Source organism: Chanos chanos, chromosome 3 (assembly GCF_902362185.1).
Source record: "Chanos chanos chromosome 3, fChaCha1.1, whole genome shotgun sequence".
Classification (NCBI taxonomy): Eukaryota; Metazoa; Chordata; class Actinopteri; order Gonorynchiformes; family Chanidae; genus Chanos; species Chanos chanos.
In genome coordinates, this window is record NC_044497.1 from 37106575 (window position 1) to 37176825 (window position 70251).

A 70251-nucleotide genomic window follows, 5' to 3' on the forward strand; every position below is an offset into this window, starting at 1 on the left:
CAGAAATACGCACTCAACAAATTAATCCAGATGATTTATTGCCCTGGCCTGGAATATTCATAACAAGAAAAGAATATCTTTCTCCAGGATGGAAAGCTGACCTGTGGCTTATTTATTGTAATTAATCTTTGTGTGAGATGGGGTGCCATCTAGTGGATAATTTGTATCAGACACATTCAAAAGAGTTTTGTCTGAATTTTGAGAGGATGATGATGAGGCTACCCCCCCCCCCCCCCCCCCCCCCCCCCCGACACACACACCTCTTTTCCCTTTAAAAAGCATTACAGTCAACTGATTGTATATTATTCATTCAGAGAGTAGAATCCAGACTGTAAGGGAATCATGGTATGCTCTCTGGAGACAAATAGCTGTTTGTCTTTAGCCAGAAAATATGAATAAACATCATATCCTGTTTTCCCTGACCATTCAGCCAGGAATGCAAAATGAATAAGGACCAACCCTCATAATTACATTTGCTCACTCATAATTTTGTCGTGTCACCCAAACCCCTTGCACATTAGAAGTGGGTGGCTCAGCATTCTGGTCATTAAGAAATATTTTTGAATGGGATTGGATGGAGGGCCTGAGGTTGGATTTGGGAGTGTGTTTCACTCGTTTCAAATGAAAGGGTGAATCAGTGTGTTGTTTTCCCCAGTGTCTCTCCTGTATAGTCAGATCCATAGCATTGGTTCAGAGCTCTCTCTCTCTCTCTCTCTCTCTCTCTCTCTCTCTATCCATTTGTCTGTCTCCTACAAAGGTTGGCAGGAATCTTATACAGACCAACTCACACACAGCCAGAGGGCTGTAGTTTACGATCCCAGACATGTGTGTCTTGTGTGTGTCACTTACCCTGAATTTGAACACAGCTGTGATGACTTAGTGTCTAAAAGACAGACGCAGCAGAATGTGTGTCTGTCACGTTTCTCATGGACAGATTCAATTTTGATCTCTGAAACATTTTTTTTTTTTAGATGCATCTCTTTAATATATAGAGCGCTACATAAGGTTAACAATAGAACCCAAAATGAGTTGTTCTATCATTTATTTCTAAACATTAGTGTTTGCATTTTGCAAAAAGAACTGCCATTTTAGTTGCTCTAGGCCCTTAAGAGTGAAAAAGAATACACACGTTGCAGTAATACATCACCTGTCAAACTAATAAAATCTTGGTGTGTAATGGAACAACACCTCATGACCCGTGGTGACTTGACATGATTACACTGACTTGTAAAGTAGACTTCAGGTAAGCAGAAATGGTAAACTTGATTAAGAGGAAACCTGTATCATATGGATTTTTGATGGAACTGCTTTTTCTCTAAGCCAGACTGTGAGACGTTCTTACAGTGTGGTATGTGTGTTTTGAAAAGATATATAGCATATGACGATTTATAGAAAATGATTTAAAGCACATATTTCAAATCTTTTGGTTTTATGCACTCTCCTACTGTTCTTGAGAAGGAATTCAGTCTGTTGTTGAGAGGGGGTCACATTGTTGCTGTTGTATTTAAACAGATTAACAATGTTGTATTGTTTCCAGATGAAATTCCAAATGGCAGTATTTTTCAGCTTGTGGTCTGAGCAGTTTTTGTGGAATTGCCCCCACCCTTCCTTCTCTTTCTCTCTCTCTCTCTCTCTCTCTCTCTCTCTCTCTCTCTCTCTCTCTCTCTCTCTCTCTCTCTGTGTCTTAATAACAGCATTGCATTGTAGCACCCAGACATACAATAACGTGCCATAACTATAATTTCAGCATGCATACTTTTCCACATGCTCACACATAAGAGAGTAAAAAACCCAGTCAGTTGTAAAGACAACGTGAGTGAGGAAAATAGAGTCATACTTGTAAAGACACTCACAGTACTGGTCATGATTGTCTTACTATTTGGTCATTTTTGTCTGAAGCTTATTTGGTGCTTTATGTGTGGATGTGTGTGTTTTATGACTTTGCATCTGTATTTTCCTGGTCACTAAATGTCTTTTACAGTGTCCATATGTAGCAGCATAAATGCCTAGAGTGTCTCTCACTCCAAATAACAAACAAAACCAGTGATTAAAATGTAATTAAAATTTCTCTGCAATGTCCTATGTTGATAAATCTGACATTTCACTGACACTTTTCATGAATCCAAAGTAGTCCTTTAGGAAGAAACAAAGTGGAGGAATTTGAACGGGGGGAGAAAGTAACTGGGTTTTAGAGGCAGGGCAGTGTTAACATGTGACTAGTGGACACGTGGACAAGGCTAGCAGGACAGTGTGGCAGATGAGGGTTGTTTTTCAAAGTGCGAGGAAAGGCAAAACTCTGTGTGTGTGTGTGTGTGTGTGTGTGTGTGAGTGTGCATCTGTATGAGTGTGTGTGTGTGTGTGTGTACATGTGTTTCCATCCACTCAAACCATTCCAGGCAAGGGAGGGCAGTCCTGTGGTTGGTAGAATAGTCCGTCTGAGTTTAGACAGTTCAGTTCTTGGTTTCCTGAGTTTTGGCCTCAGGAGCTTTGGCCAGCATCCCCACCAGCCCTCTCTCTCTCTCTCTCTCTCTCTCTCTCTCTCTCTCTCTCTCTCTCTCTCTCTCTCTCATTCCCTCTCTCTCTGTCTCACTCTCTCTCTTTCAGAGAGAAATAAGACTTCGCATGGTGAAGATCGAATCTTTAGTGTGTAGCATAATGCTATCTGGACTCTGAATACCAAGAATTCCATGCAAACGTTTATCACCTATGTGTTGCCTCAAAACCTGACCACCTGAAGCTTAGCCAAAGCTTTGTACAGAAAGAACTGCCTGTCTAGAGTTTGACCTAGAGCAGGCTTGAGAGCTTACATAAGGCTGATAGGAGATCTTTGTACCAGGGATCTGCTGTAAAGCCATGGCTGGAGGCTTATTGTGTTGGGCGGGGACCCTGTTGTTCTGCAGCAGTAGGTTTGTGTGGGAGATTGGGCTTTGGATACTGAGGAGGTGCTACATCCAGAGAATGAGATCCTGTCAGCAGTGCCTACAGACCTGTCTCTACCTTGGTGGAGGTTATCAGGTATTTAGGAGCATCACCCATTAAGCAGTGGAATGGACTGTAAATGAGACTTTGGGATACTGGTTATGTGTTAGCCAATCACTGGAGGATGTCTTAATTTGTTCTGTATTTTGCTGTTTTTTGAAATCATTTATAGAAATTTGTTAGAGGCATTTGATTTGATATTTTGAAATCTTGTTTCCTAAATGTTTAGTGTGATTTGAACTTCAGCTTTGCTTTTTGTGAATGAGGATGTGTCTTTTTGTTCTTGAGACAAAACTGTGTGTGTGTGTGTGTGTGTGTGTGTGTGTGTGTGCTTGTGTGCGTTTGGGTGTGCATGTGTGTATGTTTGTGTGAGAGAGTGTGTGTGTGTGTTTGAGTGTGCATGTGTGTGTGTGTGCGGTTGGGTCTGTGGGTGTGTGTGTCTGTGTTTGGTAGTCTCAATTTGACTCAGTATTCAGTATTCTGAGGGCTAGTAGAGTGTGTGTGAAACCAGAAGAGACATTTACCATTGTAAAATAACCTGTACCAGCCCGACACTGGTACATACTCCATAGCAGTAAATCTCTCAGGCAAAGTAGTCTGTATAATCAGCAACTTGAATAGAATTTCTTAAACTGGATTAACCACAACCACAAATGTTGTTCCTTCTTTGTTTCTTATGTAATAAATAAGATAATCTTTCATATCTGATCCATTTTCATGCAACGCTGCACACCAAAGCACTTACACACAGTCCAAAGAAAGGTTTTAAATATGACCAAAAGAAAAAAAAAGGAAACGAGAAGAGACGAAACAGTCTGGAGAGCTGCATAAGTCCTGTATGTGGCTCAACCCTCTTTGCTCTCTGTTCTGTCAAAACAGGGGAGAGATGTGCAGTGAGCTATGTATAGCACTTTACAGAGTTCTTGTGGTTAGCTAGCAGTTTACTTAACGTACTGCTGGGCAGTTAATGCGTTTTAGTTCTGTGAAACGGCACTTAGCTCATAAATGTCCCAGAAATAAGCAATTGTCACTGTAGAAATGCCTGGATGTTACTATTAATTTGAATGTAGGTTATTGTTTCCTGCTGTAAAGATCTATACGTGAAAACCTTTCATAAGGTCATGAAAATCCAAGTTGTAAGTGAATGTTAGAATATAGCAGCACAATCTTTGCACCAGTTTGTGTCTACAGCTGTATGGACACATATACACATACCAGCCAGTGGCTCTTTAAGAGATTTGAGTGGAGTGATTAATTTTCTGTGAGAGTGCTGCAGTGAAATTCTCGTACACCTGCAGAGGGACCAGAATCTGCTGATGTAGGACGATAAGTCTCCATTATGTCTTACTGCCTCCGCTGGGGGACACTTCATGATTCATATAAGTGATCTTTATGACAATAATTAGGTGCAATCACAGTGAAATGTTCGCACCTGTTTACATTCCCCTCCTGTTTAAGGGCTCTGTGCTTAAAGGAGCATCTGACCAGATGAGATCTCAATCTGAAGGCTAGATGCGGTCAGCCAGATTCATTGATGTAATTTAATTAAATATCAGTGACTCAGATTGGCTCAAAAATCTGATTAAGACTAGCTGATGCGTAAGGTCATGAGTTTTCCGCCAATAACAGGGCACAGGAATGGACATTTTTTTTGACAACGTGTGTTTTGAAATGATCAGGCAGATGAAAAATAATTTAGGTATAAATACCAACAGTTTGGATGAGCAACAGACAGATGGTGTAATCAGTGGCATTGCTTCATGGTGATAATGGGAGTTTTTAGACGGTGTTAGTGTGTCTGTGTTTGATCATGTGATTTGATCTCATCCGTAGATGACAGAGGGACGACTCTGCCAGGTTCACCTCCTGGACAACAGGACTCTGGAGCTGCTGGTTCAGGTATGATCTCGATACTTTTAGATTTTCCACCTGAAGTATTGTTCAGTCTTACTATGCCAAAACATATCTCATATAAAATTCCTGTTTTTCTCCACAGCCCAAGCTGTTGTCTCGTGAGCTTTTGGATTTAGTGTCTTCACATTTTAATCTCAAAGAGAAGGAGTACTTTGGCCTTACCTTCGTTGATGACACGTCAGTAATTCTTTTCCTTTTTGGGAGCTGGTCTAAATTTTTAGCCTTTATTTTTTTTTTTTAACACAAAACAAAGTAACATTTCATAGTCACAATCAAGAATTTTATTTGGTTTACATCAGTATAACTCAAATATAAATACAGTTTATGATTTTTCGCTCTCACATGCTGTGTTTACAGTATTGTAGTGATGTTTATAGGCAGTTGCAGCATAAGTTGATTGTTTTGCAGATGATGGGTCAAAGAAGAGCTTATTTTTGAGAGAGAGAAAGAGAGAGAGAGACAGAGAGAGAGAGAGAAAAATACAGGAGGTTGAATGGAATTCTAGAATTACTCACTCCTTCTAGACTCACTCAAACTACCTCCTTCATCTGTTCTCACAGTGGTCAGGGGAAGTGGCTGCAACCAGACCGCAGAGTTCTAGAGCATGACTTCTCCAAGAAATCAGGGCCCATTGCCCTCAACTTTCTGGTCAGGTATGAAACATGTTTTTTTAATGAAGAGTAATGTGTGCCCAGATTACAGTGTTTAATCACAGCAAGGCATCTATTGACTCAGCCTCCATTAAAGTTTACGTAAGGCATCCGGTTTTATACCTCAGCAAGGTTGCTGTGTTCTGAACAGTTAATAAACTGGTGATTTGTTTGTTTCTTTGAGAATTTGTGTCAAAACTGATTTGATTTTAAAGTATCAAAAGCTGATTTTAATTCATGCACTCCTCACCCTTCACATTGAAGTTATATCACTAGAATGTTCTTTTTATTGCTCATTTCTGTGTGTGTGTGTGTGTGTGTGTTTCTTCTAAGATTCTACATTGAGAACATTTCCCTTCTGAAAGACAGCATCACAGTGGAGCTATTTTTTCTCAATGCAAAGTTGGCAGTTCACAGTGTAAGTTCTTTTTCGGCATTTGATGAAATCCACCTTTAACTGAATAATTCAAAATCTCGATCTCCCCCTGGTAAATCCTGCTTAGAAGTATCCAAGATTTCAGGTGTCAGTTGGTTGATATTTGGCTCTGAGTAATTTATACTGAGGTGTGGGGTTTAGACAGTTGAAGGACGGTTCTGATGGTGACTCACCTTATGATGTGTGTGTGAATAAGGGATTTGCAGTGATCACGCAGTCTCTAAAGAAACTCCTTGAGAAAAGTTTAACTTAGTTTGAGTGAGTATTTTGATCCAGCATTATTTTCATTGTCTGTAATACTTGACAGTCATTACAGTTGGACAATATAATACTTGAATATGTACACTTCACTTACCTACTTCTCTTTCTTCTGTACAGGGGGATATAGAAGTGGAAAGTGAACTGGTTTTCAAACTAGCAGCACATGCTTTACAGGTAACAGCATTTATACACCAAAGGTGGCCTTTTATTATCAATAAACATCAAATTTGAAAAGCAGTGCCTTTATTGCTGTGTTTTATTCTTTTAAGGAGGCTAAAGGGGATTACACAAGGTAAGAATAATATTCAGCCTATGAGCACTGGAGTCGCTGCTCACTTTCTAAAAATGATGTTCTGATGCCCTGTAAAATGTTTCAGTGTTAAAAATATATATTTTTTTCTTTTTCAGTGATGAGAACACCAGAGCTGAGCTGAAGAAGCTGCCCACATTTCCCACTAAGGTCCTGAAGGAACACCCATCCTTGGCATACTGGTATTAAGAGACTTTACACACACACACACGCACACACACCGATACTTGGCATGACTAAGTATTTACATAACTATGAATGATTATAGTGCATGCAATTTTGCTTAGTTATTTTGTTACATAACTACAAATCAACCAAGTTTCAGCATGCTGTATGTAGGTAATGCATACTGTATGTAAGCAAAGCGAAAGGTCTGTTCAGTTGTATAGTCTCACAGTGCATTTTTGAGAAATGTATAGAAATTAGGGATGTAATGATACCAAAAACTCACGGTATGTTAATACCACAATAAAAAGTCCACAATACAATATTTATAATGGTATTAAAAAACAAAGAAAAATTATGACTTGAATTATTAAATAATACATCAGCATTTTGTATTCGTATAAAATTCATTTTTCCCTTTAACTTAAAGTGCATCTGCTTGAAGGGATTTATGGTACCTTCTTATGCAAAGAAATAGTTCATAATTTGAAAACATACACTTAATGTCTGGTACATGATGTCATGTTAGTCCTTTAATATGTTTGATTAACTTTGCTGCTGGGAAGCATTGAGGTAGCTTGTGACCTCTAGTTGCAAATTGTTTTGTGTTTGTCAGTTTCCTTTTTGCCCTTGTCATTTCTTGTAATGGGAAAACCAAAATGCTGCCACACACATCAGCTCTAAAAGTTGACGATGAAGCATCCGCAGTCTTAATTTCAGATTGTTCATTTTGTCGTTTGTCGCCCCATTCAAATGCTTCATTTTGTCGTCTGTCGCCACATTCATCTACTTCATCCGCCACATTCTCATTTTGGGTCTGTTGTGCACACAAAGGATGACGGGAGTCTGTCTTTTTCACTAGTGTTCTTGTGCCATACAATTTTTGACAAGGAGAGAACACAGATATACTAGCAAAATAACAATGTAATATCCTCGGAGATTTCATCACAGTCCCACGAGTGTATCGAGGCATTTTTTTATCGTGATATCGCAAAATTAGATATATCATCACATCCCTAATAGAAATGCATTGGTAGTTCCATATTCTGTGTACCTAATTTTCAAATAAGTACACACGCCTACATAACAGCAGCTATCTGCACTGCAGGCTCACTCACACACCACACACACACACACTTACGAATACACACACATACAGATATACCCTCGTAGACATCGTAGGTAGATATGTGTATGACTATATATTTATGCCGTTAGAATGTAAGAAAGCTCAACATGTTGACTTCATCAGAGGCAAAGATGTTCCTGTTTTCTCTGTTCATTGGTGTTCAGATTTGCATGTAGTGTCAGTGGTGCTGGATCACTAATGAAGTTTTCTGCTGAGTGTGGAGAGTGTGGACTGGCATGAATTTGAATGTACAGTGGATGGTAGAATTGGAGACAGCTGGGTGTTGTTGAGAAATCAGCCTTAGTGAGAGTTTATGAGGTTATGACCTGCGTCTGCTGTGTTTTGCTGACTCGTGATGTTGGGTGATTGGGTGGGGGAATATAATCTTGGTTTTGAAGGTGATGTCACCATACTTCTTTTTTACAGCGAGGAGAGAGTGATTGAGCATTATAAGCAGCTGAAGGGTCTTTCGCGAGGACAAGCCATTGTACAGTGAGTATCTGAAAAACAATGATTAGCCTCATTGTGGGAAAACAGTGGATAGGTTGGGAAGATGAGATTTGTCACTCGAGCTCATAAATATCCCTCTCTCTCTCTCTTTCTCTCTCAGTGCTAAAGCTCAGATTCAATCAATAATCCAGCTCCCATTACTGACACTTGCTAGTGGACCTCTTTTTAATCTGAGCTGCTTAACAGCACGCTTAAATGACTGTGGGTCAAAGCAGGGGTTTTGTGATTTAGTAACGCTATGTTTTATTTACTTATTGTCTTATTTACTTATCTGCAGGTATTTGACCTTAGTGGAGTCTGTGCCAACATACGGCGTTCATTATTATGAAGTAAAGGTGAGACTTGCTAATGATCAAGTCAGTATTCAGAAGAGTTTAGAGTGACAGTGGTATATAAAAATTGAATGTTGTGACCGCACCATCAACATTTGAATATCAGACGTAATGCAAAATGACTAACTACTTGACTGACTACATGAATGAATGAACAAAGAAATACATTTTATGATTAATTAAGAAAGTCATTAATAATATAAGTTTTTTAATGAAGCGTATATGTGTGGGCAGGATAAACAAGGCATCCCATGGTGGCTTGGAATCAGCTACAAAGGCATTGGCCAGTATGACCTCCAAGACAAAGTCAAACCACGAAAGGTAAGTAACATCTTTTCTCTTTCTTCTGCATAGTTATCTCTAATATTTTCTAACATTTACTTACTGTGGGTCAATGATTAGTATTTTACTGTTGCAAACAGAAAACGACAGAAAAAGACATAAAAACAGAAAAATGCAGGGCTTGAAACAGAAGGGAATCTTGCAGTGTTACAGAGGAGATTAATAAATTAGACATGAATGTGCTGCTAGGAGACTATGAGAAGAGTGTCGGAATGTTCCCGGCTATTACTTCTCAGTGTCGGGCATTTTGTATGGTGTACCTCAGCGGTTTAGGAGTTGGCTCGTTTTAAGTCAGTCTGAGTATCAGTCATTGAGAAAGTGGTAGGTTCAGTAGGTATTTGAAGGCAGGGCTGTTTTTAGCAGCAGAGCCAGAGACGGGGAGAGAGAGAGAGAAAGAGAGAGAGAGAGAGAGGGAGAGAGATACAGAGGGATTCCTCCTGCACGTAGCTCAGTTATGAGTCATAAAATGTCTCACGCACACTATGTTCACTTGCCCCAGACTGTCAGCCTCTACAGACTTGCAGCAACACATAGAGAAAGGGAGAGGCATGAAGCACACTGTGTTAGAAAAGAGAATTAACGTGTTTAATAAGATTTATTAGATTTTTCTCTCTCTGACAGAATGTGTTTATTGATACATTTTGGTTTTATCTCAGTGTCCATAAAACTGCCTCTGTGACTGTCAAGATGTTTTTCTGTTACGTTGTGTCTGTAACATGGGCTTCCTGAATATTGACAGATAAACTACTGTAAAGCAACCAGAGAGTTGTGGAGTCTGTGTACGTGTGTGTGTGTGTGTGTGTGTGTGTACATGGTAAGTTGCTGTGGTGGTTAGTTAAATCTCAGTGGACAGGTCTGTAAGCTATCAGTGGATGTGCACAGGAGAATTAGACTCACATCCTGTCTCTTCCTACTCTTCTTCATGGGCGTAACAGCAAAGAGAGAGAGAGAGAGAAAGAGAGAGAGAGAGGGAGGGAGGGAGGGAGTAGGGAGGGTCAGTGACATGTGATGTCAGTGAGAAAGAAGTGGAGGCTGTGCCTATAGGTATTCTCATAACTTGAAGGGACAAGTTAAAAGTCAAAACAAGAGCAACACCCAAGAGAGAATTAACACACCATGGAGCTCCTATCTTTTCATCTCATAAGACCAGCGTTTTAACACCTGTCCTGTCACCGGTAAGATTCTCAGAGAGGCACATTTTTAGCACTTTGAGTCAGGTAACTTAAATCTAAAAAATTGAAAACATCTAAAAGATGAAAACATGATTTGCCAGACTGTGTTAATTTAAAACATGATGACATAATGTATACTAGATTGTGTTACAATGAGGGGAGTTAAATCAGTTAGCCAAATGATGTTTGAAAAGGCATACTTTTAAACTTCCATTCTGTGTAGGTTTCCTTGCAAAAAGATGTTGCTGAATGGAAAAAGTGGAGAAAGTGTGGATTTGTTTAAATTACATTCTCAGTAACAGTGACAATTATATAAAATATGAGTTGTTTCAATTAAGAAGCAAAAAACATAAGTTGTGATAAATTGTGATAGAGATGACGGTGATGCTGTTCTTGGTATACCTGGTTGAGGTTTGGGTCTCAGACAGGAGTGTGAGTCATTTTCTGCTGAGGGTGTACTCCTTCTAGTAGAGCCAGTCTGTGCCTGGTGAGGGGAGTAAGGGGTAAATTGTTTGGTTATAGACACTAACTGTCTAGAGTAAATGAGACGGTGTGAGAAATATTGACTCCAGCACACCTGTCTCTCCCATCCCCCACCCATCTCTCTCTCTCTCTCTCTCTCTCTCTCTCTCTCTCTCTCTCGCTCTCTCTCTCCCTCAGAATCTTCTTCCCTTCATGTTTGTTTATTTATTTATTTTTTTATCATACTTCAGGCGTAAACAGAACCTAAGCATTAAAAAAATATAACTATGATCTCTCTTGATCTGACTCTGTAGCTCTTCCAGTGGAAGCAGCTGGAGAATCTATATTTCAGAGAGAAGAAGTTTGCTGTGGAGGTGAACGACCCTCACAGGTAAGAACAAACTGGGTCTGGTCCCAGAGTTTTGGCAGATTTTGGAGCAGATTGTGGCACAGCTGCTTCTGTCAACAACACAGCAATTTTCCAGTGTAAAGTTTCCCGCTGTTGCACCAATTTAATTTTAAGTTATTTCAGATTTGATGAGGCTCCGTAGTGTTTCAGTTACTTGCAAGAGGGCAGAGCTTTTGAGTTATCTTATAATTACATTTACTCTTGTGAGTGTGGATCATATAAACAGTGCCAAACTGTAATTAGCACTCTGTGAGTAAATTTGCATTAGAGATCTCTCTGTGTCACTTCCTCTGTATGGCTAATGAGCCAGTCAGTGTGTGTGAAAGATATGTAAGTTTTCTCATTTCTGAAGTCAGATTGATAGTTCTTAGTCTTGGTCACTAGCTTTTTCTACTTTTGTGTTTATTGTTGTGACTTTCCCATTTTTTGTACATTATTTTGTATATTATATAATCATGCTGAAAATATGGTGGAAAGGTGTGTTGCTGAACTTCACAAAAGGTCTCTTTATGTGTGTGCAAATCTATGTGTGTGTTTGTGTGCCTGCATATACACACACACATATATATATATATATAACTATATGTGTGTGTGTGTGTGTGTGCGCGCGCGTATGGCGTGGTTTTTGTGTATCTGTGTGTATATGTGTTTCTCCAGGCGAGCTGTGACGAAACGTACTTTTGGCCAGACTGGTCTAGTGATTCACACATGGTATGCAAGTCACTCCCTGATCAAAACCATCTGGGTTATGGCCATTAGTCAGCACCAGTTCTACCTGGACAGAAAACAGAGCAGAGTAAGCTAAGAATACACCTTTACAAACACACACACACACACACACGCACGCACACACATGCACGCACACACAGGTTTACAGCTGTCTCCCTTATCTTCACTGTTTAGCAAGCCTGTCACTGTTGTTTGTCTTTACCTTGCACCTAATGTTTCTCTCCTTTCACCAAAAAAACCCCCTCATCTTAACTCAGCCTTGTTGCAGTGTTACAGACTACAGTACTCGTTCCTGACATTAGGAAATATACATTGGCATTAATGGCATATTCCTTGCCGCAATTACCGCAAAGACTTTTTTGGAACAAAAGACTGGAATCAACTAAAATTAAAACCGCAATATTTTTTTACAGGCTAAGATGACTGCAGCTAGAAGTTTAGGTGACATTGCCAATGACCTCACTGAGAATGGAGCCTCAAAGATGAGCAAACTGGGAAATCTGGGGCTTAAAAACCAGTTGATTATGGCCAGTAATGGGAGTCTTGTGTCAACAGGTGCGTCAGATGATTCTTGGCCTAATTTCATACATTAATCATTTTGTCTAGACATTGCTGAAAAGGTCATTTCTTAGTGTTACACATTAATGTTTTCTCCTCTGAACGTGGGAGTCATTTCTTGACCACATTCAACACTTTTGTCAGTTTATTTCTGAATTGTTTTAAAATACTCACCCACTCAGGCGGCTTAGATCATGAGTGATGAGAGTGAGTTTTAAAATACTTTTTTCATGACAATATTCTACTTTGGTTTTGGATTTTTTTTTTTCAACAAGTTATACATTTCTCCGCATTCTTACATCCTCTGTACAATAATATTATAAATATTCTCATTTCCACACAGGGTCTGCTGACTCAGAGATGAGTGAGGATCAGAAAAAAGAAAAACTTAATGAGCTACGGAATAAAGAAAAGGATATCCAGAGTGTTTTATCCCAAAAAATAGACGAATTAAAGAAAGTTTGTTTGAGAGAAGCTGTAAGTACATTTTAAAGCTGGTTTTTCCCCTTATAGAGATGCACATTGGTCTAGATTTCACTCCAGTTTGTAGTGTGAGTGACCGTTCTAATTGTATGTTTTTTTTACTTGGAATTACTCTTGTAGGAGCTGACTGGCAAACTCCCAAAAGAGTATCCTCTCACAACAGGAGAGAAACCACCTCGAATCAGGCGTCGGATAGGAACCGCTTTCAAATTGGATGACCTTTTCCCATATAACGAGGTTGGTCTAAAATATTGCCTCTTGTAAAACAAACATGCTGAAAACCAACAAGGTGAACAGAGCTGAATCATTTATGAGGAAGCTAAGTCAACTGATGAAACATCCCTGTTTGATTCTCAAGCTCACTGCCAAAACCTACCATTTTTATGTCTGTCACACCTGATGTTTAGACACACCACTTTCATCTACATCTTTTATTTACAATTATGAAAACAGCACCAAGTAAATCTGTAATTGTTCCCTGCGAAAAATTTCCTTGAGTTGCATCATTGTTTAATGAGTGTGCTTTGGCATTCAGGTTATTTCACATTCCATTAACACCAACGTTGGTGTAATTACTTGTGAAGTCTACAGATTTCAGTCGCTGTTTTTCAAGTTGTATTTACTCTGGTGGTGAATGTGGTTTAAAAGAAACTCTACACAAAGTTGACCTGTTCCTTAAATAACACTTATACAGTTTGTTTGACCCTGGCCACTTTTCTTCATGTGGTTTGGTGCATATATTCTTTTACTCACTTGGTTAATACTCCTCTTCCTTTAAGGAGTATAAGTCCTGTACTGAAAATGTCCAGTGGGTCTGGTCTTTTGTTGCTGTTTGTTATTTCAGCCTCTGGTTTCAGATCCATTATAATCCTTTCTTTACAGGATCCATACCTGAGGAATCTAGAGAGTCGCTTTGCTCTGCAACAGAAAATCGTGGAGGCCGCCAAGAAGCTGGCGGCCGAGCCGGATATCTGTAAGATTGTGAGGAAGAAGAGGAGACGGAACTGCCTGGATGCTATGCAGAAGCTCCAGGAGATTGAAGAGGAGATGAACCAATACAGAGTAAAGAAGGGAAAGAAACCCACACAGAGAGCCTCTTTAATCATAGCAGGTACACAACTCTATATTATTATACTACCAGCTCCTCAACAGACTGGATGGCTATCCTTTTGTCTTACCTGTTAGCGAAATGCACCCTAGACTTTTTACACACTGAAAACGCACATTATCTCACTAATTTCACTCTCATGATGTTGAATGCAATTTTTGGCTTGACATGCCATTTGTCTCCCGCTGTCAGATGAACTAGCTGCTTCAGAGTGCAGTTCTCTGTCTGACAGTGTGCCTCTGGATGACGGTGAGTGACTGAAAATTCATCTCTATCTTCCAGTGTAAATGTGTTTGTGTACACAAATAGTATACAATACACATGATACATGATACATGCACATTTATGTTATGGTGTTGTTTTTGGTGAGGTTATAAACTCAGGTTGGAGGTGATGTTGGTATGGTGACAGACTTAGGGTGGAGCTTAAGTCAGTATGGTTACAGACACAGGGTGGAAATTATGTTGGTAAGGTTACGGACTCAGGGTGGAGATTATGTTGGTATGGTTACATACTCAGGGTGGAGAGTATGTTGGTATGGTGACAGAGTTAGGGTGGAGATTATATTGATATGGTTGCATACTCAGGGTGGAGATTCTGCTGGTGTAGTTACAGACTCAGGTGGAGGTAATTACTGGTTTAGCTGGTTTAGTCCCTGTGTTTTCTGCTCAGATGAAGATGACGTGCAGAGACCTCGTTCCCGCTCTGTGCAGTGCTCTCCTCTGCTGAGTCCTCCTCGCTCTGCCGGTCTGGAATACAACCCTGAGAGGCGAGCCTCCGCCAGCAGCCAGCCCCACGATAACAGAGCCATCAACAGGTCTCGCTAATATTCACTTTCTCAATAATAATGCATTCAGTCTTACAATAACATCAGTTTACTTCGAATGAAGTCCCCAAGTTTTGAAAAGAAAGTTAAATACTCTGTACTCTGTACATTAAACACTTATCATCACTATACTTGTCAGTATATTCTCAGGACAACCAGACAAAGGGACAAAAAACTTCATTGCCAAGATGGTCCTTTATATGACATAGAAAATTACATATTTCTTCTTTTTCCATGTTTTCTTTAAAACACTTTAATTGCTGTATTGAAGAGGTAGTTGTATGTTTTTGGCTATATAAGTACTGTTGTCTGCTTTGTGACATTTGATTATATGGGGTACTTAATTTCCCTTTATGTTTATGTGTATATATTTATTTAATTATAATCTTTTATCCTCCTACAGATTAGATTATGACTTACAAAGTCAGGGGCTTTACTATAACCCTCGAGAAATCTCATCCACACACAGCAGCCCTTATAAAACTCTGCCTAGAATGCCACGGGACCCACGGAGCATGCCCCAAACTCCTGTCATGACTCGTAATGCATATAGCAGCAGCCAGCTGAGGTAACACCCATGGAACACCTCCACACACACTCATATACACACACAAACACCCTCTCCAGTGTGCTGAATTTAAGGTGCATAACTCAAGACACAGATTACATAGATACATGTAATCTGTGTCATTGGTTTACTTTCAAAACACACATACCATCCCAATGTTTATTAGGTACATATTCTGAGGAGTACAGTGTTTTGATATTTGGTTTTACATGTGTGTGTGTGTGTATGTGTGTGTGTGTGTATGGTATGTGTGTATATGAACATACAGGTCTGAGGGGAGTGTGCATTGTTTCCGACACCGTAGTGGCAGCTTGGAGTCCCAGTCTCCTTTCCTGAAAGAGAATGGTTCAGAGAAACCTGTCTTCACTCTTTCACCTGCCAGACGGAGCACCAGCACTGAAGCTCTGGATGACTACTCCACCTACACAAGCCGATCCAGCATGGAGTATTGCCCTGTAGCAGGGAGCCCTCACCTCCACACCGCTGAACACAGACCTTACGACTACCGCCACCACAGGAAGGTGGAGGTCTATGGCAACACGGGCAGTATGCCCAACCTGGTGCCCAATAGTTCCAGCTGTGCATATACATACCAGCCCACCCACCCACACTACGCACCCACATTGTATTATGTGTCTGGGTATCCTAGCCATGACTATGAGCCTTACTCCAATGGGGCTTACGTCTATGAGAATGAAATGGAAGGCCATTACAATGTAAACCCCTCTGGTTACCATGGAAACGGTTACCACAGCGGACACAGCAGGTACAACGGCAGACATTACGGAATACAAGGCCCAGACAGTTTTTCACAAAACCCTTACGCCACCATGAGGCCACCACGGGGCAGGCAGGGTCCTCGTAATGAACTTTTGGCTAAAAACATGCAGAAAGCCCTGATGGTGGAACACTTGCGTGGTTGGTACCATCGTAGCGCCATGCACAGAGACCCTGCTCGTTCCCCAGTTTGCTCCTATGACTATGACAGAGGATCTCAACACAGCCTGGGCTACCAGACCATGCCTGCCCCCTTCAGCCACTCCAGCAGAACAAACTCCTATTCCTCAGGTAACATAGTGTACTTTAGTCCTAAAAATTGTGTAATATTAAGTAAATTTAAAAATAACAGTGTATAAAATTTCTTATCCGGGTCTCTCATAACATTTTTAAGACATAAACTAAAGTGAACACAAAATATCTGCTTAGATACTTTGCAGAAGTGATTGAGTAAGACATTTTCATACGTATAATGTCCTGCTCTTTTTCAACTGTCTGATGAAGGCATCTTGGATAATCCAGGAAATATGAAATAATATTTTTTAAGTCTTAGCCTATCAAGCTCCCCCCCTGCATCTGCGATTCCTTCAAGAACTTCAGAATCCAACCTAGAGCTTTAACTAAGGAATGGAGCCTCTTCTGTTATTTAGGAATATTCTCCATTTACATAAGCCTTTGTCTGTCTATAACCAGGCTGTGTATTAGCTCTCCTTTTCCACAGTGAGCACTCTGACCTATAATTTTAACCCTCTCATGATGTGTGCCCTTTCCTTCGCAGATATTCAACATATTTATTTTGTAGTCATAAATTCTTCTTATTTATAACATGGGGGGGGATTTCTTTAGATATACATTAAATCATGTTTACTGTAAAATGAAGGATACAAATAAAATGAATCAAACCTTCTTCTTTTCCTCCTGTAGTTTCATCAACAGCCAGCGGAGGCACTAACTGGCGTAGTAATTTAGCGGTGGGGTTGTCTGACGGAGACATGTTGGACATGTCCTTGACTACCCAGCCTGTGTGTGCTGGAGCATACAGCACTGCATATAGCAAGAACCCCACTGCAAGCAGGTAACCAGCTACCTCCTTTAACTCATAGTTAATCTCAATTTTGTCTCATTTCAGTCAGTACCAGGGAGGAAGAAGTTCACTTCATTTTTTGTGAACTGCTTGAACTGTTGAATCATAATCAAACTGACTAAGCATTTGTTCCCAAACTAGTAGAATTATTATGGAATTGATCCATTTTTCCTAATCCTGGCCCTGGTGTTGAGATATATCTTTTTTTTATTTTTTTGATCCAATCTCTAAACACACTGATTAAATTGTGAACTAATCTTGAAGCCCTTTAGTGAGACAATCATGGAAAATACAGTCAAGTGAAATAAATTGGTGTTAAAAAAAAAACCCTAAAGAAAACCAAACAAATAAAAAAACAAAACCTCTTCCAGGTGGGCATCTACAGGCCACTTGAGTTAATAACATCTTTTCTCTGGATGTCAGGTTCTGTTCCAGGATCAGTTCTGGGTTCCAACAGCATTCTCTGGGCCCCCTTCTTTACTCTGAACATCTGGATCTTCATCACTCCACTTTACCTGATTACTCTCCATATTCCTCAACCCCATCCTCCCTTTCATCCAACCACTTCATCTGCTCCTACTCCACCCATTCATCCCCCTCTCCCTGTGAATGGACAGATCAGTCTATATGGAGGTGCCTCCACAGCCCAAACTAGGCAGTTTTTATGCTCTTAGTTAAAGACCCCAAACAGAGGATGTGACACAGTATTAGAAAAACACAATAATTTAAAAACAGGTTTGTAAGCTGAGGTAAAAGTACAGAAAAGGTCTCACGACACAAAAAAGTGCGGGCTGTTACCTCTGAGATATATATTTTTAAATTTTCCCACATTCTTCAAAAGTGGAGAGAGGCTGTCAGTTCTACTGTAGTGGGTCTTTAAATGTTTTCTCATTCTAATGAGAAATGTAGTTAGTGAAATATCTAACTTTGGCGTGAATGAAAGTTGTGCTGCTTGTTTGTGAACTTCAGTTAACATAAAATAACACTTTGTTTCTGTCCCACCTTGGCAGGTTGGCCAGTGCAGCCAATGCTTTCACATAAACACCTAATTCTTTGCTATATATCTAGTGGTCACGTAGACTTTCAGATTCACTTGAAGCTATGCTATGACTATACAGCGTTGCAGGGGGACTGTCAGTGTGAATGTTATTAATATTTTTGTTCTTCTTTGGCACTGACTGCTAAACTTATTTCCCTCAGGTTTCCAGTGGAGTGCAGTCCCTCCAGAGGGGCTGATGGTTTGTGCCACACCTCTGACTCTGCGGAGGTGTTTGGAGCCACAGGCAGCTGTGTCGATGAGGAGCATTAATGAAGACAGTATGTTGGGACAAATGGTGGAGGTATAATATCCTGCATTGTTTTTCATTGCATGCATATAAAATATGCATATGTTTAATGGCTTTCTTTCTTTCTTTCTTTCTTTCTTTCTTTCTTTCTTTCTTACAGTGGCTGTAATAATAACTGTATTGCTCTTGGGGTGATGCATTGATTAGCTGTGGGGTTTGTTTAACCTCACTTCATTATCCTTGCTCTTTTCTCTATCCCAGAGCACAAATGGACACATCAGAAAAGGACCTCTGTGTTCAGCTTTTCAGATGTGGAGGACCAAAGGTAACAGTGGCACAGAGAGAGAGAGAGAGAGAGAGAATATCAAACACCTTGAGTGTCCAAAACAAGACGACACCTCAAACACTGAACGCACATGACACTCTGGGGTGCTTTGGACTGAGAAAGAAATTGGCCAGAGGTGTACTAAGTGATAAAAGCAAAAAACAAAACAAAACAGACACAAAAAAAAAAATACCTGGAACCACACACCTGCTGATCGTAACAAAGACATTATAAACAGTAGATCTACTATACTGCACATAAATGAAGGTTGGAAGTTTGAAAATGGAATGTAGGTAGAAAAAAATATGTCATCAAAGAAGACATATTGACTTGTGAGATGCACACATAAACATGCTGAATGTGGGTCCTAGATGCAGGATTTGGAAGAAACAGTAGAAGCTCAGCCATACTGTGTCATGTCTCTTTACGGTCTCATCAGACTTATTTTTTATTGAAGTATTTTTGTTACTTTTTTATGCAGGATTGTCATGCTCAGAGATGATTTAACATATGCAACATTTAATTTTTAAACTGACATGAAAATGTGGACAGATATGGGTCAAGTTCAATATCCTTATCAAACTTTTAAAACTTCCTAATGAGTGAATGACTGAGAGCAAGACAGAGAGAGAGAGAGAGAGAGAGAAAGAAACATTTTTTTTCTGTGTAGATACAATGACAGCAGCAACTGATTTTTGTGTCCTTCATTGTTGGTTGGAAAACATGGACATTTTTCCTCATGAATGTATGTCTCAATCTTGTGAATAGGGGTATTTAGACTTATTATTGTTATTATTATTAGACTAATTTAGACTGTATTATTGGTGTTGTTTGTAATGTATAGGCATGTCCTGTATAGTGAGATTCACATGAGAAATGTGGTGAGCAAATTGTTTGCTAATCATTTAAATGTGTAGGTGGGTTGTGTGTGTGTACATGGTTAATGGGTTAAGTGAAGCATTTGTTATCATAAACATTTGTACAGTTCATGTCTACAAAACATTGTCCCCACCTATTAATTGAAGAAAAGACAGAAGGGAAAAAAATCCTCCCATTCTGAAATGGGGTGTGAATAAAGCAAAGTGTGTATTTTAATAGCACGTGTTTTCTTTCATGATTTATTGCAAATCTTTTTGTTGAAGGCACTAGATACCATGAAAAAGTGTGTCCTGTTCATAACAGGACCAAATGAGAGTTAAGTTTTGTACTGTTTTGTCACAGAATAATACCTAAACAATTGTTCTGTATTTTCCAACAAGAGCAAAAAGAACAGATATTGAAATATTTTGAAAAGCTTTGTAAAATACATTTTTATTACCAGTATTCAGATAAAGCGAGTTAACAAACTGACTGTGTACAAAGAGAATGGCATGGGCTGCAGTGTTGTCTGTAATCATACACCAACAAGTCTGGGTTTCCCCCCTCCACATGCACACATTTCTCAATGGACCTGTAATTACTGTGAGCTGAGAGCAGACATGGCAGCTGGTCTAAACAGATAACAGTCTGATCCATCTTATAACCCATATGTCAACATATCACTGCACCCGTGCATTCATGACCTTTACAAAACCTTATATCGATATTTCACCAACAATTCATTAACATTAATGTCATTAAGATCTTGGCTATCTATTCTGAACTTCAAACTGTTTCTTCTTCTTGTTTATTTTTTGTCCCTCATGATGGTGGACACAAACTGACCTCTGACCTTTGATGTCTCACGCCAGGCAAATTTTCGTGTCTCTTCTCATCTCCATACACGCAAACACTCACCAAATTCTTTCTGAGTTTTTTCCCATCCACACTACATCAGTGAGATATTATTACTCTTTCCAGAGAACTCTAGGGAGTTTAGAATAGAGCTTTGCACACTAAAGACCCAGGCGCTATTTGACAGGCATGTCCACCTGTTGCTGCCTCTCTCTCTCTCTCTCTTACTCCTCACTCCCTTTTTCTTCACCCGCTGTCAACTGCTGCTCATAAATATCAGTCACCGTGCAGCTGACTCAAGCTACTGAAAAAAGAATATGTTAGTATCTACCCCTTCTTGTACCATAAATACCTTCCTCACTGTCAAATGAGGTTAATTTTAGTATGCACATGAGGTCTTAGCAGTCCCCTGTCACAGTCTGAGTTTGAAACCAACCATTACACATACACAGTCGTTCTCTTCCCCGATGCTCTGACTTCTTTGACTTTTTAAAGACCATATTTGAACAATTTTAAAGCAATGTCAGATCATAGCGACCAGGATTTGTGCACAGAGGACATTGATGAAGATGAGATTTTGGCAGGTTTGTCTGCGGAGGAGCTTCAACAGCTTCATAGTGAGATGGACGTTATAGCCCCCGACGAGAGGGTCCCCGTCGGAATGAGGCAGAGAGATGCTTCTTACCAACCACCAGTTTCAGGTACATTATCTTTGTTTTACTTTTTTAGTGATTATTTTGTATCACTCCTATTTTTTGGCTTCAGACTAACAACTTATGATCACAAATTTATGTTCTAAGTAGACAGTATCACACTACCAAAAATTTCTTTCCTGTGCTAGGACACATGAGCTACATGCTTGTGCTCATTCTAGTGTTAAGAGTTTACATTTGAATAAATGCTGAATTAGGTTTAAAGCAGCCTTTTGCAATTTTAATAGCTTAGTAATGAAAAATTATGGTCACATGACCTTCATTTACTTTATTTGTGTTTGTTTGCATTACTTAAAGTGCTAAATAGTCCACATATTCCAGTGATTTGATTTTAGTATGAGTAGTCGTCTGCATATTTCCAAACATCTGACTTTTGGACGTTTCAGATAAAAGTAGTCCAGACCCTGACCTGGAGGACATCAATGAGGATGAGATCTTGGCTGGTCTGTCTTCAGAGGAGATTAAACAGCTCCAGAACGAAATGGATGTTATTGCTCCTGATGAGGGAGTACCCGTTGGCATGAGACAGAGAGATCAAACTGAGAAAGCCCCCACAGGCCGCTTTGATCACAGATCTCTGGTGGATTATTTGTACTGGGAAAAAGAGTCCAAACGCATGTTGGAGGAAGAGAGGGTCCCTGCTACTTTGTTGCCCAGTGAGGTGAGAGAGTGTTGCCTGCACACCAATAACGTTGACAGTCATAGGCCAGAGTACAAAGGGTGATTCAAAGAAAACAAAAAAAATGAGGTTAAATTGGTGGTCCTTCATCTTTCTTTATTTTATTTGTTTGTTTATTTAGAAGTTGTATTCCTATGTATTTTGCAGTATTTAGCTCCCTCAAACGCTCTTAAGCAGAGCTGTCTTAACTCTCTTAAAAAGTAGGCATTTAGTACTTTATTTGATTAAAAAAAAAGCATTCAATGAAAATAATTGATTCATGTATTGAAATTATATAAATGTTATAGTTAAGCAACACCTGGTTATGCAGTTATAATGTAAGTAATATATTTCTGTCATTAACAGAGAAAAATGAGTGAGAAAATGGAAAAGGAGGGGAAAGCAGAAAATGATGAAGAGGTAGAATATGTGTATGAGGAAGTTGTGGAGGAAGTCGAAGCAGGAGAGGGTGAAGAGCTGATTGAGGAAGTGATAGAGGAGATCATAGAGGAAGTTGTGGAAGAGGTGGATGAAGAGAAAGAAGACAAACAATGCACTAAAACAGACCCAAAGGAAAACAACACTATCCCCTTGGATAACACTGAAGAACTCATTCAACCTCCTCTAGAGTTTGCAGATGTGCAGAGTGAGAAAAACCAGGCCAAAGAAATTGAGAATGTTTCCACGCCAGTAAACTCTGATTCCACACCATCTGAACCTGCTGCCTCCATGAATCCTAATGAATGCTGGGTGCCAGAGAAAGAAGAGCGGAAAATATCCAAGCTGAATATTCCAAAGCTTAATCTGGGTGGTAGTTTGATCAAACGCACAGCCAGGCCCTCAGGTAATGACACTAACCTTGAAAGCACTTTGGACAAGATTCGTAAGAACCACCCAAGTGTTACAGAGGTCAACCTCAACAATATTGAGAATATTCCCAAAGAGATGCTGGTAGACTATGTCAATGCCTTGAAGAAGAACAAACACGTGAAGACGTTCAGCATTGCTAACACAGGCGCAGATGAAAACATTGCATTCTGTTTGGCCAACATGCTAAGAGAGAACAAGAGCATCACCACCTTAAATATAGAGTCCAACTTCATCACAGGAAAGGGTATCGTTGCCATCATGCGCTGCTTGCAATTCAATGAAACTCTAACTGAACTTCGTTTCCACAACCAGAGACACATGCTGGGCCACCATGCAGAAATGGAAGTGTCTCGCTTGCTTAAAGCCAACAATACCCTCCTCAAAATGGGCTACCACTTTGAGCTCCCAGGGCCACGTATGGTGGTCACTAACCTTCTCACGAGAAACCTGGACCGGCAGAGGCAGCAGAGAATGGAGGAGCAGAGGCTTCAGCAAATTAAGGAGCAGAAAGAGATTATGGAGATGTACGAGAGCAGTCTGAACCTGCCACCAGGCCTTTTGGAGATGTTAGGAGGTTACCTGCCAGCCATGGCGCTCCTATCCCAAGGTCCCCCAGAGATTCTTCAGAACTCTGAGGACCCCTCTTCAGAACCAAATCCTTCCTTCCAGCTTCGTAAGACTCCTAACCACCCGACCCCACAGATGGCCAACCCAGATTCAAGCAACCCACTAAAGGAAGTACATCTCAGAAAGACGCCTAGAAAGAGAGACCCATTCCTGGACCTCAACTCCAGAGAGGACAGACATGAGGGGAAAGTTAATATTCAGCTGCGGAGTACCCCAAAACAGCGAAGTGCAGGAAATGAGGGAGTTGCTGATGAGAGAGCCAGGCTGAAAAATGTGATAAAGACTCTGAAACCTGTACCACGACAGCGGCAGCCACCAAAAGTGGAGCTTACCCCCCGTGACAAACTCCTTAGTGAGATTCGGCAGAGCAATGTGGCATATCTCAAAGCAGTAAGTATGGCTGAGGCTTCTTGGATTAGCACTGGATACTGATGCACTGAACTAAGCACTGAAGCTTTTCACTTCAGTGAGGATGATGATTTAAATATGGTCCTCAAAAATTTAAATAGATATTATTTTTTCACTTCAAATAAATTTTGAGATGTCAATTAGCATAAAATACTCCAGCATAGTGATGTTCTAAAATTAAATGTGAAATTTAATCACATTTAATCTCATTTTTACTGTTTTAAATGATTCACAAATTAAGATAATGACAGTTGTTCTGAGCTCCCTCAGAAGTACAGAGATGTCACAGAACAGGTGATGATTAGTTGTACCTGAGAAGAGAAATAGAGGACTCTCTTATATTAGTGGTTCTGATCCGTTAAATATAGCATGTACGCCAGATTCAGGGCAAACTTTGTTCTCTCCCCATGGTATGAGGTGTCAGAACCTTACACTCCTTCCTAGTGTAGTGATTACCTTTAAATGGAGGTGGGTCTTAGGGAAACAGCTTTATTCAAATCAGAACGAAACATGGAGTACTTCACTTATTATGTTTTCAGTAATATGAGTTATGGTTCTGTCAAGTCCGACAAGGAATTATTTCATTAATCAAATCTTCTTTTTCATTAACTTTGAGTTTAATGTTAGTGCCTGAGTTTTAATTAATTTGTATTTGATTATAGGTACCACTTCCCAAAGTGCTGGAATCAAGCGAAACCAGTCTTTTCTGATGGATCTTGTACATTACAGTGAAAATCTGAGTGTTCTGCCACAGAGGGGCTGAAAGACTGCCTCGTCTTTTAGGAGACATAAAACCCAGCTGGACTGATGGGGAGACCTGAACAACCTTTTGATGGCGTAAAGCTAGATAGCAAATTGTTTAAAAATTCAGTATTGCTCAGTGTTGCAAACTAAGCTGAAATGAAACTTGCAAAGTGAATAGTGAGTTGGACATGAACACTGAGATCTGAATAGCTTTACTTGTGATGTTTAGCAATATGTATTAATATATAAAAGTATTGAAGATTTGTAGGACTTTACAGTGAGAGATATTGTCTTTGTATGTTAGCCTCCTCCAATGCCCAGACCCACCGTTCATTTTCTGTTCATTGTGTACTGTTGTCAATACTGTAGTAACCTGGTGCCTTTAAATAGAGTGTACTTAAGCTATTTTTCCCAAATTACATGAATCGACTTCAAAACAATGAACTTAGACCTTGCAGCGTTTACCTATTGTGCACATATGAAGTAGCATTTGTTCAGATTTGACTGTTGTGTAAGACAAACTGGCACACAGCTGGATGTAGAGAAATGGATTTCTAATGCATTTATTATCACCCATGACTGTAGTGCCTTCCTTCAAATCTGTTGTCATATTAGAAATGCTTTCCACAGGGAAAAAAAGATTGCGTGTTGTTTAAATGAAAAACATTCCTTCCAACATAGCAAATGGTGGTTTATTTTGTGCGAGATTATCAAACAAACCATTAATTTACCATGCACATCTAATTTGTGTGTATATCAGCTGACACAATCCAAGAAAATATGCATAGAACAAAATACACAGCTGAACCAAAAGATACAGAAGTCCTCCAACAGACAGTCTTTTCCAAAAAAAAGAAAGAAAAAAAAGCCTTATATTAGAAAGGTTAAAGACCACATAAAGATAAGTCTGAGGCTGAGATGGATTTGATGTCAGACATGCACACATAAGGTGACCGACAAGCTGACATTTGGTTTTATTTGACGTAGGCTATTTGGTTTACATGCTTGAGAAGTACTAAAACTGCCTGCAGTACATCGCATAAAAATTCAGTCACAGCACCTACATATCAAAACATCAAGCGAAGCCATTCTGCTCTTATCCTGCACTGAACAGCTATGTCATGAAAACATTTTAGACAAAAATGCAAATTATTGCTACTTTTACATAAGCAATTCATTTCAAAATGACATGTGGCATTTCTGTTCATTTATATGTAAGGATAATAGCATTATTTAAAAAATACAAACAAACAAACAAGAAGGAATGAAAGTAACAACATGGCAGAGTGACTCTGGCACTTGTTTGGAAAAGGGATGGGAACCCTGCTTTGGATATGGAAATACACACACAAAAAAAAATGGTTCTGAGGTAGAGCTGCACATAGACTTATCTCTAAGCTAATTCATCAACCTGACAGAAGCACTCCACTTTAACCTGGTCAATAACACACCCTTTTCAATGTGAACATTATTTTTTTATCATGTCATTGTTAACAAACATGTGACACTGTGCTCACAATTTTACAAAATAAACCTCACAATCCAAACTGAGAGAAATGAAACTGTTTAGATTTATGTCAGGATTTAAAGTGAAATTCAAAAATCATTTCCTCTAAAGTGCATGTCTACGTGTCTGATTCCATGTAATTCTGTACGTCTGATTCCTGGAATTTTTCATGTCATTTTACTTGCAATTACTTTTTAACAGTCTTAGCATCTCTTAACAAAACCAATACGTCAATCTCTGTGTTCAACAAAATACAATTAAAGGTGCACAGTTAGGACAATTCAACATTAGCAAGGAAAAGTACATAGGATGACCATGCACACACACACCACTGATAAGTTAGCAAACTGTCAGTCAGAGTTACAAAAATAAACCAAAATAAAGGAAACAAACAAACAGTACTTGGGGGGGGGGGGGGGGGGGGGGTTCTGACAGTACATTACAGTTGGGAGCGGAAGTGAGCGAAGCTTGAAAATCAGTAAGTACACACTACAACTACGACATAATTTTTGGTGACAGAAGCCAAATATAATCTTTCTACTTTGACTACATGTGTTTTCCCAAACCAAGATTTGATTGGAGGGTTCTGTCACGGGAAATGCATATCGGGGTTAAACTGAGTGGACACGCCACCCATCTTTAATCTTTCATTTTGCTCTCCAGAAAATCCTGGATCTTGTTGATTTTCTCTTCTTGCTGGTCCAGCAGATCCAGAATGACGCCCATGGGTGTTTTCTTCAGACCAACACCTTCTATCTTATTCTCCAGCTTGTTCTTCATGCTGCGGAGCCTCAGTGAAGCATGGACCAGGATCACTATAATACACAAAGACATGAGGATCAGTCCTACAGGAGGTGTGCGTCTAGTGGCTTTCTCCTGTTTCTCACTTAAGGCAAACTCAGAGCTTTCAAGAGGTTGTGCACTTTCATTTCGTTTCATCTGGTTTCTAAAATCTTAGCTGGTATCTGATTCAAATGGCCACACCTGTCATGGGTGAGATTTCTCAGATTTGGATGAGATTGTATTATATATACACTAAATTTTTTTTTTTGGTATAACCCTAGTCAGGTGAAGAATGAGAGTACATGTGCTACTTCAAAGCATTTGCTCTGCCTTTGCTGCTTGTGTTCTAAAATAGCTGAGTGATGTAAAAAAGTTTTGTGTTGAACCAGCTACTTAGCGACCAGTCAACAGAGGCTCACGGCTACACCACTTGATCTTTTGGGGTATGTCACAAGGCCACATCCCAGTTTTTTTTTTCCCCACAACGATGCCAAATGCCTGGCTGAGGCCTGGCCTAGGACCCAACTCTAACCCTACCCTCTGCTCTGTGAGTCAGCCAGAGAGTATATGACGGTAGAGAGGGAGATGATGCCATGAGAGATGTGGCCCAACCTTCTTTCCAGTGACTCATCAAGACAAAATCAGCAACCTATAAAAACTGCCAGCAGAGAGCCTCTCCAAAAAACAGATATTTAATACCTCATATAAATCAATGCTGCATCTGAATGTTAGTGTGGCAAGCCTTCCCTGTAATTCAACAAACTGACAGGAGTCAAATTGTTCTAAAAATGTTAACTGCATATTACATACATACCTTTAGTATTTCACTAGATGAAATGAAGTTAAGAGAGCACTCGAAAAACAGCGCCCTCTTGCAAGTAATTTCAACTAAGTGGCTATTAGTGAATGTAAAATAATGATTAAATAAATTCTGTGCAACTCCAGCACATTTTACACAAACAACACTGCAAAATGTGCTGTACAAAATGAGTAATAACCATCACAACTCTTCAGAGAGTGGACTATTCATGTACCAAACTTACTAGTTAAGCAAGTTCAAGTATTTTTTGTTGACACTGGCCCTACCAACACAACGCAATGCTATTCAGCCATTCACATTTGCTTTCGAGTTTAAACTAGCACTAGACACTAGTAGCTAATCCTTGGAAGAACTGTTACAGTTTAAGGTACCAGACGATGAACTTACAGAGCAGAGGGAATGTGATGCCAAAGATGAAAACCATCACTCCCCCACAAAGAGAGAGCAGAAAGTAGCTTGTTCCCATAACAGCGATGATAAACAGCGTGGGGTTCTTCCTCTTAAAGTTTTTGATCATTGCTTTATTTTCCCCGGCCCATACTGAGCCCATGAAAACCAGTGTGACCACAGCCCCACCCAGAAACATACCCAGTGGATTTAGAAACCTAGAGAGACATAAAAGAGGGTAAGACCGGACACAAAACGATACATATTTGAACAGACATTATGTTTTGAACTGGCTTATTTATATAAAAAAAAGGTTTTAGACAGCACAACCTTGTAATATTCATCTTTTTTTTTTTATTTTAGTCAATCACCTGCTTTTTTTTTTTTTTTACATGGTTACATCCATTACTCAGTATGACACTGCATGACAGGGTTACCTCTATCCAAAGGATATTAAAGCTAGGAGAACCATAAAGGTTAAATTTTTTGGACAGGAGAATTTTATTATCATTGACATTTCTTTTTGAAGGAGGATCCCTTCATTTACCTCTAAACATTTTCAAGTCTCTATAGTAACAATTTGTCATCATTGTCAAACCATAGGGGAGAGCGTCGTAAAGTAAGTCTATGGGGGCCTTCGGTGACACTCTGAAAGTTTGACAACACAATCAGTCACTATGTATTGTCTTGTCTGTGACAGATATGTTATACTAGTCATTATCACGCTTACGGACAATTCAACATGTTCAATTACGAAGGAAGAAGTACAAAAAGGTTATTTTTGCAATACAATATTAGCTTTGTCACTGTCACATTCTGATGGCCTAAATCTGCGTGTAATAGCCTAACATCCTAAATAGTCTAACTTCCTAAAATGTTACAATTACTCTGTTTCCATTTAAACACCTCGTCGTGGGAACTGAAAACAGATATTTAACACCTAATTTCTTGTTCTTCTACATCATCGCAGATTCATAACAGTCCATCAGGCCACGGCATTCTGCTGCAGTAGGCTAAATGGAGGTCGGGTTGTGCGGATTATTTTGGACAAATAACACAAACTGCGTCATTCAGCGAGGACGTACGTGGAACACAATCCTTAAAACAAACTGTTTCTCAGTGTCACTGTAGGCGCTATGGACTGTTTAAAATTTCAAATGAACAAAACAGTTTCACTCTCGGAAGCTGTCCGCTTGTCACTAAACCACTTACCCGACAATCAGAAACACCACGATAGCCACTGCGAAATAATTGGTCTGATAATACAGCAAATTGCTTATCACTCTGTTGTTCCATTTGGTTAAATCTCCAAGGTCTGGTTTAGCGAATCTTTCGGCTCCAGGAAAGAAGTCATCCCACGGTCTAAGTGGTGCAATCTCCATCCCTGCCATGGTTGCGCTGACAGTTCAGCAGTAGCAGCGGCCCAGCGTCTAGCCACTTGAAAGTTATCGCGATGAAATGCGACGTGAGTTGACGGTCTGGGAAACGTACGGCAATAATCGACGAAATATGGCAAGACCTCTGCCAAAATAAAGGGACGCCAGTGCCCTGAGTTTGCTTTTTTCTTTCTTTTTTTTTTTAAGTTCTAAAGACAATTTGAAAAAATAGTCATTAACAGTTTTTTTTAAGTAATATTGCACGTACTTCAGCCTAAACAGACAAATCTGTCCCATCACAATATTAAAGTGACGGGATACCAAGATTTAGTCTTTTAGATATGAGTTTCATATATATGGGGCCAAATCGTATTATTGAATCTTATCAAATGCCCTTTTTCTTATCATGATATTAGATCTCATACCTAATCTTATGAAATTTTACTAAACACACGCGCACACACACACACACACACACTCGCACGTGCATGCACACAGACGCACACACAAACATTGTGTCTCAATTTCTGGCATAAAAAAAGAACAAAAACAAACAAAAAACCCACGAAAAATTCTGCTAGAACTGTTAGTGTAATATTATTTACAACCAGTATTGGATCCATATAACAAGAATGCCCTCAGCGCCATCTTTACTTCCTTTGTGTCATTTTGGCAGAAACTGAGATTTAAATCTACAGGAGCCTGTATTTATATGATCTGCAATATACAGTACTGTGCTTAAGTGCGCCTTCAAGACTTATTTAGTCTCACGCCACTAAGACTTTTGTTTTGAAAAGTATTTGTTGACCCGGCCATCGACAAATTTAGTTACTATTGCTCGCTTCATAAACCTGCAAATTCGTTTATTTAGCTATGTTGAACACAAATTATATTTTTATGAAAAGGTAAGCTAGTGGGTCACATTATTCTTACGCGATAAATTGTAATGAAACCGTGACACTGGTCGAAATCACTACGTTTGTACTGAGCTCGCTAGCCTCTCGCTGTATGCATTTACGCCCAGATGACAGAACTATTGCCAAGTAAACCTGCTTGCTAACGTTAGCATTCTAGATTACGTTCCCACCAGATGTTAGCAAGAACTCTTATTAAAGAGAGTAGGTAGTGAGCTCGCATTTTAAGTGGCCTCTAGACGCTAGAAGTCGTGTCAAATAGGATCACAAAGATTAACTGTTTACATGTCTCTCAGATGGGAGACCTTTTGGTAAATGTTCTGTAGAAGAGAGACTGACAGTGTATCACATGAGTTATAGAGACATCGGTAATCAGTCTGCACTGTTAAGGTTTGGCTCATTAACTTATTTATTTATTTGTTTGTTTGTTTTTTTGACTGGAATCGGTCACGTGCATGTGAACGAACTTGACAGATAAAAACTCCCCCTCCACATGCTTTAATGAGCATGAAGAATCCTTTGTGAATGTGAAAAGTTAGTGATAGGCCCTGGCCTTTCCTCTGATGTGACTTTCACACATTCACACGAGTGAGTGTTTGGGTTATCTATGATGGAAGTGAATATTTAACTAATAGTCAGTAATTCATTGTTTTCCCACCACATATGTACATCTTGGCTTTCAGATATTAACTCCTGCGTATCAAAACACTAACTAGCTTTGATATGAGAGAATTCTTTGCACTCTTATCTGAAGCTTACCCAGGCCTCCGATATCTACTTTTTGGCCCTGTGTGAAGTCACAGGAGTAGTGACAATCACGATGTTTCCCAGTGTTTCACTAGCTTTGTACTGTATTAGGCCTGTATGATCATATCCTGAAATGATATCTTTCTGCTTTTGTCAGCGTACCTTAACCAATTGTCTTTTTCATCTGTGTGTTTGTGGCAGGGATGCGTGACAGACACAATGCCATACTTTGGCTCAGATGAAACAGTGAAGGAGCTGAAGAGGGCTCTATCCAATCCCAATGTCCAGTCAGACCGGCTCCGTTACAGAAACTATGTTCTCCGGGTCATCAGGTCAGGACTGCACTCTGAGAACATTCTGTCAGAAATGATTTTGTGGTGCCAACAAAAATTAATCTTCCAAATGAGGGAGAGAGGGAGAAGAGGTCCTCCACTGCATATATATTGTGTTTAGGAGTGGTTTTCTCTGACTGGTTGTCCTTTAGTGGAAGTTACCTTTTGCTTGGTTTCTCTTGCCGTTTTGATGATTGTGTTCACTGCTGATACATATCGGTCTCAATCAAAGTATCTAAATAAACAGATCAAATGCAAATGTAAAAATGTTACACTAAACATAAAAGTTTCCAGGGGGTTTACTGAGGAACATGTTTTTCTACTGTTTCCTTTTAGTGCTTTCTGTGCTAAAAAGGTTCTATTCTAACTGGTTCTAGAAAGAGGAGAGAGGACTGGCCCTTCTTGGGTCTCGGTTGCTCTCATTGTTTATTTTAAAAGGGTTATTCAGTCTTTCCTAATTAAGGTTTCTTATTTGTTTCCTAAGGGGTTTTTCCTTGCTATTGCCTCGTATGCTCTCTAGGTGTGTCAGATCAAGGATCCTCCAAAGCTCCTTTGAGAAAGTCTGTTATAAAAAATGCTTTTCCAGTAATGTGAACTGGTGGTGTGGGTTTTTGACAGGTCCATGACCCAGGGGCTGGATGTTTCCTCCCTGTTTATGGATATGGTGAAAGCCAGTGCCACTGTGGACATTGTTCAGAAGAAGCTGGTCTATCTGTACATGTGCAACTATGCCAGCCACAAGCCCGACCTGGCACTGCTGGCCATAAACACACTGCGCAAAGACTGTGCCGACCCAAATCCCATGATCCGCGGCCTCGCCCTGAGGAACATGTGCAACTTCAGGTCTGTCTGGTTTAACCTGCGTAGTCCAACTGCACTTACTCTGATCAAAAGAAAAAAAATCTTATCAACCTACAGGTTTTGAAACTGAGCCTCTTTTTAGAGCAGTACATGAGAAATCCCTGACCTTTGCAGATGGTAATAATGATAATAATAATAATCCTGAGGAATCCTGAGACTTCTCCTGCAGGAGGATCACACTTGCAAATGATTGTATTCCAAACGTTAGTTTAACAGATTCCATTTCAGAGGCCCCTTAGGGCACTGATTAGTTAAATCAGGTCTGTTTGAGTAAGAATATGGTAATATCCATCTTGTTACCCTCTAAGGGGAAGGCGTTGCATTTCAAAAATGCTTTTTATCTAAAAGTTTAATTGCTGGTCACTATGGACAGGTGATAAGGAGGATAATTTCAGAGGATTTGCTGGAAAGTAAACCTTAAACTATACGTTTGTCCTCACTGATGTGATTTCTCCTGCAGGATGCCTGGAATCACAGAGTACATTCAGCAACCCATCCTCACAGGCCTCAGAGACAAAGCCTCTTATGTGAGGAGAGTGGCTGTGCTTGGCTGTGCTAAAATGCATGGTCTACAGCCTGGTACAGAGATAGGTATGGACAGTTGTCTAACCGGTTCTTCCTGTTTTGTTTTGTTTTGTTTTGTTTTGTTTTGTTTTTTTTTTTTTTTTTGTTTTTTTTTAATGAGATAAAGTGTTGCCTTAGAGAAGTTAGTGAAACCTGTGATGATTTGAATGGGAGATTTATTCTGTTTGAAATCAACTTCAGGTTCAGTTCCCGAGTGTAATGGTCACTTCTAGAAGAATCTTTAGATGCTGTTTCATTTTGTCTTCATGCCATATCCCCACCTGTGTTTGACATACGTCTCAAACTGTGCTGAACAGATGTATGTTTTCATGGTTTTACATTGTAAATGATGACAAGCCTCGTCCGTCTTCCTTTCCACCAATGTGCATACTGCTAAACTAAACCATAGCCTCTGATTTGCATGTTTACTCAGAGCTGTACCAGTGTATGGAGCTTAATCCTGTTCTCATGGATAGTGAGCAGTGTATATAGTTATCAGTAATGAGATACAGAATGCAGCATAGCTTTTTTTAATGAATCTGTCTATAACTGAATGATTGTGTTTTTTGTGTGATCTGTAGATGTTGCTATAGTGAATGAATTTTGTCTTTATCCGTAGATTCCACTATAGTGAATGAACTGTGTATTTATCCATAGATTCTGCTATAGTGAATGAACTGTGTTATTGTCCGTAGATGTTGCTATAGTGACTGAACTGTGTTTTTACTCATAGATTCTACTATAGTGAATGAACTGTGTTTTTACCCATAGATTGTACTATAGTGGATGAACTGTGTTTTTACCCATAGATTCTACTACAGTGAATGAACTGTGTTTTTACCCATAGATTCTACTATAGTGAATGAACTGTGTTTTTATCTGTAGATGTTGATATAGCAAATGAACTGTTTTTTATCCATAGATTCTGCTATGGTCAATGAACTGTGTTTTTATCCATAGATTCTACTATATTGAATGATTGTGTTTTTTAATCTGTAGATGGTTCTATAGTGAATGAACTGATTTTTTTTATCCATGCATGCTGCTATAGTGAATGAACTGTGCTAATATCTGTAGATGCAGCTATATTGAATGATAGTGTTTTTTGTCTGTAGATGCTGCTGTAGTGAATGAACTGTGTTTATATCTGTAGATGCTGCTGTAGTGAATGAACTGTGTCTATATCCGTAGATGCTTCTGTGGTGAACGAGCTGTATGCTCTTCTGAGAGATCCTGACCCTGTGGTTATGGTGAACTGTCTCCGAGCTCTGGAGGAGATTCTGAAGGATGAAGGTGGTGTAGTCATCAATAAACCCATCGCCCACCACCTTCTCAACAGGTCTGCTTCCCATCTCAAACTAATGTATCACTACAGGACTACTTCACACTGAAGTAGTGAGACTGCAGAGTTACAGTCATTCACAGATGTATGTGGATGGCACTGTGATCATCAAATCAATATAATGTGTCTTGGTGATATTGTCCCATTAGAATGACATATCTTAATATGGAGTTGAAAGAGGGGAAAACCTGCTTACGGAAATTAGGATAAAATTTGCATTACTGAAAAATGGTTTTCGGGAAATGTTATCATTTTTTCTGTGTGTGTGTGTGTGTGTGTGTGTGTGTGTGTGTGTGTGTGTGTGTGTACACACAGGCTGAAGGATGTGGATAGTTGGGCTCAATGTGAGGTCCTGACTTTCCTGCTGCGCTACCATCCTCGTAGTGACAACGAGCTCTTTGACATTCTCAGCCTATTGGACGACTTTCTGCACAGCAGCCATGCCCATGTCACAGCTGCTACTCTCCGCCTCTTCCTCCAGTTAGCCGCCGCCCTCCCAGCAGTGCAAGCAGACGCGGTGCTCAGGGTATGGCTCAGAGATCAGAACAAATAAAAGAACAATGGATGTTGCAGTAGAAATTGCACAACCTTATATGGGTTCCGGAATAACTTTCATATACTCTGGCAGCCATTTCAAAGTTACGAGTGTAAGCACTTGCTTTGCTGAGAATCATTGGTCCAGTTTCCAGTTTGAGGAAGCAGTTCTTTCTCACTTCTACATTGCTGACTCCATATTTCAGTGAGACAGATATCAAACCTTGAAGAACAATTAACTGGCCTTGTAATGGAAATATCAGTGATTTCACTCAAAATGATATTACATGTTAAAGTAAATTTGCAAAAAATATCATTTTCAATATTGCAGTGGTGCAGCCCTGTAACAATGGATTTTCCCAGTTAGAATTGTACATGGGCGTGTATTCTGTGAATGAGAACTTGGCCTTCATGTAAAGATTTTCCAAAGTTTTTAATAAAATTTCATTGTGGTGTCCTTACGTCAAAACAGCTGTATAGATGATGTTTTGAACCACTGGACTAATTGTAATAATAGGAGTATGTGCAGCTGAACCAGGCATTGTGAACTAGGCATGAAAAACTAATGAACTTGTTTCCACTGAAGTGTCCCCTCCTTCCTGTCTAGGTACGGGGCCCTTTACTGGCCACATGTGGTGCTCAGTCTCGCGAGCTAAGGTTTGCCGGCCTCTGTCACGTCCAGCAAATCCTACGCAGCCAGCCAGAACAGTACGGTGCCCACTACAAACGCTTTTTCTGTGGCTACTCTGAACCCAGCTACATCAAGTTCCGAAAGATGGAAATTCTGGTGGAGCTTGTGAACGATGAGAATGTGGCTTTGGTTCTGGAGGAACTGCGTAGTTACTGTACCGATGTGTCTCCAGAACTAGCCCAGGCAGCTATCACTGCTATAGGTATCTGTTACATGCATCTACACAATCTGTGTGCATTTGTGTGTGTGTGTGTGTGTGTGTGTGTGTGTGTTTTTCCCTCTTTTCCTCTCTCTCTGTTGTGCTGATCTTCAGTTCTGTTCTGTTTTAATCGATTTATATGATTGTTGTCTTTGTTGTCATTGAACACTGTTTTGTGTTTGTAGTCACAGGGGGCAGATTTTTTTTTTTTTTTGCTTATTTTCTTTAGTGTACATGTTTTAAATCAGGTTAGATTGGAGTAGGTCAGCAACTGTCTGGAATATTTGCCTTGTCTTTTGTTTTTTTCAGAAGCAAAGTCAAATCTTTCCCCAGATATTAGGGACCTGCTGGCCTGCTTCGATCAGCTGCTACCTGTTTCTATTTGGTTTGCCTGATAATGTGTTCGAGGGCTTTTGTTTAGCAAATATTATCAGTGATACTACTGATTGTGTTGTTCTAAGTAAGCAGCTTTTTACACCTTTTGTGCTCTCTAACACCCGGTGGCTGTTTTTACATGTTAGGCCAGTGAGTAGACGTTTGGTAATTGGAGCATTTGGTCTTTGGCCGTTACAGTGCTTATTCATTTGCCTATCAGTGCTTATTCATTTGTATTTTGTATATTTGCTCCTCAAATGATCTTAGAAAATATCTGCATTGTAATAGGGCAGTAGAACAACTTACAGTATTGAAGCTTAGCTGAATAGGTAGTTTGTAGTCTTCTATCCAGGACTCTGAGATGACGAACTGGCTGGTGCTTTGGATGTGTAAATAAACTGATCAAAGTTTCTTAACTCTCATTCAGGTGTATTTAACCTCTGATGAATATCAACATTGACAGTTTACCAATTCAATCCAAATAGGAGTTTAGCATGTACTTCTTAACTGAAGTATATCAGTGACGGTTGATCTTAAGGCTCCTTCTGGGTTTGCTTGCCATTAACCACCTTTTTTTCATATGTTTGCACCCCCCCCCCCCCACAAGACATGCTAATCAGTTATGTTTGCTGATCATTTCTTGTAGTTTCCTTAGCTGATTAGGTGGTTTGTAGCCTTCAGAGAAGGGCTACCATTCTCTGCCATTTTTTCTATCTCTGGATCCACATATACAGTGTATGTGCTTTATTGGTGATCTATATATTTCACAGCTTTTGAATAACTTTTAGCTTTCTGAAAAGCACCTTCCAGCCTCTTTGTTCTTCTGTTCAGGGGTGTTCATTTGTGTTCCTCACTAACTGGAGTCCTGCTTCTACTTTACCTCATTACATACTCAAAAACTAATTTCGACTAATGGCGTGTTCATTTGACCAACAACAGTCAGTCTGAGACAAAACCAGAATTGACCGGGACTAAAAATGACAATGGCGTGACTTGTGTCCCACTGGAATTCTTGGAAACACACACATACCAGTGTACCCAAACTTTTGCACGCAACAGTGTGTTCCTTAAAACTTTCCAATATGTATTATGCCCTGGTGTTTTATAGCTAGTCTAGTCGTTTTTCTGGACTATGGTCAGAACAGGGTTGGTCATAAAATATGTCAGAGGGGGCCATAAATGCTTGTGTCAACATACATAACGTAATATCTGGCTTCCTTTTTTTCCCCATGGCTTCTTAGCAACTGCCAAGATTATAATTTCTTATCAGATCCTCATCAGTATCATCAAACTGCCAGGGACCTCCATCCACAGCAAAAGGCTGGCTGTTTATGAGTTTGAGTAGCTAAGGGTTTGTCTGTTTTCAATCTCAGGTCGTATAGGTCGGACATACAGTGAACCTTGCCTAGACATCCTTACAGGACTGCTGGCTCTTAAACAGGAACATATCACCTCTGGTAAGAATCTGCAGAACACAGTCTAGAACAGTATAGAATATAATAATATAAGATTATACTAGGCTCCCCTGTAACAACCATGTACATGTCCCATGTAACAACCATGTACATACAAGAGTTTTGCAGAAATCATTTTCCTCCACATTAGTGGCCATTTTTGGGAGATCCTATCCACCATTGTGTGTTTCATGAATGCGGTTCTTTTTTTTTTTTTTAGTGAATTGTGTATTTCTGTAAATATATATCTCTGGTGTTTCTGTCTCTCCTCTGCCATGTCGGTGTAGCTGTGGTTCAGACATTTAGAGACCTGGTCTGGCTGTGCCCACAGAACGTGCCTGCCGTGTGCCATGCTCTAGATGGCTCTGAGGAGACCATACAGGACTCTGAGGTGATGACCTGGCTGGTGCTTTGGAAGCATAAATGAACTGATCAAAGTTTCTTAACCTGCCACTAAAATGTATTTAACCACTTGTATGTTGAACTTGGCAAGCTTTGTCTCTGATGAATATCAACACTGACAGTTGACCAATTCAGTCCAAATAGAGGTATAGCATGTACTTCTTAACTGAAGTATAACAGTGACTGTTGACCTTCAGTCTCCTTCTGGGTTTGCTTGCCATTCACCGCCTTTTTTTTTTTCATATGTTTGCATTGTTTTTTCCCCAGAGATGCTAATCGGTTATGTTTGCTGATCATTTCTAGTAGTTTCCACATTCAGCATATCAAAGCTTATAATTTACATTTATGTGTTTAACTAACTCTCAGAATCAGATCAGCTAGATTTTTCCATGTCTAAGGCCAAACACTTCTGGAGCATTTGGGAGTTAGTTCTTCTGTTAAGGGCACATCCTCAGGGAACTGTGACGCTGAGGAAGTTACAAAGCTGCTGGGCTGTTTCTCTTACAATCAAACCACTGAATTCAAACTGCTTTGCTACCAGATTCATATTTGAATACTGAATATTGAGATCTTAGTTAAGTGTGGTAAAGCTATGATTATCAATTATAGAATTATATTATCCTTGGTTGCATGCAAACTCACAGTCATTTTAATGACTTAAAACAGAAATAAAATGACAATATTATTCTCTGGTGTCTTTCTGCACAGGCTTCATCCTACTTCCAAAATTACCTCAGCTTATCCTAATCTTTTTCTCTCCATCCAGGGGAAACAGGCTCTCTTATGGCTGCTGGGAGTGCATGGTGCTGAGATCAGTAGCGCCCCCTATGTTTTGGAGATCTACATTGATGGTCTGAAGGCTGAATTATCCCCCACTGTCAAACTGGAACTGCTGACGGCCACAGTGCGTTTGTTCCTTTCCCGCCCAGCAGAGACTCAGGATATGCTTGGACGCTTGTTACATTACTGCATAGGTACATGCACCAAGGCCAAGTAGGGAACTCAGGAATCACAACAAGCTTAAGCCCCCTACATTTGCATACACATAGCTCCTGCTTTATATGGGCAGTACTCTTAAGAAGACTGCACTGTCAACAATCACTTGACTTTGATTATGCTTCTCAGTCTCTTCATTAGAGTCTCTAAATGTCATGCTGATTCAGAAGTCAGGCTTAGTGGGTACTAAAAAAGTTCATTTAGCTTTCCTATTCACACTTACCTGTCGTTTTCCTGTTGGTCTCCAGATCTTCTCTTGGCTAATAATCAGTGGCACATTCACTCCATATTTGAGTTAGCACTGTATACTTCAGACAGATGAAATCATGGGCAGCTCGACCTTGTTAGATTCTGGTAAACAACTATGTGAGAGAATTCAGTGTTGAGAAGCAGAATGGTAGAGTTATGGTATGGACTGATACATAAGCAGTGAGGGATGTCATTTTAGTTTGATAATATAAAGAATGAGATTTCTGTTGTTTGTGTGCTATATTTATTAAAATGAGCGGTTTAAAGCTGACACAGTTCGAGTTAAAAGTGGGAGTTTGAAGTGTAACGTGCATTGTGAGTTTTGTACATCAAGCATACAAATTGGAAATTGGAAAGTAATGGTTTGGAGTGTTCTTTATTTGAAGCGATTCATTTTGAATGCAACGTGTTATTTTGGTGTAAATGTATCATCCTTTTTCTCTGGTCCCAGCGGAGGAGAGCAATATGTGTGTGCGTGACCGTGCCCTCCTCTACTACCGCCTGCTGCAGTGTGGGGTTCAGGAGACGAAGAAGGTTCTGGCCGGACCTAAATCGGACCCCTCCATGGCTGTCCTCACGGGTCGACTCCAGGAACCCATCGGCCAATGGGCTTCGATTTTCAACACCCTGGAGCCACTGTGTGGGGCAGAATCCTGGCAGGTGACTGCAAGTGGGCCAGAATCGGACATCCTTGCCCAAAGAACTGAGGGAGATGCGATCCCGGTCCATAGAACCGAGGAGGATGTATTAGCAGGTGAGCCTATCAAAGCTTAGAAAAAGAGACTGTAATGAAAGAATGTGATATGAGAGAAGTTCTAATGAGATACAGACACTATAATGAGTAATTATGATTTGAAAGGAGTTTTGTTGATATGGTTTCTATTTTGTTTTCTGTTCCTTTTTGTTTTCTAGAAGTGTTATAGTCATGTTACTTTTAACGCACATGTATTACTGCATTTTACATTTCCTTTTCAATATATATATATATATATATATGCATTCGGGCAAATGTTGCATTTTATTACATTATGTCATGATATATTTGAATAATTGTTGTAGGGACAGCAGAGGAAGGACTGTCTGGCGTGTCACACACAGATGAGGAGCTTATGCTCTCTGCAGGTCCCCATCTATCCCATGAGGCCTTTGAGCGGCTGTGGTTGGAGCTGGGCGTGTCCCACTGTGAGGCGCTGGGGTTCCCACGTCCCCATTCTGCTCCCGAAACCCTCCAGGCAGCCCTGCAGCTTGTCAAAATTCAGACTTTGGCCTTCAGTCGCGGGGAAACATTGCCCTGGAAGGCCTATGTGTACACACACAGCTGCGGGACTCTCATACTGGCTGAGTTGTTACAGAAAGACTCAGAGGACTCTGAAGGCAGTTTGGTGGTATCAGTCAAACAGCAATCAGAAAGAGAGCAGGCTGTCCAAGGGTTTCTGACAGTGCTGAGGAGGGCGCTTCACAGTCTGAGCATGGAAAACTGACTAATGTCAATTTAATATGTGACATCATATTTATCTTTGTGTTTCCTCAGTATCGGAGAGGTAAAATCCAACAAAGCCATCTCTCTCTCTCCCTCCCTCTCTTACACTCCCTGTAGCACAGGCTACAACAGAACTGCTCAACTGTGAGTTAATAGAGGAAGAACTTTTGGTCATATTTGTTGATTGTTAACTGGTTGGTATTCCTAAAAGTGAAGTTTCCAAGTGAGCGGAATAAATTTGAATTAAAAAATAAAGATATGTTAGTATAATATTGTTCTTACTTGAAAATCACATTCTTCTGAATATAAATCAGATGGCTAACTAAATACGCTCACTGTGAAATACTCACCAGAAGTCTGTGTATTATAAATATTACACAAATAATATACATGTTACACAGATGTAATAACAGTATCAAATATACACAGGTACACATACAGACAAATGTACATATGTAAAACCCTGAACAAAATTATTACCAGTGATGTGTGGGGTTTGGGTTCATTTCACTTTCTCACGTTTACACAGCAAAATAGATGTGTGAAACTCAAATAAATGTCACACCTCATGAACTACCAGGGTAGTTAATGTTTAATCCCAAATTTTGTTGTTACTGTGTAGTGTTATCAGTTATTTCTTTTATAATGTATGATGTCAGATTACCCATATTTGAGTAAGACTGCAAGTTAAACCCAGGGGCGCCGCGCCCTCCCCCTTTTAGCTCTCAGATTATCTGCGTTAATCTACACCGTCCACGTTAAGACAAAAAAAAAACGGAGAGAGGAGTTTACCATTGCAGCGGTAACCGCGCTCGCGTCTAATGTACAGTCTCTTTGATTTGTGTGGGTAGATATATTTCTTTCTTTATAAACTAACTACAGTTCTGGCTCGTAAGCGAGGGAGCTCATAGCCAGCCCAATCCACTTTGTTTTAAGAATCCCTGTTATGACGTCACTCCGTACTACCAACCTATCTTATGCCTAGATCGCAAAATACTTAATGGGATGATGTTTAGAAGGGTTGAGTTTATACTGGCTGTGCAATGTATTTTATTGATTTGGGAAATGGCATGACGGCAAACGCACTTGGATACCTGGCATGGTAAACAGCCAAGAGCTGTCATAACCTATGTCTGCATTTATTCTGTAACATTTGTTTATCTATACACACCTACCTAACCACCCCATCACTCGGTTTGCTAAACTCGACAAGTTAGCGTTACCTTTGTGTTCACACAAAGGCTACTTCGACTACATACTACGAAACCCCATATATCTCTAAATTAGCAGAATGTCTGAACAAAGCCGTAAGCTCTCGCAAACCAAATTATCACTCTGGAAATGTTAAGAATCAAACGCAACTCCGAGGATCTAGAATTACTTTTCCAGAATGATTATTTTTGTTGCGAGAGGTTTCGTAAGGCTCCATCTTTTCAGCTCCGGTGTCTGCGGGAAAAATGGTGCATTTAGCTATCAGAATTAAGACAATTTTCCCGGGGACGGTGCCCCCGGACCCCCCTACACGTGTGGGTTTGCCCCCTCTTCTTGCTGATATCACAAAACATTTCAAAAACGCACTGCAACTCGAACGATACGTTCACACTACACGATTTTAGCACTGATTTTACAGTCGCCGACAGTTTTTGCAGATCGTCTAGAAAAGCCCCAGTTCAGAGGCAAATCGACGCTCGGCGCTCGCAAATCGGCTCTCGATCGCTATGTTTGAACTGTTCAAAGACGCCATCCGAGAGACTCGCCGATGCGTCGTAGACGCACAACAGATATCTAGCATGCTAAATATCTGGACTTGTCGGGGAGTCTAAATCCTGTAGTGTGAAAAGCGTCGTGACTGGCAGTGAGTGCGGCGACGAGGTACAGCCAATGAACGCGCAAGATCCAGGGTGAGGGGAAACCCAGGGGAGGAGTTGAAGAACATCAACACATATTCTTTTCTTTTTACTCAATGTTTTTTCGCTGCAAATCATCGCACAAACAACTTGGACCGCTTCCTTCTTGTTTACATCCAGTTTTATTTTTAAACATAAATATAATTTATATTTTAAATATAAAAACAAAAAATCACCATTTAATGCACAGAAATGCACTATATAGTGAACCAGCCATTTTGTGGTGCTGTTCGAAATCTCTACAGTAAACTGACGCCAATAGGCCTATAGGTCGTGAGTGAGTGGACAAATAGATATTTCGAACACAGCACCTGTCTCGTGCATGGTATCGCGTCGTTCCTAGTGTCACTTCGCATCTGTTTTCGTGACAAAACGTAGTTTGGAGACATGGCATACTCGTCGGAGATTCCTCCTGGTGAGAGATCTTGTAATGTGTGACCCCTGTCGCTGATCAGTCGTGTAGTGTGCAAACCGCAACGGCGTCAAGACTCCCGATTACAAGGCAGCAAGTCTTGTAGTGTGAAAAGTGCAGCGATCTGACGACTTTGAAAGTCGTGTAGTGTCTATGGCTTAATTAGGAGCGCTGTAGTCCAATCTGTCTTCGGACCGAAATCCACTGTGGCCTCCCGGTCATGAGAAATCATTTTAACGCCGCAGTTAACAAGATTGCTAATAGACTATGTAGGGCACATTATGTTTAGCCGAACTGGAGCTAGCTGTTTCCAACTTTAGTTCTCTTTACATGATAACATATCTATCAAACAATGATGAAACTGATGTCTAAGACCACGATTTTATAAGGTACATAGCATAAAATCTACCTCTGGGTGCAAAGAGGGAGACCACACCACATTTCACTTTCACACTTTATCACTGCCTGCCACCGGTAAATTTATGTCCTCTACCTGAGGACATGAATTACGTTCAGAGGAAGACAGGAAGTAAACTCCGCGCCAAAGTGCAAGCAGAAAATATTTTAATTTGTTGTAATACATAAGAGAACGAAAAAAAACGTTATGAACAGGTTACCATTATTTCAAATAAATGTTACTGTTCCAGGACATTAAAAAGACATAATGTTTATGTTTTCGTTTTTGTTCCTAGCGAAATATCGATTGTTTCTGGTTTTCGTTTTCGTTCCTTGAACCGATTCAAAGTCTTGATTAGAGTTGCAGCAAACGGCTGGGGAAATCACCTGTATAGTAATCGAGTTTGGCTTTCGGACGATAAAATGTCTTTTATTTTATCACACAGTCGTTTGTTGATGTGGCTCATAGTTCAAATCAGGTGTTGTCAATCAACTTCCTCTTAGGTCTACATGCAGCAGAAATCTTAGGTATGCCTCTAACAGTGTATTTCAGCCCCAGTGCGACCTTTCCCCTTTAGGTTTTGGTTTTTATCTCGCGCTACACAACTCTTTCAGGGTCTACGAATAGTCCTTCGGATTGTTGCTTTCATATGGGGCTTGTGTGAACCTAATTAATCAAACTAAGAACGAATAACATAAGGTTCGAAATGAACTTTTCGTGGACAGTCGAGGACTTGAGTTGCACGTGCTGGGTTAAACAAAGGACGCAAGACAACTGCGTGGGCATTTCAACTACCGCATGTACTCTGCTGGTCGGGGAAATGAACCAGTTCAACCTGTTATCTCCGATGAATGAGATCGGAATAGTCGCATGAAAAGCCACAGCAAATAGGTAAGAACGGAGAAATATGTTTGTGGATATAGTTTTATGTCACACCGTTGAGGATTACCTTGATGACAGTGAATAGCTTATCCAGTGTTTTCAGCGTGCGAATTAAAATAACTGACATTAATTATCAAGTGGGTAACACAGACACTGAAGGATGGACTTTTGGCGTTCTTATAACCACTTCCGATGAAACCTATTGTTTCTGGAGACTATAGGCTACCTACGTGTGTCTGCTATGAATCTAAATTTGCCTTTCATGGCAAAACCATAATTTGTTCTAAAATCGCCTCATTCTTTTTTATGCTGCTCTTCTCGATTTGTTGTCAGATGTCGGTCAAATCAGACTGTTCGAAAACTTGGTGCATCATAGAAAACTTTTTCTCGTTTTAAACACGAAGAGACATTGAGAACATGATTTGTTAAATGGCAGAACCCTATTTCATCAATTTCCGTGATTACTAAGCCTACATCACATAAAGCTCCCTACAACGTATTTCTGTTGGCACACCTGTTTGCATTAAGTCACTGAAGTTCCTTCTCACGAAGGCTTCTTTAAGAATCGAAATGTAATTGTTAGGTTTTCTGTTACGTTTTTATCTCGGCATTGTAATTTTTTCCGAGATTTTGGCAACATATATTTCTGAGTCGGTCAAACCCCCGCATATATAGTTTATAGTCTGTACAAGTTTGACGCCTGTGTCACCTGAACACTCTCCTGTTAAATTATTTAACACGCCATGTAAATTATTTAGTTACTAGGCAGATGGTCAATGTTAAGCAAAGATGTTGGAGTAGAATTCTAAGTGCTACATCATATTTGGAAACTTCTCAAAGAAAACCAACCGTCTCACGAAAACAAGTCAAAACTGAACATATTTAAATACAGAGATTAATTAGATAGACCGATAGGTAGCTCAGCTTATCACAGTTTTCTGACTGTTTGAGAGAAGCCCGAGGAATGAGAGAGCTTTTTGTTTTCCAGAAACGTGGGGATGAGAATTTACTGTAAAACGACGACCAGATTGGCAGTTATTCTGTTCATCCTGACCAGTCTATACCTCTCCTACAGTCATGTGAGGAAGAAAACGAACGTGAGTGAACACTCTTGTACGCATGCAACGTATTCTGCCACTGAAGGTCCATTTAATCAAGCTACATTAAGGATTTCGAGTTATGTTCTGTGCGGTCCACTTTTTCTGCTGTGAATGTAACAGAGAGCCATGCCGGCGTGCACCATAATAATTCTTTAAGCGTCAAGATGTTTCTAAGGAACATCACGTTAACTTTCACATTTACAAAGTAAAAAGAGACGCAAGCGCAGATTAAGAGTTATGCAGCTATGAAATTCAGTCTGAAAATTAAGATTTAGATCTCGATTTACATGTGATGTTGTCGCAAATCTAATAGGATGTGAGTATGACTGTCATGTAACTGAATAGGAGTCTCAAGTGCACCTGCAGCAATTCGTTATCGAATGATAGTTGAAACTGAAAGATTGACCTCAACTGAACGATTGAAAATTGGGTTCAACCAAACTCTTTACTTGTACTTTTTTTTTTAGTCAGAAAACTAAGCTTTAAAAGGTGTTACACGTGAGAGAATGAACTTTGCGCATAACGAATGAACTTTGATGCACGGATATGAGCAAGGTTACGTTTTGAGATTCAGAGGTCTGAAATTTGATTCCTATATCTTATGTTATTTTATGGACGGCCAGTTTTAGATTTAAGTATGAAATGAGCGTAAGGGTTAGATGAAAATGCTGTGCCGGCCTGCGGCTAAAAAGAACTGCATTAGATTTTCTCCTCTACATACTGATCTTTTCTGTTAAGAGCGGCATGTAGCAACTCAAAATGTAATAACTGCGCATAATGTAATAACGGCACACAATGTAATAAAAATGTAATAAAAGCTCATATTGTAATAATATGCCTATAATGTTATAAAAATGTTGATGGCTGTAACATCTTTTTGCGCATAATGTAGACCTAATACGTTATTACGTTATATGCCAGTTACTACATTATAAAATGAGTTAGCTAACCCAAAATTTTTATTACATTACAGGCATATTTTTACATTATGAGTATGTATTACATTTTTTATTACATTATGTGCCGGTATTACATTATTACACACACAAGCTCTATGACTGTTAAGAGCAGCACACATCGATGTACATTTGCATTTACATTTACATTTACTCATTTTGCAGATGCTTTTGTCCAAAACGACTCCCAGTAGGTCTACAGGCAGATTACAAAACAAATAAAAAACATTTAGGAGCTGATTGTTGTAGAAGTGCCACCGGTAAATTCAACAGGTGTAAGTGTAACAATGTATGTGTTTGATATGTATGCTACTTTTAGTCCTGTATTAGGCCCTGTAAAATCTGAAGAAGCTGACATAGTCACATTTATTTACCTACGGATGGCTGCTTTTTTCTTTCCTTCTTATTTTTCCACCGTTGTAGGAGGAGGAAAATTTTTGGCTTTGGGACACTCTGTGGTCTCCCCAGGAAGTACAGACAGACCGCCTTTCTCTAAATGTTTCAGTCAGTGTGCTGGCTGGTGTCCTACAACAGAATAAGAGTGAGTTTTTGTTTCATTAGGACGGAACATACACATGTTAAACCCAGCAACCAACCAAAGAATTTGTTATCAGCTAAGAGTAATACACTTCTGTTTCCCAGTTAAAATCATATTTAGTAAAGTAAAGACAACTTTCATGAGGGCTCTGACTTAGAAAGATAATCTAACACTTAGTCCAGATGTTCATCTCATGTTATAAGTTAATAGATCACAGAATGATTTAGTTTTCATTTCTGTCAAGTGATAAAATCTGATGAAAATATATCCGCCTACTTGTTGTTCTCCAATGTTCACAGAATTTCTGACAGTGGGTCTGTGTTCTGTAAAGCGGAAAAAGGAAAGTTATCTACTTGACACGCTTCAGTCGGTCTTCTCTCAGTCTTCACAGAAAGAGCTGTCAGAGATGGTTGTTGTGGTTCACCTTGCAGACTTTGATGACAATTGGGTAAAAGACACAGTGAAAAGTATCTCAGACAGGTTCAGCCAACAGCTGGCGCAGGGCCACCTTTTGGTTATCCGAGTTGCTCAGGAAAACTACCCTCCTCTCACAGGGTTAAAGAGGAATTTCAATGACCCTCCGGACCGCGTGACTTTCCGCTCTAAACAGAATGTTGATTATGCGTTCCTCCTTCATTTCAGCAGCAGCCTCTCACAATATTACATCATGATTGAAGATGATGTAAGTTGCGCCAAAGGCTTTCTGACAGCCATACGCCATCACATCCAATCAAAGGGAAGTTCCCCCTGGGTCACCCTGGAATTTTCCAAGCTGGGATACATTGGAAAACTGTACCATTCTGAGCACTTGACGCTGCTGTCACGTTTCCTCTATCTGTTTTACCAGGAAATGCCTTGCGACTTCTTGCTGTCCCATTTTCGCGTCCTCCTCATGCAGAGTGAAGTCATCCGCTTCAAACCATCTCTTTTCCAACACAGAGGCATTTACTCCTCTTTCCAGGGAACATACAATAAGTTGAAGGATGAGGACTTTGTGGAGGAACTTGCTGACAACCCTCCAGCAGATGTTGTCACAGATATTACTGCATATAAGGATCACAGCCCAAACAAAGCCTACGACCAAGGGATAGAGTACTTCTGGGGGACCTCTCCCATTAATGAAGGGAATTTCTTCATGGTGGTTCTACACACACCAGTAAAGCTCTCTCGTATTCTGATCAAAACAGGATCGGAGGATAAAAAGGACATTCTTTCTTCTGCAGTAGTGGAGCTTGGAGAGACTGTTGTAAGGACAGAAGGCAGTCCAAAGTGCTTTGGGTTCCATAAGCTGGGTGTACTAGAGGGGGGACGTTTTGAGCAGCGAGACATCTCTGGCACATTCCACGTTCCAGTGTCTTGCTTACGCATCCGAGTCACAGACAGCCAATTAGATTGGGTTATCATACAGAACATTCAGATTTGGACTGAGAAACAGAACTGAGCAACACCAGAGTATTGTACATGGTGCTGAATGAGAGTCCTGTGTGCACTATGCAGATCTGGTCACACGACATGCCTCGCCCTGTGTTAAAAGTAACATGATTAAAAATATGTGCCTTATTGTGACCACATCCTGCCTCAGAGGCTGTGGTGTTAGCAAAGGTTGAATGCATGGAAGTGGTGTGACAGAGTAGAGGCCTTTTGAATCTTTGTGAAAGATGTGAAATAACCATGGTGGGACTTATATGTATTACAGCTGTATCAATTCAAAGAGAAAGTGTTTTAAAAATAAGAAAATTATAGTACAAGTCAGTTTACACAGTAAAATAACTAAGGCTGATTTGAGGGCATTTAAGATCATATTTGCTTTTGAAATTCTTTTGTGAAGGATCCACTCATGCTGGAGTTACCATAGTAACAGAGGTAAACACAGTTATGTAGGAATGAACAAGTAAGAGCATTGACAGACTGCTGCAACAGTTGCCAGTCTTTCAAATATGACAAAGCCTTGCTAAAAATCTACATGAATGCCGATATTTAAAGAACATTACTAATTCATCACAGCTAAAATGCATGAGAACAATGTCCTTGTGCATTCTTCTCCTGCAAGTATATTTTCCCGCACCACACAGAATTTTTATTGTATTCTACATCATTGACTGTTTGTTACTGAGTAACTCTATTATTTTGTATGGAAAATGTAACTATCTTTTGTGGAACAGATAAGGAAAATATTTGTGCCAAGCCGGCTATTCAAGGTAGACGGGTTTCAGAGGCAGGTTTTTTGTACTTTGACCGGTCAAAACAGATTCACCCAGAGCTTTAAGTGGTGTGCCAATCATGCCCTTGTGTCAGTAATATGGATGGATACAGATTTCTTTATACATTCCTGTGGCTCTCAAACAGTCTTTAACTGTCAAGCAGGAATGAAGAAAATTAGACTGTACAATTAAAATGAATTGGACAACAAAACAATGTAATACACATTATGTTATTCAAAGGATCAAAAGGGACATTAGGGTGGTTGTGTCATGACTCAAACCTTCATGCAGGATGATAGTTTTAGCTTTTTGCATAGTGTACACACCTCCCCCCTAGTGGTGAAAGATGTAGTCAGCATATTAGACACAGCACTTTACAAGCTTTCATACATTAGTTTTCACTTTGTGAAGAATTCTTAAGTCACAGCTGTACATCTCTCTGATCAAGTTGAACTATGATATCATAGGGAAAAAAATATTCTGTCCAGTACATATGATTGCGGTTTTGGCCAATTTCTGACATTTTCACTGTCATGAATTTGAAACATAAAATTCCCAAGTAGTATGGAATAGAGACACATGTGTAATATAAATATGTGTACTACACTGTTATAACATCCAGACATATAAGATGTGTGGGTTTCATCATTTACAGGTGGATCGTTCTGTTGTGTTGCTTATACATTTTACAATGTTCACCATTTTTTTTGTCATACTCAGTGTTTCCTGGCCCTGTACAAAGTCTGGTTTTGTTATTTTATCTATTGGGATATGACCTAAAAGACTTTAAAGCTGCACAGAGTCCCGGATAAAAAAACACTATTATCATAAAACACCATAAAAATATGCCTACATAGCATTTTACAAATACATATGTTTTATTGTATTTTACATGGGAGTGGATGGATTTCACTGAGGTATGAAGAAATGCCAGTCTTTTACTGAAAGGGCTCATCTTGCCCAAATTCTTCCCAGGTCTGTAACATCTGTGCTCAGACCCACGTTGCAGGACTGACCAGTGTAGAAGGGCAATACCCAGCAGCTTAAATAAGGCAAGGGGTCACATTTCCTCCTGACCTAGTTTTTTTAGAAACATGTGTAATATGTTACCAATGGGCTAGCCTTTACTCTCTGGCATTCTGTACAACCTGGCTGGCCGGGAGGAGTAGACGAATGTGCTAGTGGGTCAGATTAGTGTAACTGATTGCAAAATCATTCCAGTTATGAGAGAGATAATTTAACCATCTCTGTGTGTAACCTACCATCACCAGCTGCACTCCCAGTGAGGTTCAAATATGACCCAATATAAACACCTGACATAACAGTATTAACACAAATACTGTACTTTAACAGTCAGGATTCCTGAAAATAAATGCATCTGTGTGGCATGTCTGTGAGTATAGGTTTCCAAAAGAAGGATTTCATATTTCAAATTGTAATTTTTGAGCGCAAATCTCTTTTATGTGTATAAAATACTGCCGGTGTAAAATACGTGAATATAAATTCAGCCGCAACAGTGCAATAAACATTTTCAGACAAGAATATGCAGTAACTTCAACTGCAAAGATCATAACAGAAGGATATTTGATTTGTATGACTATTTTTATACAACATTATCAGCTCCCAGTGCTAACGAAGACAGTATAAATATAGAGGATGAAAACCAAAATAAAAACAAAAAAGTATGGGTGATTTAAAATGATCCCAAACATATTTATATGAAAATAAAATGTATTATAAAGAAACAAAGAAGAGAATACTTTTGATTAAAGAGCAAAGAAAAACTCAAAATGAAAAAATGAAGGTGTGTGATTTCTAGTATTGTTTAATCAGACAGACTTTGTGATGCTGTGTTTACGTTCATTTAAATATTTCTGTGACCCAGAACTACACTAAACTGCAGGGTGTGTGTGCAACAGACTCAGGACTTGATTCTGCTGTTGCCACAGCAATGGACTCTAATCATGGACATGTGGGCACATGTCACATAGAGCTTGATAAGGCGCACAGGGAGAATTAAAGGGATTAGATGAAGAAAATATGTCTGCATCATAGACCAGGTGGAGCAGAAACACGTGAATCATGGCTGATGGACTATAATTACTTTGCTACATACTTTGCTTTTAAAATGATTTATTTCAGGTACATGATGTCTACAGTGAAAAACGTATTTTGCGCGTGAAATTGTTTTTGGATTGCACTAATTCTGATTGCACTGCAGGAATAAATTTTGTCATGGCAGTTTACATTTGCAGATTTTTTTTGCACTTCACACTAATTCAGACTAATGTCAAAGTTACCAGTGAAATGCAGTGTACTTTAAAATAAGGAGCTGATCTAAACATAACTCCAGTATTTAGGAATTCTAGATAGAGCATGAAAACCTAAAGAAAAGTACTCTTTCTGTTCATCTCATGTCTTTAATCTAACGCTACTTTTGCCAAAGCAACAACAATGTACTACTATTACTTCTGACTATGACTTTTTGTGTAATTCAGTTAGTCATCATTATCATTATTAATATACATAGGAAGTGTTGCATTTTTACAGTGCAGTGAGAGGAAACAGAAAACTCCTTGTCTGCCCAAACATACACATACGATGAAAAAAAGGCAAATTAAAACCCTATATGATGACAATACTAATTAATATATGGTACCCAGATGCAAGATTCGAAAATAAAATGTTCTAAAGTTAAATACTAGACTACAATAATTGCTTAACTAAGGTGATTTTAATGACTGTTAATGACCTTCTCTGCATCCACTGGGTAGCAGGTTTTGCCTGATTAATCCTATAGCTGAAAACAATTGTAGAAACCCTGAAGGTGTTTGAACTAACATTTCTCACTGCTGAAATCGCGCCCTCCCCACCCCCCCACCCCACCCCAACTGCTTCAAAGCAGTTTGAATGTGGTCATAAGCCCCTAAGATGTCTCTTACCCTTATAGTCAAACATGATCTGTCAGTTATTTTAAAGTGAATTAACTGATAGCTAGATTATTTGGAGGCATTAAATGTATTGTCTCATACAGCACCCCAATCTATAGATTTGTTGCTTAATGCAAGGTCTTTCCCCCAAATCCTTCCTCAGGAAATTGTGTTTTGCTATGGCCAGTAAGGCATGCGTACAAGTGGGATATTGTCCCTTTCAGTGGTACACTTAGAATACTACCAAGACTTCTATTACCACTACTACTAGTCATTATAATAAGAACACATGATGATGCTATTGTGTTTTAATAAAGAAAATATAAAAAGACAATAATATGGCATAAATGCACCTTTGACTGTGGTGACTCAGCCCCTTGTGATAAGAGAACTTGATTAGTTGAAGCACTGACATCCATGCCGTAACAGCAGTTGTGTGATTGCACCGCACATTGCTGGTGGCCCAGATGAGTTTACACAGACAGGATGAATTTCCAGATCTCTCCTTGCTACACAGCAAGATAAGAAAAATCCATGGATCAGTGAGGATTAGACCGCCTATAAAAGGAGTTCATCATCACCAAATAGAATACATCACATAGGTTTGTGACTGAAGGGCTAGAACCAGCTGCTTACAATCTTATGGGGCAGTTATCAAACTCCTAGTTAAAAAGTGATCAGGGATCTATATAGTGACTGGTGCCTCCAGTTATCATAGGTAAGGATTTCAACGACAGAGAGTAAAGTTTAGTTTCATTTTGACCAAGGGGACAGTACTTGTCTTTTCATAAATACATATTGTTGGTTTATGAATATTTATTCAGACTCTCCTTTGAGGATGACGATGATGATAGTACACTGCGTTCTTCTCCTGCTGACAAAGAGCGGCGTCCTGTCAAGCTGTGGTCTGGAGAATTATACTCTTTATCTGGAGCAACATGAATGTGGCAACTGTATGGTCATCAACACGACCATTTGTAGTGGTCGATGCTTCACTCAGGTAAATATTCCTTAAATCACTCATTAAATACACAATGAGTAATTAATTAAAATCTTCCACTTCAAGACATTATTCATTAATTTAATTACTAAAGATCCCAGTTACATCCTTCAGCATTTTCAATACCAGTGGATCCTGTAGGGGTTGGTCAGTGGCTGGTCTTTTTGTTTTTGTTGTTGTTGTTGTTGTTGTTGTTACAACTGTTGTGTAGATGATTTAATATAAAATGATTTTATGTCATCTTTCATTTGTGGGTCCATTCTAAGACTCCCTTTAACCTCTTTCTGTCTCAGGACACCAACATTCGAGGGCTTGTAGGAAAGTATTTTCTGAGACAACAGAGCTGCGTGCATCGTTCTGTGGTGTATAGTTCTGTCATGATGCCTGGCTGTCCAGCACATATTGACCCTTTGTTCTTCTACCCCGTGGCCCGCCGGTGCCGCTGCAAAAAGTGCAACACCATCAGAAACGAGTGCGTCCACAAGTCCAGATGGATCAATAAATGCTCCAAACACCTACAGCTTGGTTAACTACAGCAGGGGTTATCCCTTAAAAACACCATGTGTATTCCAGGAATCAGAGAGACTTAGTCAGAGCTTTTAGAGAATCTGTTACTTCTATGTTTTGCAGTGTAATGGAGTAAATGTTTCTGTTGAGCATTTGTCGTGTTTTTTTCTTTTTAAATTTTTTTTTTATAGTCACTATTCATACAGGTATCTATAATCTTTTATTATCTGGGCTCAAGGGGATTTAAGGGAATTTAAAATCACATTATGAATTCAATTTTACACTAGGGGGCACCATCACATCTGCATATTTATTGGACAAGTCAAAAGATTTGATTCATGTGTACTTGATTGCAGTTGTGCATTGACAAGTAATTTGAGAGACTATGAGACAGTACAATGTGTGTTAATTAATTTTTGTTAATTACGCATATGTGAAAGTTTATGTAACGTGATATTTTGTGGTTAGTGTGTAATAATAAGTTTCCTATTGTGAAATTGAAAAAGCATCTTTAAATTAAACAGTGCAGGTTTATAGATGCACAGTTAGCTGTTTATACTAAAATCTATCAAAAACTCTCTAAACACTCTGCTGTTAAACTGCACACAAAAAGCAGAGACTACTGAAAAAATTAAGGCTGTAATGATTAACAGATGAAAGAGGCTAATACATTAGCAAATACTTTAATCCCCAAACAATTTGAATTAGTGAATTCCATTTTTAATATTTGAATATTTTTATACTCCATTTGTAATATTTGAAATATCAACTTGCTGTGTTTAAGATGCAACATTTTTTTTTTTTTAATTTCTGTACAATTAGATATTTTTGGCCACACATACCACAAGCAGAATTTTTTGCACAATTACTATATAATACAGGATATTTCTTTGGGGCACAAGTAACCATTATATAATACAGGATATTTCATTGGAGCACAAGTCAGTACTATATGATACAGGACATTTCATTGGGGCACAAGTAACCGCTATAATATACAGGATATTTCATTGGGGCAAGTGAAACAACTTATATTCAACAAATGGTCAGTGGCAGCTCTGTGCAAAAAATCACCATAAAGGATTTACTAGTTCAAACATGCACTTCCCTGACCCCTAATCCCTCATCACTCTCTCTTCACTCACAAATGTCACAGACCATCTTCTAATTACTGCTGCTTCATAATCTATAGAGTCAGTTTATACTGAGCTGTCTCCAGGCCCTAGCTCTCTCCTTGTTGCTTATGCAAACACACGTAACCCCCCCCCCCCCCCCCCCCCAAAAAAAAAAAAAAAACACGCACACAACCACACAAAGATTTTTAGAATCCTTCCTGTAATTTATTCTAGAAGTTATATTTGCAAAATATTTGAAAATATTACACATAGTATAAGTCTACCATGTTATACTTCAAAACTGACATATCAGGTGAAATTATAGACTTAAAAAGATATCATGGGTAGGAACTACACAGTTAAGCCTGAAATGAACTATGTCTGGGTGTGTTCAAATGTATCTGTTACCAGTCTGAACATGTTAGATGAACCTTGGAAGAAGTACAATTACTGCGGTCACATACAGCTAAGCCCTGTTCGCAGAGCTTTAAGTGAATTTGATAAATAACCAGACAGATAGATAAACAGATACAGACAGACAGACAGACAGATAGATAGATAGATAGATAGATAGATAGATAGATAGATAGATAGATAGATAGATAGATAGATAGATAGATAGATAGATAGATAGATAGATAGATAGATTAGTCGCAATGTCAGGTTTAAAAGGTGCAGGAAAAATTATCAAAAAATATTTACAAAAAAATTATATCAAAACATTAGTTTTAACACTAGTGTACTAAACAGTGAGTAAGTGTGTAAAAAAGAAATAGGTAAAAAGAGAGAAAGAGAAAAAAAGAGACTAAGAGAGAAAGAGAGAGAGAGAGAGAGAGAGAGAGAGAGAGAGAGAGAGAGAGGGTGGGGTGCAGTCCACGCTTGCGCAGTTGTAAACAGTCTCTGTGCTATATAAAACTCATGCCTGTGCAGACACATTGCTCCTCTTTCTGCTCCATTCCCTCGCTCTCTCACTCCAAAGCCTCCGACCAGCTTCCACACCTACTTATTATGGCTCAGCAGCAGATCAGGTATGTGTTCACTCCCTGTGTTCAGCCAGCTCTCACTTTCACCTGTGCCCAGGTGTGTCATGTCCCTGTTTGACAGGATGGCTTTTCATCTGACCACCAACTGGATAACATTTTGGATGGAAAGTCAAATTCCCACAGTGTCAGACAGATTTCGGTACTATGCACATTTGTAAAATTTGAAAAAATGTCTGGATGAAGGCAAATTTGTGAATATGCCTGTGCTTTTATGTGTCCTGTATCACATTTCCTCAGAAAAAGGGAAGGGTTTCTATGTACAGTGAGAGGAGCACCAGGTGCATGTTTGAATTCAGTTTGTCCATAAATGTAGAATGAAAGAAATCAATGAGAAGCAATGTCGTATTTGCTTGTCAAGACAAATAACTTTAATGCACTTTTGCAGTAGTATTTATGAACATGTCACTGAATCTTTGTAAAATCAAATCTGATTTCATTTCAAAATGATTTCATTTTGTTTTGGTTTTGTTTTTTTAATTTGTTGTTAATTTTGTCAGTCTTCCTGCTAAGCTTATCAATGGTGGCGTAGCAGGCATGGCTGGAGTCACCTGTGTGTTTCCTATTGATCTGGCTAAAACCAGACTGCAGAACCAGAGAGGAAACCAGCAGGTCTACAAGAACATGTGAGTTCCCTTGCATTTTCATTAAAAAAAAATGGTTTCCATCTGTCGCACCCAATTTAGACTGACCCAAATCAGACAAACAAACACACATAAACACACACACGTGCACGCATGCACACACACAGAAAAAGAGTGAGAGAGAGCGAGAGAGAGAGAGAGAGAGAGAGAGAGAGAGAGAGTGAGAGCATAATATTCCATAATCTGAGCCTGAACTGTACTAAGTAGAAAAGGTTGGAAAACTGGTTCTTCTCTCTGATCCTAAGGCTATGTTTTACATGCGTTGCATTTAGTGTTGTTCTGTATGTGCTAAGTACATTGCACACTTATGTTTGAGAATGTGTGTGCATGCATTTTTGGAACTATGATGAAACCAGTGCATTATCTTTTACAGTGTGGTACAGTATTTCCTGGTTACTATTTTTCTTCTAATTTAATCATCCAGGTGGGACTGCCTCATTAAAACAGTGAGATCTGAAGGTTACTTTGGCATGTACAGAGGTGAGCACTACAAGAGCCTTTCTTGACTTTGTGTCTGCACTTATTCGGTTGTATTTGCTTTGCATGTTTTCTTGTGCACACGTAGATAATTTGGGAGTATTTTGCATAACGTCATAGTCTTTGAACCAGCCTGTAATGGGGTGAGTGTAGAACCTCCTGGCTAATATTATTACTGATGGATCACTTACACATTAACAATTTAAGAGTTTGTTCAACCTCAAGTGGTATTAAATCCACGTACTCTTCATTTTTCAGGCTTAGGTCATTAACTACGAATGAACAGGAGCTAAGAAATTTATTTCACATGAAGCTGTGTGTGATATGTGGACACTGGCAAATAATTTTGTCTTCTTAGGTGCGGCTGTGAACCTAACCCTGGTTACCCCAGAGAAAGCCATTAAACTAGCTGCCAATGACTTTTTCCGACACCAGCTCAGCAGAAACGAGTATGAACTCATACTTTTGAAAACCAGACAAACTCAGAGATGGCATTTAGACTGCTTATAGTGCAGATACCTAACTGAAATCTTGTTTCAGGCCAAAGCTAACCGTGTTCAAGGAAATGCTAGCAGGGTGTGGAGCAGGAATCTGCCAGGTGGTTATAACCACTCCTATGGAGATGCTCAAGATCCAACTCCAGGATGCAGGAAGACTTGGCAAGATACCATTTCACCTCATAATATTCATTATTTTTCCTGCCTAAAATAGGGTTGTAACATATTTCCACATTATACTTACAGTTGCACAGCAGAGGAAGCTGGCCATGTTACCCACCATGAAGCTGGGAGCAGCCAGCACAGTCTTGAGTTGCTCCTACAGTGTGGGTCCCGCTCCTCAGATCAGAAGAATCTCCGCAATGCAGATTACCCAGGAGCTGTTACGTACAAAGGGCATCCAGGGGCTTTACAAAGGCCTTGGCGCAACACTAATGAGGTAAAAATGATTCTTGGGGACAGGGAACTGTCTTAGAAAATTGCATGGGACCTTCTGAGGTTCTAACAAGAGCATTCCAAGGACATTCTGGGTGTGTCTTATGAAAACAATTAATAGAACTGTTTTGCTCATAATACAAGAAACATAAGGCTGCAAATAACATTGCACATATCACAGTTTTCTTGGAACCACAAGAAAGCTGGGTACAATTTTATTCCAGAATATTTACCCATGATATTTTCTGGGAACTTGCCCTTAAACCAGAATTATTAGCATGTTTTGCTACTATTGTTGCCCAAGAGTACCCTCAGACATTACTGGTTTGATTTATAAAAGATTTTAATGTATACAGTTCTCTAGCCTCCGCACATAATTTTACAATCAGCAAATGGTGCAACCGAATTCTATATTTTCACTCTCATTGTGACATTTCATCCTCAGTGGAACATTTACCAACAACTAATATACTGTTGTTAGGAATGAAGGCTTTATGGCATTAAATAAGAATTTGAAAAAGTAATCTAGCCACAAATAAATAGAACAAGAGGGTGCTCTCAGCATTACCACTTGAAATATCAGTTACACATATGTAACACTGGTGAAGAACATTCTTAGTTCATTCATTCAATAAGAACTTCTTAAAGATAGCATATAGAACAATTAGAACTACAACTATTCTCCCTTCTCACTCACTTTCAGAGACATCCCATTCTCTGTGGTGTACTTCCCCTTGTTTGCCCACTTGAACCAGTTGGGCAAGTCCTCAGAGGATGAGGCCGCACCATTTTATTGGTCCTTTATTTCTGGTTGTGCAGCTGGCTCTACGGCTGCTGTGGCAGTCAGTCCTTGTGATGGTGAGTGTTTCAGATCAAAGGAAACAGCACACGTTATGTTAAAACTGGTTTGAGTGAACAGTGTTTGAAGTTTCCATATGCTAACTTTGATTTGTCATTTTTACAATCAGTGGTAAAGACTAGACTGCAATCCCTCAACAAGAGTGCAAATGAAGAAAGCTACAATGGAGTGGTAGACTGCATTAGGTACACTATCCTATTAAACATTTTCAGCTGTGGTATCAATCCTAGCAAATAGATTTCCCAGCTAAACAACTACACTTTCTTTAGTCTAGCCAAACAACTAAACTGTCTGTATTACTCTGATTTTCCTCTTGCAGAAAGATCATGAAGAAAGAAGGACCATCTGCTTTCATGAAAGGAGCTAGCTGCAGGGCTCTGGTCATTGCCCCACTTTTTGGTATTGCTCAAGTTGTTTATCTTGTAGGGGTTGGAGAATTCCTTCTTGGCCAAACTGCTCTTAACCTCTAATCAGCCTAGACTACCTCTCAAAAATGGAACCACTAAAGAATTAAACTGAAAGACCAAGGCAGTTATGAAGTGACTGAGTTACTGGAAACCAGTTTGGTGAAAGAACAAATTAGATACTGTATGAGGTAATGCTCTGCTTGGGAAATGCCAAGGTATCTCTGGTGATGGGGATTTTGATGGTTTTCCACAAACACCCCCTTGGATCCTTGGTTAGTTTTCGTATCAGTGAGGCTTACTTGAAAACCAAAATGGTGCCCTTTCAGCCTTTAGCCTATCATGCTGGCTTCTTTGAGAAGCCCTGACAGCATTGCACTTGGGAATGTGATTTTTGGAGAAGTATCTCCAGAATTACGTGGAATTCCCTCAGTGAGGGTTGAAAGTGTTCAGTTTTATGTCTCCGACTTATTGCAGGGAAATCAGACTGTCTCAGACGTTTTGTCCTCATAGAATTTTGGTACATATCATGGCTGCTATGTTTTTTGTAAGAATACCAAATTGATGCAGGTGTTTTTGAATCCTGTTTAAACGGTAACGTACTTAACTGATCATCACTTGGAGTTGCCCGTGTTTAGAACTTTAAGATTTATAAGTTTATAAGTTTTATAAACTACTAATAAATAATAGTCCTGCACCCATTTAAGGCCGTTCTGAGAAGTTCAAACTCGTTTAGGAAAGGCTGAACTTCTACATGAGCTAAAGCTTGGTCAGGAACTGTATGCCATTGCTCAGTTTAGAGAAAGGACCAAATGAATAAGGGAGGCATATTTCATCCTTGTATCTTTTAGTGCATAGTTTTCCATAGTCTCAAATTCATATTGTAATTTTACTGCTGAAACGGTCACATTGTACATTTATAAATGGAATAAACCATAGAGTCATAAAAATCTGACACATTCAGGGATAACTGCCATCAATGTTGTCTGAAGAGACAGGCAGTGTGTCAGATACACAAAGCTCAACTGTAACTTACAGAAAGTCATTTAGAAAATGTTGGTTGGAAAGCCTAAACTTTAAGGTCTTTATTTCACTTAATTTCAGTCCCAGGTGTTCACTCAGAACCCCAGGTTTAATTTATCAATTGTTTAAAATGTATTCAGCAATTATATACAATGTGTACATGTTTATAATTATATTTCTAAAGATAAATCTAACCATGAATGTGAAAATCGGCGAGCCATAACAAAATGTGTCCTTGTCATCCAAGCATTTTGTGTACTATGGTTAACAAAAGCGTTATTTCAAGAAAGCAGAGTAAGGATAAAAGCAATGAGGGTATCTCCTGACCTCTTGGAGAAGAATCTAGAATCAATACAATTGGATTCCTGTCTTGCTATGATTTCACTGAGGAAAATCATTCACACCATTCTTACTGCATCTGTTTGCCCTTTTGGGTTTATATAGATAAAACAAATATACAAGGACTCAATAAAGTGACATGAATCATTGGGACATGTTTGCTTGTTTTGGTAGAAAATGGAAGAAATTTCTGATGATTTTTAGAAATGTGTCATTGTGAAATTGATGACATGATTAATTAAGTCGATCAGATCTGTTATTTTCTGTGTTTCAACAATGCAACAGTTTTGAATTGACTAATACTCCCAACATCAGACCCCACTAGTTTAATGATTAATTTCTCTTTCTGTATTTGGACATTAAAAACCAATAATGTCACTCAGATGAAAAGTTTAGGCTGGAGTGTACTTGAACCACTTTAAGTGATTCAGAAGAAAGAAATCCAATAATGGTCTAGTTTCAATGTTATGCATCTGTAAGACATTTGGGAAAATCTGTTCTCATTCAAAATTTGTGAGAATCAGTTGAATGACCTTGGGCTGTATGGGTAACACATACATAAAAGTTTTGGGCAACGTTGGCTATGCAACATTCTCTCCTCTTGGCTGACACTGGACCTGAGATTGAGAGCTATAAAAAGTGCCCACGATGCACTGCAGTTGAAACCTAAAGATGGGGATCTGCATTTATCTGAGCTGCAGGCTGCATAGCTGTGGCTCGCAGCTGTCCCCTGCACTCCCCAGGAGAAAGCTGACACCTAGTTCAGAGATCTGCTCCAGTGAAGGTAACCACCTCATCAAGTCCTCTGTCTAACATAACTCTGTTGTACAGTTAGGCACTCGATAATAGAAATGAAATTACCAGTATCAATACTGTTATGATGAATGAATAGAATGAAAGCTACATAAATGACAAATTATGATAAATATACTTTATCTATAAACTTCAATATACTTTGTTATGTATTTATTTCTGATTCAAATTCTGAGTATTTCCATACATTACATGCATAAATACCTAAGTAGATTTCATATTTAGATATATGCCTTTACATTTTAGAATAAATACCAATAACTTCACCTCAGATTTTAAATTAGATTTAAAACTACAGTCTTTTTTTTTATATAATTTTGATAACCACATCACATTTAAAAATACTTTTGCAGTGGTATATTTTAGTCCTAATCAAAATATTAATAATAACTATAATAACTAAACCACATTTAACTAAGGATTTTTTTTGCACTTTTTAAAAAGTTGAGAATGGCATAGGTAGTAGGTATGGAAGTGCTCTAGTGAAGGTGGCATCTAGTGACACATACCTACAGCCTGAGTCATGTGACTGAAAATATTCTCATCTCACTTAATAAGTATTTTTAAATATAGACTACATGGTGTATTACTAATCCAACCAGCTGCCATAGCTCAGCAGTAGCTAAGAGTCAGTCTCTGTGCCAGGGCTGAGAATTCAGAGGCTGTAAGATAAAACTAACACACAAAGCTGTGCCATTTCAAAATGTGATACACTGTATAACTATCTACTCCACATACCAGTCACAGGAGAAAACACATAATCTGACACCATCAAACCATTTTTCTTCCCTCATTAGGACAGGGATGATATTTGATGTGGTTTGTTCAAATTTCTATCTCTCTTGTCAATAGTTGTAAATTACAGAGGCATTACAGTTGTGATTGTGGATTTACATTTATTAATTTAGCTGACACTCTCATTCATATGGATTTACACCTTTTTTCTATGTCAGAGGTCACACACCTCTGGAGAAAATATTGGGCTTAGAAATTGAAACTAGCAACTATTCCCCTAGAATGGATAAATAATTTGCAAAAACATCATTTATTAAACATTAAATTGTCTTGTCTAAATACCAAAATTAAATAAAAGAGCGGTCTGTTTGATTTAACAATAATAATTAAAATGCAAGAGTAAAAACCAGTCAGAAACTTCAGAAAAGTTTAATAGTTCTTGTACAGTGATCTTCCTGAGAAGTGTGAATGCCATTTGAACTCAAAATTGTTCAGCAAATAAATAAATTGAACACACATTTCAATGACAACAACAATTACAACAACTACATGAAACATAAATGCAATTTTGTTCATGTTTACAGTACAAAAGTGTCTTTCTTACCCTTCGTACAGATATAAGGAATTACAACAAGTAACATGGGCTATAACACAGCTTTTACTGATAATGCAACACAGTTAGCACAGCAAAAGCTTTCCTCACAGTCTAAACTACTGGGGAGGCACTCAACTAGGACGCTATGGGGAGCAAGTCATCTTGCTCTTGTACAAACCACACACTAACATAACAAACCGTAATCAAACCTAGACTCTCAGTTTTCATTGCTACTTTACAATTTGACTTTATTCATTTAAATGACATGACTAGTTTCAGTTCAGCTAACAAGGATTACTACTTTATTATCTCTTGTGGGTATCATCAGGGACTCCAGCAGCAGTTTTGACTGGCAAAGGTATCTCTCAGACTGATCTATGTACCTGATCCATATACACAAAACAGACCTATTTTTCTAACATCAGGAAACATTCTGACACTAGCAACCTACATTTTCTGACTGACAAACCTGTATGTTGCTGGTTTGCTGTGTTTTGTATGAAAAGCAAAAAAGGCACATTACAATGTAACTGTTTTTTTAAAAAACATTACCTAGCACATTTATACTGGACAATGGCTGGTAGCTGCCTCTATACACACAATCAGCACATCAGACCTGGGTCAAATATAAATCTGAAGCAATGAACGAGCAGCCCTATAACAATACTCTTACAAGACTCATTTTCCATGTAGCCTTGGACACCGTAACAGGACTCAGACAAGACTATGCTGAAGTGTTGATGTGCCAAAGAAACTGCCTTGCAGAGTCTAAAGTGAAACGGATTCCCTCACGCTAGTCACTGAGATATCCACACCACAAGTAAAGAGAGCAGTCATCTGTATAGAGAAGGGCTTATCATTCAAATAGTGCAAACAGATATTTGTTCCAGCTCATCTGCATATCACAAATTCACTACAGCATGCACAGATCAGAAAAAAAAGATGCTAAAATTCAACAGTTATGCACAAAAAGAGCAGGGCTTAATGTCAGGAATTTTTTGAATGGGTTACACTATGAACAGGAAAGTGGTTTGATAACAACAAACTTGTGGCAAACGCACAAAGGTGTTCAGAGACACTAAAAAGGATACATTGGAGAACATCTGAGTTTTAGAAAAGATACTTTTTGGGATATGAACTGTTATGATGGCAATTACGGAGATGCCAAATTTTGCTAAATGTTACCATTTACCTATTTTTTTTTAAGTGATCTCTTTAAACAAAGGTGTTTCTAACACATCCTTTCTAGCTATTTAGACTTGACTTTTCTTTTGACAGTGTAGATATAGTGTTGGGCAGTTTGTCACTAAGGCACGGAGTCAGGGAAGCCTCTAGAGCTGGTGTAAAGAGGACTGAGTTTTTCACTTCGACTCCAAAGTTAGCTCATGGCACACTCACGTATGTGATGACCATTCAGACAGGAGAGACCAGACATACACAGGCTATTACATAACTGCAGCTACCGCCTCTTCTCTCCTTTCCCTGCGGGGTTTCAGTTCCACACAGCCAAGGTAGAGATTTGGTGGAAGTGTGTTAGACTATGGGTGTCCTGAGTCAAGTTCACCACCAACACTGCCCACATTGAGGGGGAGGAAGTGTGTGGACACTAAACGGGAAAGTGTAGGTGTGTGTGTGCGTGTTGTTGAGTTGACAAGTTGCTTGTGTGTGTGTGTGTGCACATGTCTGTTTGTTTGCCTGTGTAGTTTCATATGTGTTACAGACCTAGGGTGATCTGATTTCCTTTTGACCTATTCACCCGTCAGAGTTTCTCTGAGGCTGTTCACATGCCATACAGCTGCTGGTTTCACATTCCAAAATATTTTTACCTGCCATGGACAACCACACAGGGCTGCCTAGAACAGAAATGTTTGTCTGCAAATATATAGTTTAAGATGAATCTCGTGACACTACTTCAGTGATTACAGTTAAAACAAGACTGAGGATAAGAAGTAAACTGCCGGGACACTAACAAGAACTTTGTAGTACCCACATGATAATGGTGGATAATTTGTAAATATAGAAATGTCTTATTTTGATCACAATATGATCGGGTGAGCAACAAATGAAGGAAAACCCTCTGATTCCTCTGAAAGGTGACAAAGTTGGAACAGAACAACCCTAGAGAAGAAACAAATCAGTAGGTGAGGCAAAAAGGGTGAGTTTTGATGGATTGGATGATTCAACTTTGTTTGTTTTAAAGGGAGGTGAGGGTAACGTTTTTTGTTTTTTTTTTTTAGAAGGGGGCTGAAGATATTCGTTCCGTAGGCTGTAGGCCATCCCACACAAGCGTGACATATTGCGTAGAAGTGTGTGAGCGTGTGTGTGTGGTAGGAGGGGTTAGATGACCTCCCTACTGTTCCTTACAGCACAGCATAGGACCATACTGAAGATCATGCCAATTATCTGAGGACAGAGAGAGAGAGAATGAGGCAATAATACACATTATTATTTTACACAGCTGGCTAATTTCAGAGGAGAGGATATGGGGAATAAAAACACTGGACACTAACCATAACTCCAGCGATGCCTATCCCTACATATCCGATGATGTAGAGCTTATCATTGAAAAACTCTTCAATGGCACTGTCACAAGTCTAAAGGCCAAAACAAAAGATGAAGGTGAAAACAAAATAAAACAAAACGAACACACAAATGAAAGAGCAAAAATCTCAGGCAAAGGAAGATGATACATTTTAAACATTATTTTACAGAAGCCTTAAATTGTTTGATCAAAAATTCCTATGGCTTAACTGACGAAACCCATAGACCAACGCCCACTATACTGTATCGACCATTTATTTATTTAGTTAGTTCAGCGTTTAAACAGTCGTTACTTAACACCAGTCCCATAGTCACAACAGGGAAAGACTGTTTTAACTGCCTAGTCTTTATTTCTGATGTGCTCAGAGAATGAGTGAAATGTAAAACAGGAGTGGTATTTTGCCTCACCTTAGTTTTCTCCAGCTGGCCGGCACAGTCAGCAGACTTTCCTGAGGTTGTCCCACAACAATTCAACTAAAAAGCAGTTGTAAAGGTGATTAAAACACTCAAAAGAGATTAAAAGTGTACTTCAAATGGAACCTATATCAAACAGTTTGACTCTTTTATCTTAAAAGTGTGCAGTAGATGCATATTTGTGGAGAGATTATAATAACAGGAAAACTCAGTGCTGTCATGGTGGGACAAGTATCTCTGTGCTGTCATAGTTGGATAGTATATCTGTGTTGTCATAGTGGGACAGTATCTCTGTGTTGTCATAGTAGGACAGTCTATCTGTTACAACACAGATATTCTGCTCCACTGTCATTGTGGAACAGTATATCTGTGTTGTAATAGTAGGACAGTATATCTGTGTTGTCATAGTGGAACACTGTCTGTGTAGTGTCATAGTGGGCCAGTATCTCTGTGCTGTTGTTGTGGAACAGCATCTCTGTGTTGTTGTAGTGGGACAGTGGCTTTGTGATCTTAGTGCAAAAAAAAAAAAAAAAAAAAGAACTCACAATGTCATGATAGGCAGACAGTATTTCTGTGTTATTGTCATTCCTGACTGTCTCAGTGTAAAAATTCTGGATGTCGGAAATGATCTACAGAAAAAAAAGTAACAATTAGTATCAGTATCAATTAGTAACAATTCCCTGAAAATGAAAATTTTAGACATATTTCAGAACAAACCATCCAGAATATTTCATAACAAACCATCTGCTACTTTCTTTATATTTAATGAGGATTAATAGTACGCCGATTAGGATGAAAATCCAGCTTCAGTTGCCTGGATCAATTTGTTTGATTGTAACTGAACTGACAGTTCAGTTCATGACAGTTCGTTAAAATGAAAATGAAGACCATGCAAACTATTCAGATCATCTGCTATGATGACCTCACATGCACTTACCTTTCCTTTATTTAAGAATCCAAACACTCCAGCGGCTACCTCGGCTCCAAAGATAATCAGGAGGCAGGCAAAAAACTAACAATAAAGAGTAGAAAACATCAGACTTTTACAAATGGTTTTCAGCCTACACAATATTCTACACACAGTCTAAAACTGCCTTAAACCAGGACAAGTGTGTGCTGTTTCAAAGAAACGCTGGTATTTACCACACACACACACAAACCCCTGAACTTACCGAGCCCAGCAGACACTGTGATTCACGCACTGCTCCACAGCAACCAAAGAATCCAACCAGCATCACCAGACCTCCTGTAGCAATGAGGATGTACACACCTGAGAAAAGAGAGAGAGAGAGAGAAGGACACATTCGATCGGTGAAAACATGTCCCTGAATGGTGCTCCTGCTTACGGAGCTGTCTCCCAGAACAGATATGCTTTCCATGCATCGAAGTCACGGTCTGAACCTCAGGCAGGTGAGTCAGCCTGTGTCCCCTTTCCTCTGACTGCTTATTAATGGTCACTGATGGACAGGTGCTCATGTAGACAGTATTCTCCCCATTTCTCTTCTATATCTCATTTCTATTCTCCTCTGTTTCTATTCTAGCAATGCTATACAGCTCTTAGTGTGGAGAAATTGCAGTGGCTGGCCTCATACATAGTGGTGAAAGTGTATCCTTTAGATTGCTGCCTTATGAGAGGGATACAGATGATATCTGAGAGGAAAAAAGTGCTCTGAAGCCTTCTAGCATGTGCATTCTTACAGAAGAAGAAAAATCACATTACATGTTTAATGACTGATGTAAAACAATCAACCAGTTATGACCAGTTAAGTGGTTTTGTGACTGTTTTTGAATTTGTAAAAGAAGCAGTGATAATTGACGTTGTTTAAAAGATACACCACTAGGGGGCAGTATAAGCCCATTCTGTGTGACAGAAAAACCTATGAGGGAACACTAGGGCTTTTGGGCACCGAGCCAATACAGTGCTTTAGTATAGTGTCATCATCCTGTTACCCTGCCCGGCCATTTGTCTCATGATCATCCTCATTAAAGCATGGCAACAGACTTGGCAACCAAGTATTCCGTTCGCCCGGTCATGTACGCTCATTGGCTGAGGGTGCTTAGGGGTGGGGAGCTGCTGCTTTGGGGACTACAGGTCCCACAAGTGTAATGAAGACACAAGAGGACTGATAATGTTCTAACTCAGGCAGAGGAGACACCAGACCAGAGTCTGAGAAGAGCACAGAACACAAAGAAGAACAAGAGAGAGTAAGACTGAGAGTGGGTAGAGAGACCCCAAAAGTCCAAAAGCTCTTTTCCAGCATTATCAAAGCTCAGAGAGACAGACAGACAGAGAGACAGACAGAGAGAGAGAGAGAGAGAGAGAGAGAATGACAGTTGGTGTCTAACGATGTAAGAAAACTGAGGTACACTATTCCCAGATAGTGAATGACTGCAGCGCAGGTTAGAGAGCAACCTAGACAAAATATGAAAATACCCAAAGAACAGCTCTCATCTCCCCTCCTTATTTGGATGAAACCTTTAGCGACAATGAAATGTCTAATGCACGACAGCAGCCAAACATTAGACTGTGAATATTTTATATTGTTTCATTCCATAACTAAGTTCTATGTAACATATAAATATAATATATAGTTGTCTGGCTCCTTGTCCACATATGTGTATGTTAAATAAGGGCTGCTGGAACTCTTCTGTTTGAGTTTATAGCAGTAGATGCTTTAATGGTTGGTGCCTGCAGCATATGTCCATAAATGGAGCTCTAGTGCTAACTGTATGAGTCTGTGTGTGAACAAGAGTGTGTGTGTGTGAGAGAGAGTGAGTGTGTGTGTGATGCCATCTAGTGGCAGCATGAAGAGTGTGACGTTAAATACTGTGAAGCAAAAATAATATCAAACAAAGTGGTGTATTTTGCCCTGTGACTACAGTACAGACCATGGACTGAAGCGTGAGCTCATCACACAGAAATAACAATAAAATAAACAGTACAGTAAATATAGAGCTTTATCTCACCGTGTGTGGGCTGAAAGCATGGAGGAAATTAAAAACACTTTCAGCCGGAGTGGATATTTAGTCTGACGGACAAAAGAGAAGCTACATGGGAACCTTAGTAATTATATAGAAAAAGCTTTATTCATCGACATTAGCACACATTATGTGAAAGACTACAGATAGCACAGATGGAGCCATGTTAGTACATCTCGTTTTTCAGTTTGAAATGTTCGTCTGTGTGGAAGGGAAAGCAGTTTATAGCACTCTGTCACTCTGAGAGAGATCCACTCTGTGCTTCACAACATAAATAACAGTAAGATAGAGTACACCCATTAAGTATCTTCACATGGGAAAGTTTTACTTAATGTAATGAGAGAAAACACACAAAACACTTCTACCACTATTAATAATAGGAATGATCCACCATAACTATAAGATCCATCATAACTATAACTTAGCATCAAAGCCCTTCCAAGAGGGAAAGTCTATCAAATTTAATTCATTAATTAAAAAAAAAAAATACCCCCCCCCCTCCAAAAAAAAAAAAGATTAAAGTCACCGTTGGTGAACCTCTGCTGACACATCCTTTGGGATTCAGTGAGTCACACAGAGAGGAGTGTGTTATTTAACACCCACTGTCACCACTTAGCTCCCACTCCAAGGATGATGTCATCCTCAATATGTGGAGGTGTGTCAGGGCGGTGCCAAAAACATTCAGTAATGCAGGCACATGTTTACGAAAACCAAAGAGAGGAGTTACAGGATCTCCTCAGAGATGAGTACATCTCTCCCTTTCCCTCTCTCTCGCTCTCTCTCTCCCTCTGTCTCTTTCTCTCTCTCTTTGATAGTAGGTAGTGTTTGTGCCCCAGGGAGAACCTGGAGACCAGTGGTTTTCAACATATATTAATATCTACAGCCCACACATCCTGTTTTCATTCTCACACAGGCACAAGGAACTGGATAACACACCATGTTAAACCACAACTGGTCTCGCTTAGGAAAACTAACACGTCCAGTCATATAGAGAGACAGCACACACCCTAAACTGGTCCAAATGTTTCCACAGAGCTACCAAAGACCAATAAAATGTTTAACTGACATCTATTTTTCTCTCTCGTAATGAGAGAATCAGACGTGCTTAGTATTAAAAAGAAATTTAGAGGGCTTGTGTACACAGCTATGAGCCACACACATCCATTATTTGTTATGTTCTTGAAGTCAAATGCACACTGGAACGGCTTTAAAAGAAAAATAAAACATGAATACTACGTAGGAAAATGTTTAAGAAATGAAGCATAGCTGAGGTAGGAAAATAAAGAAACTTAAAACATTCTTCTTGTATCCTACAGATTGTACAGCCAAAATAAACGCAAATCTCACATTATAAAACAGCACTGCCGCAATATGAATTTGTGGACTCACCAATGTAAAAAGTGACTGGTGCCATATCATCTCCCAACAGCGTCATCGTGTTGCGATCCAACCTTAGCCAAAGACCAACTGCCAGCACCAACGAGCCCATAAGCTGTAACACACACACACACACACACACACACAAACACACACACACACCCAACACATGCAGAGAGCTTTAGCAATTGATGTGTATTTAAATGTCAATACCCCAGTCCAGAAAGCACATTACACTGTTAAAAGATCAATATGCACCCTTTACAGAGAGGGAAGAGAATGCTACACACACACCAGATCTGATGTCTTATATTACAGTCATGTCTGTTGATGCTATATTGTCCTGTCAGTCAAACTGACACCCCCATATAAAAGCAAGCAGCAGGATACAACTTTATGGAGACATAGACTATATAAGACAGAACCATTCTATACATTCATGCATAACTGCTTCCATACGCCTCTGTGAAAGTCGTAGAGGGTGAGTGATGGCCAGGTTATCAGTGGGTTGTGGATTTGACTCCTGCATGTGTTGGTTTTCAACCAATGTACCCTTAAGAATACACCAAAGTT

At 39.4% G+C, this 70251-nt stretch overlaps 8 protein-coding genes across 8 annotated transcripts in view; 6 read left to right on the plus strand and 2 right to left on the minus strand.

The window, feature by feature from the left end:
• The first annotated feature begins 2943 nt into the window (after nt 1-2943).
• On the plus strand, nt 2944-18843 carry frmd4bb (FERM domain containing 4Bb). The gene is made up of 24 exons (XM_030769082.1): nt 2944-3015; nt 4813-4878; nt 4976-5070; nt 5454-5546; nt 5877-5961; nt 6358-6414; nt 6510-6532; nt 6649-6732; nt 8271-8336; nt 8632-8689; nt 8921-9007; nt 10977-11053; nt 11729-11867; nt 12214-12355; nt 12702-12835; nt 12962-13078; nt 13724-13952; nt 14142-14198; nt 14622-14766; nt 15179-15343; nt 15612-16411; nt 17045-17195; nt 18405-18544; nt 18752-18843. Exons 1-23 carry the CDS (start codon nt 2959-2961, stop codon nt 18511-18513), a joined length of 3036 nt encoding a protein of 1011 aa, XP_030624942.1. The 5' UTR covers nt 2944-2958; the 3' UTR covers nt 18514-18544; nt 18752-18843.
• Nucleotides 18844-21048: 2205 nt separating this feature from the next.
• lmod3 (leiomodin 3 (fetal)) lies at nt 21049-24514 on the plus strand. The gene is made up of 4 exons (XM_030770021.1): nt 21049-21229; nt 21628-21902; nt 22266-23786; nt 24467-24514. Exons 1-4 carry the CDS (start codon nt 21049-21051, stop codon nt 24512-24514), a joined length of 2025 nt encoding a protein of 674 aa, XP_030625881.1.
• Nucleotides 24515-26502: 1988 nt separating this feature from the next.
• On the minus strand, nt 26503-29436 carry LOC115807879 (PRA1 family protein 3). The gene is made up of 3 exons (XM_030769062.1): nt 29258-29436; nt 28046-28263; nt 26503-26870 (listed from the first exon to the last, which is right to left on the minus strand). Exons 1-3 carry the CDS (start codon nt 29434-29436, stop codon nt 26695-26697), a joined length of 573 nt encoding a protein of 190 aa, XP_030624922.1. The 3' UTR covers nt 26503-26694.
• An 835-nt stretch (nt 29437-30271) lies between these two features.
• On the plus strand, nt 30272-40721 carry ap4b1 (adaptor related protein complex 4 subunit beta 1). The gene is made up of 12 exons (XM_030769234.1): nt 30272-30326; nt 31284-31414; nt 32033-32257; nt 32736-32866; nt 34031-34178; nt 34497-34707; nt 35323-35608; nt 37354-37437; nt 37722-37825; nt 38603-38810; nt 39533-39835; nt 40141-40721. The coding sequence occupies exons 2-12, from the start codon at nt 31302-31304 to the stop codon at nt 40560-40562; spliced, it is 2235 nt and encodes a 744-aa protein (XP_030625094.1). The 5' UTR covers nt 30272-30326; nt 31284-31301; the 3' UTR covers nt 40563-40721.
• Nucleotides 40722-45157: 4436 nt separating this feature from the next.
• Nucleotides 45158-48194, plus strand: LOC115806959 (alpha-1,3-mannosyl-glycoprotein 4-beta-N-acetylglucosaminyltransferase C). Its single transcript, XM_030767817.1, has 3 exons — nt 45158-45256; nt 46639-46756; nt 47053-48194. The coding sequence occupies exons 1-3, from the start codon at nt 45158-45160 to the stop codon at nt 48192-48194; spliced, it is 1359 nt and encodes a 452-aa protein (XP_030623677.1).
• A 4537-nt stretch (nt 48195-52731) lies between these two features.
• Nucleotides 52732-53414, plus strand: LOC115806960 (thyrotropin subunit beta). Its single transcript, XM_030767818.1, has 2 exons — nt 52732-52884; nt 53178-53414. Exons 1-2 carry the CDS (start codon nt 52732-52734, stop codon nt 53412-53414), a joined length of 390 nt encoding a protein of 129 aa, XP_030623678.1.
• A 2100-nt stretch (nt 53415-55514) lies between these two features.
• On the plus strand, nt 55515-58928 carry slc25a55b (solute carrier family 25 member 55b). The gene is made up of 9 exons (XM_030769648.1): nt 55515-55534; nt 56047-56172; nt 56615-56670; nt 57026-57116; nt 57208-57326; nt 57411-57603; nt 58303-58457; nt 58568-58643; nt 58778-58928. The coding sequence occupies exons 1-9, from the start codon at nt 55515-55517 to the stop codon at nt 58926-58928; spliced, it is 987 nt and encodes a 328-aa protein (XP_030625508.1).
• Nucleotides 58929-62182: 3254 nt separating this feature from the next.
• tspan2b (tetraspanin 2b) overlaps nt 62183-70251 on the minus strand; it is a 14047-nt gene continuing 5978 nt past the window's right edge. Inside the window, exons 2-8 of the mRNA XM_030768279.1 lie at nt 69691-69793; nt 66495-66592; nt 66260-66334; nt 65868-65951; nt 65317-65382; nt 64878-64961; nt 62183-64770 (exon numbers count right to left, since the gene is read on the minus strand). Of these exons, the coding sequence (XP_030624139.1) occupies nt 64705-64770; nt 64878-64961; nt 65317-65382; nt 65868-65951; nt 66260-66334; nt 66495-66592; nt 69691-69793 (576 nt within the window). The 3' untranslated portion in view covers nt 62183-64704. The remainder of the gene's footprint in view (nt 64771-64877; nt 64962-65316; nt 65383-65867; nt 65952-66259; nt 66335-66494; nt 66593-69690; nt 69794-70251) is intronic.

Bases quoted from the DNA above. Each gene is read 5' to 3' on its own strand.
- frmd4bb (XM_030769082.1), top strand. From the start codon at position 2,959: ATGAGATCCTGTCAGCAGTGCCTACAGACCTGTCTCTACCTTGGTGGA. The intron at 6,415-6,509 runs GTAACAGCATTT...TATTCTTTTAAG, and splicing joins TAGCAGCACATGCTTTACAG to GAGGCTAAAGGGGATTACAC. The intron at 11,868-12,213 runs GTAAGCTAAGAA...ATTTTTTTACAG, and splicing joins TGGACAGAAAACAGAGCAGA to GCTAAGATGACTGCAGCTAG.
- lmod3 (XM_030770021.1), top strand. From the start codon at position 21,049: ATGTCAGATCATAGCGACCAGGATTTGTGCACAGAGGACATTGATGAA. The intron at 21,230-21,627 runs GTACATTATCTT...TGGACGTTTCAG, and splicing joins TTACCAACCACCAGTTTCAG to ATAAAAGTAGTCCAGACCCT. The intron at 23,787-24,466 runs GTAAGTATGGCT...ATTTGATTATAG, and splicing joins ATGTGGCATATCTCAAAGCA to GTACCACTTCCCAAAGTGCT.
- LOC115807879 (XM_030769062.1), bottom strand. From the start codon at position 29,436: ATGGCAGGGATGGAGATTGCACCACTTAGACCGTGGGATGACTTCTTT. The intron at 28,264-29,257 runs GTAAGTGGTTTA...ATGTCTCTCTAG, and splicing joins GTGGTGTTTCTGATTGTCGG to GTTTCTAAATCCACTGGGTA. The intron at 26,871-28,045 runs GTAAGTTCATCG...TGTGTATTATAG, and splicing joins CATCACATTCCCTCTGCTCT to TGATCCTGGTCCATGCTTCA.
- ap4b1 (XM_030769234.1), top strand. From the start codon at position 31,302: ATGCCATACTTTGGCTCAGATGAAACAGTGAAGGAGCTGAAGAGGGCT. The intron at 32,867-34,030 runs GTATGGACAGTT...CTATATCCGTAG, and splicing joins ACAGCCTGGTACAGAGATAG to ATGCTTCTGTGGTGAACGAG. The intron at 35,609-37,353 runs GTATCTGTTACA...TTTCAATCTCAG, and splicing joins GGCAGCTATCACTGCTATAG to GTCGTATAGGTCGGACATAC.
- LOC115806959 (XM_030767817.1), top strand. From the start codon at position 45,158: ATGAGAATTTACTGTAAAACGACGACCAGATTGGCAGTTATTCTGTTC. The intron at 45,257-46,638 runs GTGAGTGAACAC...CCACCGTTGTAG, and splicing joins ATGTGAGGAAGAAAACGAAC to GAGGAGGAAAATTTTTGGCT. The intron at 46,757-47,052 runs GTGAGTTTTTGT...CAATGTTCACAG, and splicing joins TGTCCTACAACAGAATAAGA to AATTTCTGACAGTGGGTCTG.
- LOC115806960 (XM_030767818.1), top strand. From the start codon at position 52,732: ATGATAGTACACTGCGTTCTTCTCCTGCTGACAAAGAGCGGCGTCCTG. The intron at 52,885-53,177 runs GTAAATATTCCT...TTTCTGTCTCAG, and splicing joins GTGGTCGATGCTTCACTCAG to GACACCAACATTCGAGGGCT.
- slc25a55b (XM_030769648.1), top strand. From the start codon at position 55,515: ATGGCTCAGCAGCAGATCAG. The intron at 57,117-57,207 runs GTATGAACTCAT...ATCTTGTTTCAG, and splicing joins CACCAGCTCAGCAGAAACGA to GCCAAAGCTAACCGTGTTCA. The intron at 58,644-58,777 runs GTACACTATCCT...TTCCTCTTGCAG, and splicing joins GGAGTGGTAGACTGCATTAG to AAAGATCATGAAGAAAGAAG.